Raw genomic sequence first — 72,089 nt, 5'->3', positions numbered from 1 at the left:
TTAATACTGGGAGAGCAGAAAGTCTATCGGACCAGGCTAACTGTACTGGGCTGATGATTTACACAGTACTATAGATAGCATGTGGAGAAGAGGTTTCTCTTGGGGTGGGTTTGCAAGGTGCTGGGTCGACATAGTGAGCTGGAGAAGTTCTCCTCTCCATGAGTTGGATGGCCTCATACCACACAGCTTACCACTATGATTCCTGTGGATGTCAGTGACTGCTAACCTTCTGTAATGCGCTCCAGTTTGTATGGGGATTCATTTCCCTGTTGGATCAGACATTCCAGCGGATTCCCCTTTTGTACTACACTCCAGTCTGTATGGTGATTCACTCCCCTGTGAGAGCACTTGGCAATTTGTTCAATCCTGGCATGGGATATCCCTGCTTCCTTTGTGCATCTCCTTAGTCATGTAGAGCTTGGTTTATGTTAATGATGGCATTATTAAAAAAAGAGCCAGTGGAGCCTCATTTAGGAGTCTCAGAACACAGGACTAGCCAGATATCCCTCTGGGAAGAACCCAGCCAAGGGGTGGCTCCTGTAGGGAAACCACCAAAACCACAATAATAAGTGGCCCTATGTCAATGTAATGACAAGGGAAAAACCAAGACCAGGTATCCATCCACATACAGCTGTTTCGGGGTATTGCCCCTCATCAGTGTGGAGCAGGATTTTGACTAGGTGGGAGCAATGCCTAGTAAAGCTATACGGGAAACAGATCACTGATCTCAGACCAGCCAAAGAAAACACTGCCAGCTGCAGGTTAAAGCACTCAATGCAGTAACATCCTTGGTGCATTGCTTCCTGGGAAACCTGAATATGCAAAAAAAGAGCTTGTGGAGCCTCATTTAAGAGTCTTAAAACACAGGACTAGCCAGACATCCTGATCCTGTAGGGAAACCACCAAAACCACCATATTAAGTGATATATAAGTCAATGTTATGACAAAGGAAAACCAAGGCCAGGTCTTTGGCTGGTCTCCTTGAGATCAGTGATCAGTTCTTTATATATGTTTAGGCATACTATAGATATATTACAGTATTTTGTATCACATTGGATTCTGTACATATCTATGTTTACATGAATTTTGAGGAGGGCCCCAATTCTTACTGCCCTTTTGCCTTTGTGTAGTACCTGTATCTATCATACGCTGGGATCTGATGAAGGGAAATTGAGCTCCTGAAACGCGTAATATTTTTGCTTTAAACAATAAACTCCATCTTTTTATTTTGGCTATTGTGGACGTTCCTTTGAGCAGCGCTGAAAAAAGTACCACTTTGTTGTTTTCTTTTTGTTTTTTTTCCCAATGTTATACCGGCCCCTTTTGGGTACTATCAGTTTCTGCCCTTGGTTCCCCAGCCACATCAAACCAGCACCTTGCAGACTACACTGACACTGATACCTCCACAATCCGTGAGAGGTGATACGCACAAAGCCCAAGGGGCAAATAGGTGAGCAGCTCAACATCATTGATTCTATCTGTGCCCTCTCTGAGGCACTGGCTCTGTTCTCCTTTCTCTTTTTTCCTTTTTAGTTAAAAAAAGGCTTTTATTTTGTGCAGAACACTCATTATAAAAGACTGGAGTTCAGTATAGAATATCCTTTTTTAACATTCACATTTACTTTTTCAGTAGAACTCTGCCAGCTTATAAAATATTAGTTTTGCACGATTCACCTTCATTCGGTAACACACAACTGCAATATATGAAACCTACCAATGACTCACACAGCGGATCATTACAATTTGGCACTTTAATTGAACTTCTCGCTTCTATATATTTCTGCCACATTTCCAACACAAGTTTGTAGTAATTAATGAAAGGATAAGAGAGAAAAACATGAGTTGGCAGTTTTTTTGTCAATTTTAGTTTCCGATTAGGAAAAAAAAAAATGACCGCACAGATTGTCATAGGAATTGGCAGCGTTTTACAATATTATTCCTCATTATGTCATAGTTAAAAAGAGTTGCCTGACTTTTTTTTTTCAAGATATTCCAACTCTGTTTTACAAAAAAAAGAAAAAACCTATCTATTCAGAGCATCATGATTCATAATTACATTTCATGTCAGCCTGCTTGCAGTTATTATAATTTTAGTCAGAGACACTTGGGAAAAAAGCAGCCGTGTAAAACACGTTGCTGACTCGAATTAGTTTATGGGGACAATGTTTCCTATGTAGTGATGCGTTATGGGTAATCTATTGCCAATAAAAAACAACTACCATTTATATAAACTTTTTTTTTTTTTTTTCAAAGAACAACACTAGCTAGTTGCTATTGCTGGAATATCACACAAACAATCAGCATATAAATCATGATAATCTATATAGTAACCGGGTCAGTACTTCCAGTTCCACTGAGGAAAGTATTAAAACGATGAGACATTTTTTGTTTTATGGTCCTTATCTTTTATGATGTTCGGTGCTTTTTATTAAATATCACATTTTCTGTTGTAGGTATGCCAAAAAGACCAATAATAGTAACTGTTTCCCCCCTTTTAAATAGATCACAGTCATTGTCTTCAACATCTAGAGTTTAAGAGTAGTTATTGAGCATAAGAATATGTAAAGTAATAGACTATTTAGGATGAAGCATGCCAGATGTCTGCTATACAGTAAAGTTCAATAGCATATTTTATTGTACTATTGTTATGCTGTTGCCAGTAGACAGTAGCTTTTACCCATAGGAATATGGTTAGCTAATATTGTACTCAGGCCCGCTTCTGCCATGAGGCGGAATGAGCCTTCCGCCTCAGGCGGCAGATTTTGCGGTCCGGCAGGGGGCGGCATTATGTCCCCCCTGCTGTCATTTTTGTTAAGTATCACTTAACAAAAATGACAGCGGCCGCTCACCTGTCCCGTCGCCTGCGCTCTCCACATCCCGTCAGGTCCCGCGATGTCACCCTGCAGCTGTCACGGACCTCCAGGCTGTGGTGAGTGCCCGGGGTCGGTGGGGGACGCGCTGGGGTGATCGGGTCGCACGGGGGCGCCCTGCGCGACCCGATCACCACACTCACTCACCACAGCCTGGAGGTCCGTGACAGCATCAGGGTGACATCGCGGGACCTGACGGGATGTGGAGACAGCGGAGAGCGCGGGCCGGCTGCGGCGTGGGACAGGTGAGCGGCTGGCTGCGGGGGGGGGGGGGGGGGGGGGTGCGGGGGGGATGCCGGCCATCACTCGGGGCGGCCGCCTGAGGTTTGCCTCAGGCGGCAGAAACCCCAGAATCGGCCCTGATTGTACTTGTATGATATTGGCTACATGTGACATACGCATGCCTAGATTTGGAGGGTGGACACAGTTATCCAGGTGAAAGGGTTGCACTAGTGTTTATAACACCAAAGTAAAGAAGGAACATGCAATAATTTGAACACAAGCTATTAAAACTGTATGCCTCTAATATATTAAGTGTTGTATAATTTGACATGAAATTAAATTGATACCTTTAATTGCATATGGAGATTTGCACTAAAATTAGCACCATTTCCACCTATTCCCAAAGTTTCCCAGTCAAGGAAGGGATGATCCCAGCAACTTTCAATGGTGAGTGTGTCCTACTGTTAATGATTTAGAAATTCTTTCTGCCCTTCTTGTAGGGATGCCTTTACCATAAGGCAGTGTTTCTCAACTTCAGTCCTCAAGACGCCCCAACACGTCTTGTTGCCTTGTTGAACAGCCCAGGGCCTATGGTAAAGTTAACCCCCCCCCTGGCTGTATGTCCTGGAGGAAGTGGTATATTCTTTCCAGACTGGAGAGCAGGAGAGGTTTTCTATGGGGATTTGCTACTACTCTGCACAGTTCCTTACATAGACAGAGGGGGCAGCAGAGAGCACTGTGTCAGACTAGAAAGAATACACCACTTCCTGCTGGACATAAAGCAGTTGATAAGTACTGGAAGACTTGAGATTTTTTTTTTAATAGGAGTAAATTACAAATCTCTGGCACTTTCTGGCATCAGTTGATTTGAAAAAAAAAAATAAATAAATAAAAAAAAATGGTTGAACAACCCCGATAAAGATTCGATGATGGACACAGAAAGACACCTGACTTCATTAAGTGTTGTTCAAGTTTCCTACTAAAAGTCTGCAGTCGATTTTTGACTTGGCTGGTGTATGAGCCTAGATACCTCTCCTGCATTAGAATTCTGCAGAAAATGCTACAGGTATGATAGAATAGAAGAACGATAGTCTAACCTGACCACCTGATTCTTACTCCATATATATATATATAAATATATATATATATATATATATATATATATATATATATATATACCAAGATATCGAAGCAGGTCCGCGGATAACACGCCAATCAGATGCACAGTCCTCTCGGGGTTCGGCGCCTACCCCCAGTCTTATATATATTCATTTTTTTGTGGGACATGAAGGTCAAAAACATTGGTATCCTCAAGTATTTTTTTTTTTGATTGATTTTACAACATAAACTGATCGGATGTCCAGACCAATATTTTTAGACATCAGGCAATCTGTTCAAATTACTGTACAAAGTTCTTGCATCAACCCCTTAACTACCGCAGGCGTATTTTTGAGCCCTGCGGCTGCCTCAGGGAGTTCAGAGCGGAGCCACATGGCGACCCCGCTCAGAACCGTGGCGGTCCTGGGTGCCACATGTAGCCCGGGACCGCGGCTATTAGCGGGCGCGGTCTGATCGCTGTGCCCGCTACTAAAGGTTTCAGATGCAGCTGTCAAAGTTGACATCTGCATCTGAATCCTTTATGCAGCCTCATCCCTGGTGTCTAGTGGGGTGGATCGCCCCCCCACAGGATTTTGTCCACACATCCGGCTCGGGCCGGGGTCTGCGCCATAATGGCGCTGATCCCAGCTTGGCAGTCGATTGCTTCCGGCTGCAGCAGCCGGAAGCAATCCAGTGCCTATCTTATTAATCTATACTGTATAACTATACTGCATAGATCTCAATGAGAGATCATTGTGATTATACTAAAAGTCCCCCAAGTGTAACATAAATAAATAAAGTGTTGTTATTAATAAAAAGCCCCCTCCCCTAATAAAAGTCAGAATCACCCCCCTTTTCCTATGTTATAAATAAAAATAAATAAATAAATAAACAAACATGTTTGGTATCGCCGTGTGCGTAATCGCCCGAATTATTAATTTATCACATTTCTGATCTCGAGCGGTAAACTGCGTACGCGCCAAAAAATCCCAAAGTGGAAAATTGCGCACTTTTGGGCACATCAAATCCAGAAAAATTGTAATAAAAAGCGATCAAAAAGTCGCATATGCGCAAACAAGGTATCGATAGAAAGAACACATCATGGTGCAAAAATGACACCTGACACAGCCCCATAGACCAAAGGATAAAAGCGCTATAAGCATGGGAATAGAGCGATTTTAAGGAACATATATTTGTTAACAATGGTTTGAATTTTTACAAGCCGTCACATAAAAGAAAAGTTATGCATGTTATATATCGTAATCGTAACGACTTAAGGAACATACATAAGAAGTCAGTTTTACCCCAGGGCGAGCAGCGTAAAAACAAATACCCCCAAATAAACAGAATGCGTTTTTTTTTTTTTCAATTTCACCACACATTAATTCTTTCTGGTTCCGCAGTGTTCTTTATGAAAAAAAATTCAGCCTGTCATTGCAAAGTACAATTAGTGACGCAAAAAATAAGGGCTCATGTGGGTCTCTAGGTGGAAAAATGGAAGTGATATGGCCTTTTAAGCACAAGAAGGAAAAAAACGGAAGTGCAAAAATTGAAATTGGCTCTGTCTTTAAGGGGTTAACATAGACAATAACATAAGGATCAAGAATTGTAAGGCAGATCTTGAAGGGAATTCTCCTGGCTTCATTGAACTTAGGTCTGTGGCTCGAGCTTCTGTCTCTTTGATCATCATAGAAAATGTCATCATTCTCTTTATGTCTTTCTATAAATCAAATGGGTACATTGCACGTGATGGTTCCTTACAGTGAATTTTCTCTGTGCAGAACAAGCTGAGATTTTTTATCCGTGTCCACATTAATAAAACACATATTTAACTCTGTGAGTAATGTATGTCAATGGATATATATATATATATATATATATAATAACAATATATAATATATAGTAACAAGCAGCAAGCCGACACTAATAGGATTATGTTTTCAGAGAATCGCTACCGAAAAACATTAAATTCAGCTTGAAACAAATAAGCAAGTAGCAGTATCTCCTAGAAATATATGTAAAGCTATAGAGGTTCAGATTGTTTAATATGAGGCTTAAATTCAAATTGACAACAAGGTGTTCTAAATCCATCTGGCTCTTTGTTGAGCTGATTACAAACAGAAGCCAACAACAGAGCTGAATGAAGTCATTCTTTACACCTCATCCCCATATGCTCCAGGTCATAAAGCCAACTACTGTAGACACAAAATACAAGGTTTCTTATACAGTAAAGGTTACCATAGTATAATACAGCTAGGGTGTCATTTTGCCTCATACTGTATATCACCCCTATTTTCTGAAAGATTGTAAGCTCTTGTGAGCAGGGCTCTTACTCCTCTGGGCTACATTGTTAGGATATGTTCACACAACGTCAAAAATATTGAAAAGGTGGCCGATTTTCATTTAAAATAAAACGTCAGATTTAACTGACTACAATGGCAATGCATTGAAGTCAATGAGAAGATTGATGTCCAATGCACACAGTGTATGGAATAACTGACGTTTTTGCCGCGGATGTCAAAATAATGAACATGATCATTATTTTTGGGCGTCTTTTGCAAACAGTGGATGTTTTTTATTAGTTGTTCACACACAGTTTTTCTTTTGTCACTGTTCTTTGTCCGTCTTTACTATTAAATTCAATGAACTTTTCAATTAAGACACACCCAAAGTTCAATTAGTAATCCCAAACTAGAATAATGTACAAACACCAGTTATTGCACTAAGAGGAGACCAGGCTTTTAGACTCAAAATAACGGACGTCGTTTTAAACACAGCTGAAAAAATGTTGTGTGAACATAGCCTTAGTTTGTTACTATGTAGCACCTGTTTTATGTTGAATCTGATTTTATTAAAGGTTTTTTTGAAAAAGCAGAACAAAGTAATAAGTAGAAAGTCATTTCCAATCATAACAAATAATAACATCATCTACAATCCAATAATGCAACAGTTCACAAAAGAGTTGCCAGCCTACAATCTCTGGATTGTTTGCAACTAGCGCAGGCCCCTGCCAGGCCCAATTACGAAAGAAAAAACAAATTCTAAAGGCAGTGCTTAGGATACCAACAGGAAGTAGAAAAAGAAGCAAAAATGAAACAAAGGGGAAAGGAGGGGAAAAACAACGGGACAACATTGAGAGTGCATAATACTGTAGCCACACCACCAGAAGCGTAAATTCGCTTCCGACTAACATGACAAGACAAGACAAGAAAAGAAAAGCTAAAGCAGACACCTATATCTTCTCTCCGTCTGAGGTCAGTGAACCAGAAACCGCGAGAATATGGAGACCATCTCCGCGTACAGTCAGGACCAAAATAGATGACTCAGGGAACTCAACGCATTAGCTGTGGGAAGTCGGGAGAATCTTTAAACAAGATCCATCCCTTCCACACCTTAGAGTGGGCCGCATTACGGTCGTGATCTTCCGCAATAAGCTCCTCATATTTTCAAATTGCATTCAGTTCCGCCAGCCATTCCATCATGGAGGGGCATGTCGAGGTCTTCCAATGCCTGGGAATGACCAGGCGTGCCGCTGTCAGGAAGTGTCTCAAAATGCCCTTTTTGATCGAAGAGATGGAGCCCGGGAGCAAACTCAGTAAAGCACATTGTGGAGTGTTAGTAAGTTCTCTCCCAGAATAGGCCTCATGCACCCAAAACACTCTATCCCAGAAAGGTTTAATCACAGGGCATGCCCACCATATGTGCAAGATTCCCCCATCCGAGGACCCGCACCTCCAAAAAGCTCCAGAAGCGGATGGGTACATGCGCTGAATGTCCGCGGGGCACCTATACCACCGCAACAAAATTTTATAGTTCTTTTCTTTTGCGTGCGAGACCATGGAGAGACCATGAGTGAGAGTACAGATTTTCTGGATCTGTTCCTCCGAGAAGGTCATAGAGCAGTCGGTTTCCCATTTCGCAAAGAAATGGGCCCGGCCTGCATTACTGAGTGATTGAAGCAGCTGATAGAGTCTAGAATGAATCCGTGGCGCCGACGCATCAGAAAGGACCCAGTTATCGAAAGCTGAGAGAGTCCTAGGAAGAGCCGCTCTGGACACAAGAGCTTGGAAAAACGACTGTAGTTGACAGTATTCCAGCCAGGAGATTGAAGCATCAGGATATGCGGATCTAAGTGACTCCAAAGTGGGCAAAACCCCCTGAGGAAACACCTGAGACAAGCGCACTTCCGAAGAACTGTCCCACACCAAAAATGTGCGTCTCAACATTCCAGGTTGAAACCCAGGATTCCCAAATAGTGGAGACATCAAGCCAGGTTGAGAGGAGATACCATGTCTGGACACCCACTTGTCCCAAATGCAAAAAACGTGCGGGGCAAGGAATGGCCACGAGGTCGGATCCCCTCGATCGGCAGGAGAGAGCCACGGAGCCATTAGAATGTTAGAGGGGGCAAGCGATCTCTCTATCTATTGCCACCCACAACTTCGCCCGGTCAGCATGCGTCCAATCCAGCAGACGAATAAGAACGGCTGCCTCATGGTAAAGCTGGAGGTCAGGGACTCCCACGCCCCCCAGGTGTTTCGGTTTAGACAAGATTCCACGCCCTATTCTCGGACGTGATGCTGACCAGACGAAGCGCGTGAAGGCGCGTTGGAGCGTTCTAAAATAGGAAGCAGCCACATGAATGGGAACAGCCTGAAATAGATATAGGAACCTCGGGAGAATGTCCATTTTGAGCACTGCCATACGGCCAAACCATGACAGATATTTTGTGTGGTAAGTCGATAACATAGATAAGATCTTAGTCTGTAGCGGGGCATAGTTAAGAGGGAAGAGAAGGTGCAGCTGGGAAGGAATTTGGACACCGAGGTATGTAATGCACTCCTCCCTCCACTTAAAAGCAAAGCCATGACGGAGGTCATCTAGAGTACTGGGAGAGAGGGATACATTAAGCGCCTCAGTTTTGGAGAGATTGGCCTGGAAATTGCTCAGTCTACCGAATCGGTCGAATTCAGAAAGGATAGTGGGGATGGACACCTGGGGTGAGGTCACATAAAGTAGCAAATCGTCTGCGTATAAAGCCAGTTTGTGGTGGTCCTGCCAATAGCAAGTCCCTTTACATCAGGGTTGCGCCTCAAAGCTACAGCAAGATATTCCATAGTGAGAACGTACAATAGGGGCGACAGGGGGCAGCCCTGTCTCGTGCCGTTCCGGATGCAGAAGACCTCAGACAGGATGCCATTTGCTCGAACTCTGGCACTGGGATTCGCATACAGAGCCATGACCCGATCTATGAAAGACTGACTGGCCCCGATCTGTGCTAATGAAGAACGCAGAAACCGCCAGTGCACCCTGTCGAAGGCCTTCTCAGCATCGATAGAAAGAAGGCAGAGCAGAGTTTTTGTTCTCTGGGCATGAGCGATCAGAGTGATTGTGCGTAGGGTGCTATTCCTAGCCTCTCGGCCAGAGACAAATCCCACCTGATCTAAGTGGATCACATCAGGAATCACAGTCCCCAGGTGGTTAGCTAGTAGTTTGGAATAGAGCTTGATGTCGCAGTTGAGCAAGGAAATGGGGCGATAGCTCCCACAGACTAGGGGATCTTTGTTTGGCTTGGGCAGGACCACCACATGGGCCTCCAGGGATTGGCGGGGAAAGGGGCATGTGGGCGAAATGCTACTAAAGGCTTTGAATATCAATGGCGCTAATGTGGACTTAAAGGCCTTATAGAATGGGGCGGTAAACCCGTCTGGTCCGGGGTTCTTGCCATTTTTAAGGGCAGAAATAGCAGCCTCAATTTCGATAACAGAGAAAGGAGAATCCAGCAGCTCTATCGCATCAAAATCAAGCCTGGGCAGAGCAGTCTCGTTAACGTAGTCCCGAAGTCTTGCCTCCAGAGCAGAGCTGGGCATATCGGAGTAAGCTCCGCGAATATTGTACAGGTCCTTAAAAAAGGCCCCAAAAGTATTTGCTATAGCTCTAGGATTATGGATCAATGCTCCACTCGGGAGGCGCAGAGACGGGATATACGTGGAGTAGGTGTGCGGATGAAGGAATCTGGCTAAAGCTCTGTCACATTTATTTGCTTGTTCATACCGGTAACTGCGGAATCTCTCCCGTCTGCGGGTCGCGGTTAGAGATATTAGGTCTTTAATGCGTTCCCTCAAGGAGGAGATCTGGACCCATAGGTCAGGAGTAGAAGATGTCTTATGGGATTTAACCGCCGCATTCAGTTCCTCACACAGTAGTTTAAGTTTGGCACCTCTTTCCCTCTTAAGCCGTGCCCCTGTTGAATAAAGACGCCCCTGAGGACGCATTTAAGGGCCTCCCACTGTAGAGATGGGGCAGTCTGATCCGATTCATGCGTGGCTATAAATGTGGCTATCGTCCTCTCAATTTCAGCTTTACATACCGCATCCTTCAATAAAGTCTCGTTGAGACGCCAGGTCCATTCCCGCGGTTCTCCCCCTGGAACAGCAACGGACAAGTATACGGGAGCATGGTCCGACCACACTGCCATTCCTATTGAGGCGGAGTGGTGAGAAAGTAGAGTTAGTTGTGAAACAAAGAACATATCCAATCTGCTGTGCGTGTTATAAGCAGGAGAGAAGTAAGTGTAGTCCCGGTCAGTCGGGTGAAGGATTCTCCACACATCAACCAGGAGGTGTAGGTGTAGCGCCTGCAGAGCTTGAGTTCTGGACGAGCGAGGGACCACCGATCGCCCCTTGGAGGTATCAAGAGGGGGATCCAAGGCCAGGTTAAAATCCCCTCCCAGAATGAACACCCCTTCTATGAAGTAGTCCACTTCCAACAAGATGTCTCTTAATACAGACCCCTGATTAACATTGGGGAGGTAAACGTTACCTATGGTGTATTTAGTATTAGCTATTAGAACTTTTAGGAACGCGAATCTACCCTCAGGGCTCACTAGTGTGTCTAGGACCTGGTGCTGTAAAGACTTGTGGAGGGCGATTGAGATACCCCTGGACTTGGAAAAGAACTGTGTAGCCAATAGTTGAAGTGAGGAGAGCTCATTGTCGGGATATGGTTGGTTTGGAAGTGTGTCTCCTGGAGCAACAGAACATGTACCCGTTGTCTATGCATAGAGTATGTGACGTGAGAGTGCTTCGAGGGTTCATTGAGCCCCTGGGCATTCAGGGAGGCAAGTTTCAGTGATAGGAGGGCCATTGCTAGCCACCAAAATCTCAGACGGAGAGGAGAAAGCAGACAAAACACCCACAGCACAAAACCAAGACAATACATTGACAGAAGAAACAACAACAACAACAAAAAAAAAAAAAAAAGGGGGGGGGGAGAAAAGAAGGGGGGAAAGAGAGGGGGATAGAGACACTAGAACGTAATGGGAGCCAACAGACTGGCACCCACAGCTGCAAGAGAACTAACCTCTTGCAGAAAGGTACTCCCGTCAAATCAGGAACAACGCCACAGGCGTCAACCTAGGTAGGGACTTGTCTAACAACGGGAAGACAGGGCTCCCGCCTAGGGGAAACATAAATGCTGTGCAAAAACGTAATCATCCAATGAAACTTAAGGCAATAACAGTGTGCAGAGTAAAACGGACTAACAGGCACAGGCCAAACTATTCTATCCATAGCCCCCCACCGATGCCCCAAAAAAGTATTCTCAGCATATGAGCGGACCCAGTCAGAAGAGAAAGCAAAAGGCAAGAGAACAAACAAACAGGAAGCCATGATAGAACGAAGCAACAAGTGAAATAAGGCACATTCGCTTGGTAGTGGACAAGTAAGGGGAGAGGCCCCTTTTTCCGCCAAGGTGGTCACAGGAAAGTCAGAACATGGTACGGTGGTCTCTTCAGCGAGCCGCATCTGAAGCTGCAGCAGCCTCAGTAGCCCATCCAGGGGCCAAGCGTCCCGGGAGAGAAGGCATCAGGGACCAGTTGGGCAAGAGACACAGGCGGTAGATCAAGCGCCGAAAGAAAATCAGATAACCCAGACGGATCACGAAGCTCATGGCGCCGACCATTCCTGCGCACAATCAGATGAAATGGGAAGCCCCATGCATAAGGGATTTCTTTGTCTCTCAATAGTTCCAGCAACGGTTTTAAGGCTTTCCTTTGCAGAAGAGTGTTGCGGGACAAATCCTGAAGCAGGGTCAGGGAGAGATCCCCATAATCAACAGAGTCCAAGTTGCGGACCGCCCGCATTATTTCCTCCTTGACCCTGTAGTGATGTAAGCGGCAGATGACATCCTGCCGTCTGGCAGGGTCTTGACTAACCGGTCCCAAAGTCCTGTGTGCCCGGTCAATTTCCATGTCATCGGAGATGGGCCGATTTAAGATCTGGCTAAAGATATCCTGAAGTGTCGGCACCAGATTTGGGGATTTTACAGCCTCGGGCAACCCCCGCACCCTAATGTTGTTGCGTCTGCTGCGGTTTTCAGCATCATCTTGTAGGCGATATAATTGTTGGATATGCTGATCATGCGCCTCGTATTTAGCTTGTATGTCAGAGACTTGAGAGGAAAGGGAGTCGTGGCCACAGGCCAATTCATCCACCTTGGTGTCTAACTCCTGCACAGCAGCTTTGACAGAAGAAATCTCATGTTTATAAAAATTTTCCAGACATGTTCTTTCCAGTCCCAGCTCATGTCATTATCAGGGGCAGCAGCAGAGGTGACCCCCATCTGGGAGGAGCTGAATGGAGCTGCAGAAGGGTTGAGGGAGGCAGCCCCCATAGTGGCCTGCCTATTTGCACTGTCTTTCTGTTTTTGGCCAGATCCTTTAGCAGCCATAGTTAACAAACTGGCTGGCTTTACTGTGTGGAGGGGAGAGAAAGAGGAAAGAAGTGGCCAGTCCTCCTCAGATAGGAACAGGAGCTGATCAGGGCTGCTGCGCTCCTGGGAAGCAGAAGTGGAAAATGGAGGATCTGCAGGGAGACCAGGTGCCGACAGGCAAGATGGCGCCCGCCCCAGATCACTGGAAGGAGCCTCAGCGGTATCTGCAAGCGCACCGGGAGCCGTCAGCAGAGTGCCCGGAGGGCGCAGAGAAGCCGGTGAGCTATGCTGGGGAAGCGGGAGGGTAGGGTAGGGCTGTGACTCACCGCCAGCTATCCGGGTTAGTAGTGGGTCCGGTGCGGCGCCCTGTAATGGCGGCGCTGAGTCCTGTAATGGCGGCTGAGCCGCGGCTGGCTGTGAGAGCGCGGGCTGCTGCTGTGATGTGGCGGGTTGCCGATCGGGTGGCAGAGGAGGAATGCGGTCCTGAAGAGGAGCAGGGGGCAACAACGGAGCCCACAGGAGTCCCGGGAAGAGCGGCACCACAGGCAGGGTCCTCTGGGAAAGATGGCGGCCGCACTGCAGAGGAGGACCGGCGGGAGGCTGGGAGGGAGAGGAAACTGTCCAGGCTGCCTTGCCGGATACCCGAATGGAGCAGTCTCTTCTGTGGGGTGAGTCCTTTAGATTTCTTGCTCATAGAGCCGGCTAGAGTAGGTGAGGGAGGATGAAAAGCCAGGATATTTTCCCCTAATGGCGGGAGCTCCAGAAAGATGCGACCTCACACTGCCATTGCCAGGACACGCCCCCGTAGCACCTGTTTTAGGCTATGTTCTCATGATGGGATTTTAGTGCAAAATGATGGCCGTCTTGGAACCCTGTTCTGGCGCCAATTTTAAAATACATTTACATGAAAGAAATGATTATCATGCAGTGCATAGTACTTACGAACCAAGCTTATTAATTATGCTACTGTGTCCTCTGAAATACTTAATTATACCCCTGTACCCCCTATACCTACTATAACATTGTGCTATCTAACCTTTTTAATTATGCCAATATGTCACCTGACAAAAATGTATTATGCAAGTGCAACCTATGACTTAATACATAATGCTAGTGTGCCCCTTTAAAAAATGAAATATGCCACTGTGGCCCCTGATTTAATTAATTATGACAACATGTCCCTGATCTATTATTGATATCACTTCTTGCCCTGATTAATTAATGATGCCACTGTGCTCCTTGACCAATGACTTATTCCATAGTGCCTGCTGAAATAATTTATACCACTGCACCCTTTGACCTAACTAATAATGTGGCAGATTTACTTATAGAACCCTTTTAGGACACTGCAACATCTGACGGAAGGGTATGACCTTGGTGATGGGGGTGTGGTATGAGATGTGGGTTGTGGTATGAGATGTGCATGAAAATGTGCCAGAATTATAGTGCAAAATTCGGGTGGTGTCAGAAAGTTATACTGATATGTAAATTCCACTTCTTATCAGTTGCTGCATGCCCTACAGGAAGTGGAGTTTTCTTTTCAGTGTGACACAGTGCTCTCTGCTGCCACCTCTGTCCGTGCCAGGAACTGTCCAGAGCAGGAGAAGTTTTCTTTGAGGATTTGCTACTGCTTTGGACAGTACCTGTAACGGACAGAGGTGGCAGCAGAGAGCACTTTGTCAGACTGAAAGGAAAACACTACATTCCTGCAGGACATAACCTAGGCTGTATCCCTGTTTTACAGGTGGTACTCGGGTTGTCTCCACCTTCCCCATGGAACGGGAAGGCAGCAGGAGTCAAATACCGATGGTTCGGGTACGTACAGACCTGAACTTCGGCGCAGTTCGATCATCTCTACTTATAAGTACTTGAAGGTTTGATATTTAAAACAAAAACAAAAAAACAAGTAATTTGTAAATGTGTGTAACTTTCTGACACTGGTTGATTTAAAACCTTTTTCCAGGTGTACCCCTTTAAGCCAGCTAATAGTTGACCAAAACTTGGCCCAGACAGTTTAACAATACAACATATTTTAAACAGTCTTAGCTGCATTGAGATACAATAATAGTTTACCATTACATTCTAAGAAGCAAATTGAAAAGTGAATGTCTTTAGTGAAAAGTGATTGCCTTTCATAATATGGCCAACAGAAAAATACTTATGATTTTGTATGTAAAGCAAACACAAATTATCAAACTTTTTTCTCTCTAACTTCTATTTTTTACTAAGGCTATGGTCACACATAGTAAGAGATCGGCCATTCCATGACCCCGCCGGGTCACGGAACAGCCAATCTCAGAAAAGATCATCCCGTCCGGTACTGCAATACTGCAGGATGATCTCTAGCGCTGCTGACGTCTGATGCGGGCACATCTGTGCGCGCCCACATCAGAACTCCCCACTGCACACAATGGAGCGACATGTCATTTTCTCACAGCGCCGGTAGGGATCCCGGCTGGAGTGTATACCATGTGTATATACTCCAGCCGGGATTCCCTCAGCCTGCAGCACTATGTAAGTACTGCAGAAATCACATGCGTTGTAATAACGGCCGTGATTTCTGCGGAACATACGTAGTGTGAACATAGCCTAAGGCTATGTTCAGACTACATATGAGACTGGCCGTTTTGGGACCCGGCTGGGTCACGGAACGGCCGGTCTCAGAAAAGATCGGCACTGCAGTAACGGCCAAGTGATCTTTAGCGCTGCTGAGTTCTGATGCGGACGCATCAGTGCACGCTCGCATCAGAACTCCCCACAGCACACTATGGAGCGTGCGGCTGGAGCCGCCCGCCCCATTGTGTGAACTGACAGGGTTTTCTGCGGCCACTTTTTACTGAACAGCCGCCGAAAACTGACATGTCAGTTTTCTACGGCACCGCTAGGGATCCCGGCCGGAGTGTATACTATGTGTATACACTCCGGCTGGGATCCCATAGGCGGCAATGTTACGTATATTTTCGCAATAACCACGGCCGTTGTTGCACTCGGTAACAACGGCCGTAGTGTTACGAAAATATACGTAGTGTAAACATAGCCTAATACTGTATCTGACCAGTTTTTGGGTTAAAATCCTTTCTATAACTACTTAGTACTGTAATATACTTGAAGATTTACATTCATATCCCCTGGAGGTCAAATGCTGTGCATGGTATTGTATAGTGTAAGAGCTGATGCCCGCCGGGGCCTCTAGTTGTAGCTGCTTAACAACACTGAACCTACAGTCATTTGGAAAGTAAGGATCTTTGTGAGAAATATATATATATTTCAGTGGCGTTTTCCTGTAATTCATTTATGATGGTGTCATGTCATGTACATTAGTATGTGTGCCTGGAGTTTTATTCGGCATACAGTACATCTGATTTAAGGCTCATGGCTGCTATTCTATCCAATTGTAAACACATAATAACTATTTCATCCATCCACCAGCCCTAATCACAGGAAGATTTATCGCTGCAGGAAGGGGAAAATGGAACTCTGAGTTCTGGACCTTTTAGCTGACAAGCAGATGTGGGGAAAATAACTCAAAGTGCATGAAATTCTGAAACAAATCTCCAAAGTCCTATTGCATATATTGAATATATGATGGAGGGCCATGGCGCAGACAATTTAATCTTCTCTTGTCTCTGCTGACCTCTGGTAAACCACTCATGGCTCTGCCGCACATCACCACACATGATTCATCTGAGGTCAGCCAGTGCTCCCAAAGACAAATTGTTTCTGCAATAGTCCAATTGTATGTTCTCTGTTAATGCAATTGGAGCAGTGATAAATTCTTTCTGATATAATCTGTGCTTCTATAGGAACGGATTAGATTTATGCCCAGCCTAGATATGTAACAATACTTTACATTTACATTACCCATTACCGAGCTTCAATCGATACTCCTAAGAAATGCATTTACTTCAAAGGAAGAACGTTACCGGGCTGAACTATTGGTTAAACAATGTCATTTTCAGTTAATGTGGATTTTGCCCTTTGTGACCAGTGAGAGCTGCAGATTCATATAACATGTATAACATTTCCTGGTTGCTCTTGTAATGGCTGCAGTGTAGACAGAAATTACAGAATACTATCTAGCATAAGCATACTCAAGAGGAAGATGGAGGAACATGTTCTCCGCTTCTATCACACTCCAAATCCCTACTTCCAAAATGGGGGAAGTCTGGACCAATGATATTTAGGAGGTAGTTAATAATAGTCCTATTAGTACATTATCATCTAAATAAAACTATCATAGAGATAGCCTTTAAAGCTTTGTAAACTTTTATTTATGGAATTGGCTCTTGCTCTTTTTGGATCTATACAACACATAAATCCCATATTATGGGGCATCTTAAATGCTGGTCCTTTCATCTGGGTATAGGATCCCCAGTGTTAGCACCAACCTTCATCGCTCATACAACATATTGCTATACATCCTTCCTGTGCTATTTCTATGTGATGCATATGCCATCCTTCTATTTCGTCATATTGTTATATACTCACCTGCCCTGGGTCCAGCAACATCTCCTGCAGGGTCTCAGGGGCCCACCCTAGCAGCCACACACTCATCAATTCACGGATACCCAATGACGTCCCTGATGTTCCGGCAGGGGGGGGATCAACAGCCGAGGGGGAAGTCAAAGCAGCAGCTGCAACTGGCAGGTGTTCATGCAGTCAGTAGTGTCCCTTCACATGTGTTCTCATGCAGGACCGGCGTTAGGGGGGGGCAAGCAGGACAAATGCCCAGGGCCCCCAACCCCCAGGGGCCCCCTACAGCAGTTACAGTGGAGAGGAGAGCACAGACAGGGTCCTGCAGTGTCTGTGAATGATCCCTGGCTGCTGCTATCAGGGGTCACGTAGAGGCTGCAGGACGCTTCTCGGTGTCTGCTCCATGTGTGTGTAGCTCCCCCTCCCCCTCCCTCCAGCTCCTCTTACTGCACGTGACTTCCTCCTCTGGTGTGGAGCTGTCGGGACGATGGAGGAGAGGGCTGCAGGGTGAGGATGACAGCCTGCTGCTGCAAGGAACATGAGGGGGATGCACCACTGCACCCAGCATGCTGCTAGATGTAGTGAGTATACTGTATATGCAGTGTGTAATGTGTATGAATGTAAGTGTACAATGGATGAATGTAGTGTGTGTTACATGTCATGTGTATAGTGTATGGACTAAATGGTTTGAATCCGTATAATCTGTTTTCATGGATGTGTAAGTGTGATGGTGTGTGTGTGTGTGTGTGTGTGTGTATATATATATATATATATATATATATAATGGTGTGTGTGTGTGTATATATATATATATATATATATATATATAATGGTGTGTGTGTGTATAAGCACTGCTGACTCCAAGTGTTGAGGTGAATGGACTGTATATAGGAGCTGCAGCCATTCTCCGGCCTCATCAGTCCTATGTAATTGCTGCAGGTAACCCCTGAGGCCGCTGATTGGCTGCAGTTCCTATGTATATAAGGCAATACGGTGTATTTTATTGAGAAAAAAACAAGGTGGTATTCAGTCCTTAGGTGGTGGTCACTGTATGGCGGTAATATTGGTCTGTATATAGTGTCTTTATGCAGTGGTCCCTCTTTGCCACCAATATTGGTCTGTATATAGTGTATATATAGTCATTACTGCCATAGATTGACTACCACATAATGACACTATATACAGACCAATATTACCGCCATACAGTGACCACCACATAATGACTCTATATACACACTATATACAGACCAATAGTACAGCCATACAGTGATCGCCACATAATATTGGTCTGGATACAGAGTCATTATGCAGTGGTCAATCTATGGCGGTAATATTGGTCTGTATATAGTGTGTATATAGAGTTATTATGTAACAGAATATAGGAAAAGGCGGCACTCCAATTATAGTGAATAAAAGTGGTTTAGTTTATTCACGTTATGCAACGTTTCAATCTTCCCAATGAGATCTTTGTCAAGCAATGTTATCAGCAGTAAGGGGCTGGTATATAACACACATAAAGACAGCCCAACAATTAGTGACATCATCATAATCACAAGATATAAACAAACATCATAGTTGTGAAGTGCTATAGTGTATATATAATTATACAGTGAAATAGTGTAGTCCATCACATATCGGTTGTAGTAGATGCGGTCGATCGCAATATATAAACATTAGTCCATAGAAAATCGTGAATGAAATAAGTCCAGTAATCCAATGGTTAATGGAGGGGGTCGTGACTCACCAAGATATATATCAAGCAGCTGCTCCGCCATGCCGTGTACTCGGTTCGATCCTTGTTTGTACACAAAGCTATTGTGCATGTGCCAGGAGCGCACCAATGAGAGGGTTGTTATGGAGTGTCATGTTCGCCAATCCTGTGGGGAGCCTGACGCATGTTCTATGATGTCCCCGAGTGCAGTTCCGCCATCTTGGAATCTGGACAAGGCCGCCCGTTCTATGCAAACTTTATATGTCAGTCCGGGCCCCGTCACTGTTCTAGGCGCATGCGCACTACCGGGTGCGCCATCTTGGAAATGGGAAAAACTTGCCCATACAGTACGGGCTAACATGGGCAATAATACTTAGATAGTGAATCAACAGCTATAGTGTTCGGCACCCCAGGAAGCACCGCAATGGTGTCCATCTGGGACTCAACCGGACTGGTCGACCTACTGGCAGTCTTTCCCACCTTCACCACAGGTCTCCCACTATAATGTTGCTGTGGCTCACATACGATGATAGGGTCCCCAAACCCAAAAGGCTGTATGTTGGTCAGAAAATAATGATCGGCTATGATGACACTCCCAGTTCCTCTCTTAGAAAAATGAATTATAGGGCTATGTAACGGTGAGTGAACGACCGGACCCCATTAATCTGAAACAGAAAGAAAAAATTAATAAAGATAAATATTTAATTAAACAAATCAAGTAAAATCTATATATGCCGCACCTACAACAGTGAAGTGTTAGTGAAATAGTGAAAAATATTTATATACAATGTCAAATTCCAATACCTCGTCAAGAAGACACTCAAGGTCGACCAGTCCGGTTGAGTCCCAGATGGACACCATTGCGGTGCTTCCTGGGGTGCCGAACACTATAGCTGTTGATTCACTATCTAAGTATTATTGCCCATGTTAGCCCGTACTGTATGGGCAAGTTTTTCCCATTTCCAAGATGGCGCACCCGGTAGTGCGCATGCGCCTAGAACAGTGACGGGGCCCGGACTGACATATAAAGTTTGCATAGAACGGGCGGCCTTGTCCAGATTCCAAGATGGCGGAACTGCACTCGGGGACATCATAGAACATGCGTCAGGCTCCCCACAGGATTGGCGAACATGACACTCCATAACAACCCTCTCATTGGTGTGCTCCTGGCATATGCGCAATAGCTTTGTGTACAAACAAGGATCGAACCGAGTACACGGCATGGCGGAGCAGCTGCTTGATATATATCTTGGTGAGTCACGACCCCCTCCATTAACCATTGGATTACTGGACTTATTTCATTCACGATTTTCTATGGACTAATGTTTATATATTGCGATCGATCGCATCTACTACAACCGATATGTGATGGACTACACTATTTCACTGTATAATTATATATACACTATAGCACTTCACAACTATGATGTTTGTTTATATCTTGTGATTATGATGATGTCACTAATTGTTGGGCTGTCCTTATGTGTGTTATATACCAGCCCCTTACTGCTGATTACATTGCTTGACAAAGATCTCATTGGGAAGATTGAAACATTGCATACTGGGTGAATAAACTAAACCACTTTTATTCACTATAATTGGAGTGCCGCCTTTTCCTATATTCTGTTAGATTACCTTCGGGACCTGGGTCTGGGACAGTGAGGCTGTGCACCCTACCTGAGCCTTGAGCCGCACAGTGCCGTTCTGCAAACAGTTATTTGATGTACTACTGACCCGGCGAACTGAGCACGTGAGTTATGGATTCTCCTGTGATGAATACACCCATTACCTTTTCCTTTACCCCGGATGAAGTCAACCTCATATTGAGTGGAAGCTTGGGAGATGGCACATATCTTAGTGTACCTTCCAAAATTGATATTAAGAAAGCCTATGAAACAGACTCTAAACGACTTATTACTTTGAATTTACATTTGTCATTACTAAGTAATTACTATCAGACAAAGATGGTTCCCAGAGGCTTACGTCCACACCTTAAGCCAAATCTATTTCCACGTAACAAAGAATTTTGTGATAGCTTTGAAGGACTTACTAACAAATATGCACTTGACCTAATTTTGTTGATTATTAAGTACTTGCAGCGGGAGATTCTAGAGGTGCAACAAAGACTGGAGCTCAGTGAGGGGGCACTTTCTAACGTCATGGATCCAGATGAACTCAGACGATATAAAGATAAATCCAAAGAGGTGATGGCGAGGTTTCAAGCGGAACAGGAGGATATAAAACGTCACAAGTGGCACAGAAACTGTGAGGATTATAAATTCGGCTTCTTGTATGACTGGCAAAAGGATTTCAAACGTGATGACAAACCTCAGCGAAAACATGATCCCTCTAAGAAATCCTCCAGGGATAAAGAGAAGGAAAAGAAATCTTTTTTGGCGCAGGACAAAACAGAAACCGCAGGCGGAGGCGACCTATTAGACGAGGCGGGCGAGGAAAATCCCTCAAGACCAACTCGGAGCACCAAGACGACAAAGACGGGAGGCAACCATCTGTAATGGACATTTCCCCCAAGGACTCTACACTGGTGGTAAATATCTCCTCATATATATTGTCAGATGTTGAAATTAATGTTTTGAACCGTGGTCTGTCATTCTGTCCTACTACTGGAATAGATTGGTTGCAATTGGATGTTGACCTCCAGCTATTTTTGCGTAGTTTAAAACTTAAAGTATGGTTTGTTGATAAACCTAGTGGAAAACGTGAAGGTGGGGGTCCGGAACTGAGACTGGGTGAGTGGGGTCTCTCCAATAAGAGCGACTTCATTCCTCCTGTGTCTTCCGAAGCCATTGATGTATTTTCTACCCTTGTAAAACGAGATCTGGAGGAACTTAAGGTTCTATTGGGGGTGAAGAGAGGTGGACCAACAAATTTCAGTAGGGTTGAACATGAAGCACTGCACAATCTTGCACATAACGACGATATCGTGATCAAACCGGCCGATAAGGGCGGAGCGGTCGTCGTTATGGACAAGACATACTATAGACAGGAGATTATCCGTCAGCTGAGTGACAGGGATGTATATAAATTGTCTATGACTGACCCTAAACCCATGTTTTTGAAAAGACTTAAACTTTTGGTTGATGATGCTTTTGCGGCAGAAATTATTGATGAAGCGATGCATGATTTTCTCCTTCCAACACAGCCTATAACACCGGTTATATATATATTGCCAAAGATACACAAATCACTGATGGACCCGCCGGGTCGTCCGATAGTGTCGGGCACCGACTCCATTTTCAGTCCAGCGGCCATTGTGATTGATAAAGTCTTGAGACAATATGCGACGAATGCTAGATCTTATATCCGTGACACCTTGGACTTTATCAAAAAGGTAAAATCGTTGGAGGTCCCGGAGGGTGCCATATTGGCATCCTTTGATGCATCTAGCTTGTACACATGCATTAATCACGAAAGGGGATTACGGAGTGTTTTTAACGCCTTGCAGACATCTACTTTATCCACCTGGTGCAGGGAATTCTTGATGAATCTATTGGAGATTGTGTTGTCTTGCAATTATTTTCTTTTTGAGGATAGGTTCTATATCCAATTGAAAGGGACGGCAATGGGGTCAAACATGGCCCCGACATATGCGAACATTGTGATGGCTGAACTGGAGGAATCTGTCATCTATGTGTCTCCCCACTTCAGCAAGGTGCTTGGGTGGTGGAGATACATTGATGACATTTTTCTCGTTTGGCAGGGCTCTGTAGCAGAACTAGAGGAGTTTTTTTGTTTCTTGAATGAAGCTGATACAGAAATCAAATTTACAATGAACTGGTCTCATGAAGGTGCACAATTTCTAGACACGTGGGTATTCAGAGATGGGGGTAGATTATGCACGGACATCTATCTGAAACCGACGGACAAAAACAACCTCTTGAGGTTTGACAGTTTACACCCCAGAAAAATGGTTGAATCCCTGCCACGCAGTCAGCTCCTACGTGTGAAAAGGATAGTCGAGGACCCTAACACACTAGAAAGGAGATTAGATGAAATGGGCCAGAAGTTTCAGAGTAGGGGATATCCCAATAAACTCATTAAAAGAAGTTTGACACAAATCAGACAACCGAAACAGGATACCAATGACGGGAAGAGGTTGAGCCCAGAGGGTAGAATTCCGTTCATATCTACTTATAATGTGCACAGCTCCCGTATCTCCTATATCATTAGAAAACATTGGAGCATCATTTCTAATTACCACACTAACATACCGCTTTTCAGATCTCCTCTTTTTTCATTCAGACGAGCCCCTAATTTACGAGACAAATTGGTACATGCTGATACTTACCGTGAGAAGTTAGACCTACCCTCTACATTAAAACCTGGTAGTTTTCCCTGCGTAGGATGTGAAAATTGTCCCCTTATGCTCAAAGGTGATATCTACACACATCCGATTACACATAAGCAGTACAAACTTAGATACCATCTTACATGTAAATCTGACCATGTAATATATGTTCTTCAGTGCCCCTGCCCTTTGATCTATGTCGGAGAAACCACCACAGAATGTCGTACTCGCCTCAATAATCACAAGTCCTCAATCCGCACAGAAAAACTTGAGCTACCTGTACCTCGCCATTTTAAAGATTGTGGACATACTGTGAACCAATTGAGATTTTGTATCATTGATAGAGTATACCCACCCTAGACGAGGTGGAGATAGACAGAAATTGCTGAAAAGAAGAGAGGCACAATGGATAGCCAGATTGAATTCATTACAACCGGCAGGCTTGAATATAGATTTTTCGCTGAGAGCTTTTATGTAGACCATGCCCTACTTCACTCGATTGGAGTGTCTTCTTGACGAGGTATATGAATTTGACATTGTATATAAATATTTTTCACTATTTCACTAACACTTCACTGTTGTAGGTGCGGCATATATAGATTTTACTTGATTTGTTTAATTAAATATTTATCTTTATTAATTTTTTCTTTCTGTTTCAGATTAATGGGGTCCGGTCGTTCACTCACCGTTACATAGCCCTATAATTCATTTTTCTAAAAGAGGAACTGGGAGTGTCATCATAGCCGATCATTATTTTCTGACCAACATACAGCCTTTTGGGTTTGGGGACCCTATCATCGTATGTGAGCCACAGCAACATTATAGTGGAAGGCCTGTGGTGAAGGTGGGAAAGACTGCCAGTAGGTCGACCAGTCCGGTTGAGTCCCAGATGGACACCATTGCGGTGCTTCCTGGGGTGCCGAACACTATAGCTGTTGATTCACTATCTAAGTATTATTGCCCATGTTAGCCCGTACTGTATGGGCAAGTTTTTCCCATTTCCAAGATGGCGCACCCGGTAGTGCGCATGCGCCTAGAACAGTGACGGGGCCCGGACTGACATATAAAGTTTGCATAGAACGGGCGGCCTTGTCCAGATTCCAAGATGGCGGAACTGCACTCGGGGACATCATAGAACATGCGTCAGGCTCCCCACAGGATTGGCGAACATGACACTCCATAACAACCCTCTCATTGGTGCGCTCCTGGCACATGCGCAATAGCTTTGTGTACAAACAAGGATCGAACCGAGTACACGGCATGGTGGAGCAGCTGCTTGACATATATCTTGGTGAGTCACGACCCCCTCCATTAACCATTGGATTACTGGACTTATTTCATTCACGATTTTCTATGGACTAATGTTTATATATTGCGATCGACCGCATCTACTACAACCGATATGTGATGGACTACACTATTTCACTGTATAATTATATATACACTATAGCACTTCACAACTATGATGTTTGTTTATATCTTGTGATTATGATGATGTCACTAATTGTTGGGCTGTTCTTATGTGTGTTATATACCAGCCCCTTACTGCTGATTACATTGCTTGACAAAGATCTCATTGGGAAGATTGAAACGTTGCATACTGGGTGAATAAACTAAACCACTTTTATTCACTATAATTGGAGTGCCGCCTTTTCCTATATTCTGTTAGATTACCTTCGGGACCTGGGTCTGGGACCGTGAGGCTGTGCACCCTACCTGAGCCTTGAGCCGCACAGTGCCGTTCTGCAAACAGTTATTTGATGGAGTTATTATGTGGTGGTCAGTCTATGGCGGTAATATTGGTCTGTATATAGTGTATATATAGAGTCATTACTGCCATAGATTGACTGCCACATAATGACTCTATATATACACTATATACAGACCAATAGTACAGCCATAGAGTGACAGCCACATAATATTGGTCTATATACAGTGTATATAGAGTCATTCATTATACAGTGGTCAGTCTATAGCGGTAATATTGGTCTGTATATAGTGTATATAGTGTATATAGAGTCATGCGGTGGTCACTCTATGGCGGAAATATTGGTCTGTATATAGTGTATATAGAGTCATTATGGGCCGGTCACTTTATGGCGGTAATATTGGTCTGTATATAGTGTATATAGAGTCATTATGGGCCGGTCACTTTATGGTTGTAATATTGGCCTATATATAGTGTGTTTTCTTCAATAACGGTATGGAGATAATATTTGGTCCTGATTATAGTGATTTTTTTTTATTTTATTTTTTTAAAGCAATTCATAGAAATAGTTCTTGTGTTTACACCACCAGCGGCAGTCCTGATATGTAGCTGCAGTCCCAGAATGTAGCGGCAGTACTGGCATGTAGGGGCAGTCCCAGAATGTAGCGGCAGTCCTGGCATGTAGGGGCAGTCCCAGAATGTAGCGGCAGTCCTGACATGTAGGGGCAGTACCATAATGTAGCGGCAGTCCTGGCTGTAGCGGCAGTCCCAGAATGTAGTGGCAGTCCTGGCATGTAGGGGCAGTCCCAGAATGTAGCGGCAGTCCTGGCATGTAGGGGAAGTCCCAGAATGTAGCGGCAGTCCTGGCATGTAGCGGCAGTCCCAGAATGTAGTGGCAGTCCTGGCATGTAGGGGCAGTCCCAGAATGTAGCGGCAGTCCTGACATGTAGGGGCAGTCCCAGAATGTAGCGGCAGTCCTGGCATGTAGCGGCAGTCCCAGAATGTTGGGGCAGTCCTGACATGTAGTGACAGTCCCAGAATGTAGCGGCAGTCCTTGCATGTAGGGGCAGTCCTGACATGTAGCTGCAGTCCCAGAATGTAGGGGAAGTCCTGACATGTAGCGGCAGTCCCAGAATGTAGGGGCAGTCCTGACATGTAGCGGCAGTCCCAGAATGTAGGGGCAAACCCGGCATGTAGCGGCAGTCCCAGAATGTTGGGACAGTCCTGACATGTAGCGGCAGTCCTGGCATGTAGGGGCAGTCCTGGCATGTAGCGGCAGTCCCAGAATGTTGGGACAGTCCTGACATGTAGAGACAGTCCCAGAATGTAGGGGCAGTCCTGGCATGTAGGGGCAGTCCTGACATGTAGCGGCAGTCCCGGCATGTAGCGGCAGTCCCAGAATGTAGGGGCAGTCCTGACGTGTAATGGCAGTCCCAGAATGTAGCGGCAGTCCTGACATGTAGCGGCAGTCTCAGAATGTAGCGGCAGTCCCGGCATGTAGCGGCAGTCCTGACATGTAGCGGCAGTCCTGGCATATAGCGGCAGTCCCGGCATGTAACCTTCTGAATTGAGTATGGGTCCTAATACATGGAGCGAAAATTGTCCGAATCAGGACGATATCGCTCTGTGAGGACACTGGGGAACATGATCAGGTAGTATATATCACAGACAAGACCTGAGGACACCGGGGATTGTGATCAGGTAGTATATATCTTTATTGTTTACTATATACAGCAAGGATTGCACAGACATCACTAATGATATACTGTATATATACACATAGGGGGAGATTTATCAAACATGTTATAAAGTGAAACTGGCTCAGTTGCCCCTAGCAACCAATCAGATTCCACCTTTCATTACTCAGATTCTAAGTAGGTGGAATCTGATTGGTTGCTAGGGGCAACTGAGCCAATTCTTCTTTACACCAGTTTGATAAATCTCCACCATAGCTTTTGCTGCATCATAAAAGAGCCATGTAGTAGGCTCTCTAAGCGAGCTCCATTCTACCAGATTGGCGCTCACTTCTGCGGAATATCAGGCCGTGTAATACGGCCTTAAAAGTGGCCGTACACTTCCAATAACTGCTGGCTGAACAATCCTTCAGTTGACAATTATCTCTCCCATCTGGTCCAGTCCTCCCCATACACAGAAATTTGGCACATCTGAGTGTTCCTGTGTTCTTTATGAGAGGGGAAAGCCATAGCCATACAGATCTGATGGCGGCTTATCTCTCTGAGAACAAAGAGGTTGGGCTTTGATTTTCCATCAAGCTCGACCCCCTATGTCCACTGATATCATCTGTCAAAGGACTGTCCAGAGAGCCCCATACACCTTAAACTGGTGCAACAGGAGCAACAGGTACCACCAACAAAAGAGTAAAATGTATGGGGACCTTAAATTGTTGCTAAAATATTTCAGCATTTGGGGCCCCACCTTCAACTTTGCCCAGGGCCACATCTAGTCTAAAACCGGCCCTGTTTTCATGGAGGATCAGAGGGGGGGGGGGCACCCAGTCATTCTCTGTACCATGTCCCTGGCCTCCTATGGCACATTATTGCAAGTCAGGGACTGCTACCCAGTTGCCAGCAGTCACTTAAAGTGTCAATGTCGTTATAACTTTCAAAATCTAAATCAACAGTAGATGTGATATAAAGCAAGTTTGCAATTTACATTATTTGTTTTAGTTATCATGGAAAACACGGCACTTCCTGTTTTCTCACTCTTCCCCCCCCCCCCCCAAAATAGGAAAAAAACCAGGACTCCTGTGTATCCCAGGCCATCTGAGCGCTCACAGAGAGAAGGCAGTCATGTGATTTATAGACACATTGAGCTTTGACTCTCTGTACTGGGAGGAAATCTTCTTTTTAGTCTTAAGTTAGGCAGGGACAGTTAGGATTTGCTGTCTCTGTCCACCTTAACCTGACCGAAAACCACCTGCAGTGTTGTGACACTTATATTGAAATTAAAACAGGGGGAAAAAAATGTCTTCTTTTCTTCTCTATATGACCAGGAGATAACACCTCCTTATAAATCCATTTTATCCATTAACCCCTTAGTGACCGCCGTATGGGCCGGTGCCGCCGCTGTCTTTCATCTTCCCCCACCGTGAATCCACGGTGGGGGGAGATGAAATAAGTAAAATCAGACCCCAGATCAGCCCCCCTAGTGCCCCGATCACTAACCCCCCCTTCCCAGCGGCGGCCATCAGATCCAAGATGGCCGCCGCCATCACTGTAAACAGACTAATGTCTGTTCACAGTGATTTAAAGTAAAAATTAATGAAAGCCCCATGCTCTCCGCCACCGGAGGTAGCGGAAAGCATGGGGCAGTGATCGGGGACCCCCCTGTGGGGTCCCGGTACAAGCAATCAGCAGTTTATACTATATACCGCTGATCGCTTGTGCCATGTGCTCCCCAGCACTTTTTATCCCCTGTCACCATAAATGATTGGTGACAGGGGATAAAAAGTGATGTGCCTCCCCCCCCCCAGTCACCCTTCCGTCCCTCAGTCACCCCTTCCTACCCCATATACTCACCTGACCCTGGGAGCTCCTTCCTTCTCGATGTCCTGGCTGGTTATGAAGTGTGCATGCGCTCCACAACCAGCCAACTCTGAAAATTTAAAGTGACAGAGACCATTTTGGTCTCTGTGAACTATGATTACTGTGATAGAAAATATCACACTAATCATAGTAATATAGAGAAAATGAATGTATAAAGTACAAAAAGTGATAAAACACACTTTTTATTATAGTAATAATTGCAGTTTACTCCCAAATTACCCCTAACCCGCCCCCAGATTACCCGTTAACACCGAAGGTTGCCCGTAACCATCCCAGGTTGTCCGTAATCATGTCAGATTGCACGTAAACCCCCAGATTACACGTAACCACCGCACGTTGCCCGTAACCACTGCACGTTGCCCGTAACCACCGCACGTTGCCAGTGACCCCGTCCTGATTGTCCATAATCACCCCAGATTTCCTGTAACCACCCCAAATTACATGTACCCACCCCAGATTACCTATAAGCACTTCAGTCTATCAGTAACAATTCTAGATTGTCTGTAATCCCTCCAGGTTGCCCGTAACCACCGCAGGTTGCGCATAACCATCCCAGGTTGCCCGTAATCATGCCATATTACATGTAACCCCCCCAGATTGCATGCAACCACCGCAGGTTGCCTCTGACCACCGCGCGTCGCCTCTGACCACCGCATGTTGCCTCTGACCACCGCACCTTGCCTCTGACCATCGCACCTTGCCTCTGACCACCGCACGTCGCTTCTGACCACTGCACCTTGCCTCTGAACACCGCACATTGCCACTGACCACCGCACCTTGCCTCTGACCACCGCACCTTGTTTCTGACCACTGCACCTTGCCTCTAACCACCCCAAATTGCCAGTGACCCCCTCCAGATTGTCCGTAACCACCTCACGTTGCCCGTAACCACAGCAGTTTGCCTGCAACCACCCTAGATTGTCTGTAACCACCCCAGATTGTCCGTAACCACCCCAGATTGTCCGTAAAACCCCAGATTGTCCGTAACCACCCTACATTGCCCGTAACCACAGCAGGTTGCCTGTAACCACCCTAGATTGTCTGTAACCACAGCAGGTTGTCCGTATCCACCCCACGTTACCCGTAACCACCCCAGGTTGCCTCTAACCACTGTCCGTAACCACCCCACATTACCACCCCTCATTTTTTAATTTTATTTTAGTAACTGCGCTATTCTAATAACTATTACTAGCTGCGGTTTTGCTCCAGCAAATTGGCGCTCCTTCCCTTCTGAGCCCTGCTGTGTGCCCATACAGTGGTTTATGCCCACATATGGGGTTCCGTTGTACTCAGGAGAACATGCGTTAAAAATTTTGGGTACTTTTTTTCTCTTGTTCCTCGTGAAATTGAGAAATTTCAAACTAAACCAACATATTATTGGAAAAATTCAAGTTTTTCATTTTTACTGACCAATTTTGAATGCTTTCCTCTAATACCTGTGGGGCCAAATTGCTCATCCTACCCCAAAATTAATTCTTTAAGGGGTGTACTTTCCAAAATGTGGTGACTTTTGGGGGGGTTCTATTCTGTAGACATTACAGGGGCGCTGCAAACGCACCTGGCGCTCAGAAACTTCTTCAGAAAAATCTGCACGGAAAATGCTAATTGGCGCTCCTTCCCTTCTGAGCCCTCCTGTGTGCCCATACAGTGGTTTATGCCCACATATGGGGTACCATTGTACTTAGGAGAACCTGCGTTAAAGATTTTGTGGTGAATTTTTCCTCCTGTTCCTTGTGAAATTGAGAAATTTCAAACTAAAGAAACATATTATTGAAAAAAGTTTTTCATTTTTACTGTCTACTTTTGAATACTTTCCTCTAATACCTGTGGGGTCAAAATGCTCACCACACCCCAAAATGAATTCTTTGAGGGGTGCACTTTCCAAAATGGGATGACTTATGGCGAGATTTTACTCCGCTTGCACTACAGGGGCACTGTAAACGCACCTGGCGCTCAGAAACTTCTTCAGCAAAATCTGCATTGAAAAAGCTAATTGGTGCTCCTTTCCTTCTGAGCCCCGCTGTGTGCCCATGCAGTGGTTTATGCCCACATATGAGGTACCTTTTTACTCAGGAGAACATGCGTTAAAAATTTTGGGTACTCTTTTTTCTCTTGTTCCTCGTGAAATTGAGAAATTTCAAACTAAACGAACGGTCTAGCGTGGGTGGGGGGAAACACGGGGAAGGGGGCCATTCACATACATAACATGCTTTACAAAGTTGTATAACTTTGTAATGTGTGTTATTTTGTGAATTAAAGTTTAGCGCCGCACTACCCCTTTAAAATTCTCTTCCACAGAGTCAAGGTAAATCCCAGGAGTTGCTTATATCCATGTGTCTGCTGTAAAGCAAAAGTTTGAACTGGTTTAATAGGGTAAGGCTGCAGCTTAGGCAAAATGGCTGCCTTCTAATCATGTATAGAAATAAGAATAAAAAAAAACTGTTAGACTGTAAAAAATACACCAGACTGGAAAAAAATACATCAGTATTCTGACACCAGTTACATCAGTATTCCAACACCAGTTAATTTAAAAACATTTTTTTCCATTAGAGTACCCCTTTAAGCTTAGAGATTTTGTGTATGCCTTATCTAAATAAAAGAAATAAGTTATAGCCAGGATCTCTATTTGGCTGCAGTTGTATCTGCTTTTTTTTTTTTTTTTACAAAGGAACAGGGGAGGCATTATAAATGTTGGTTTCTCGTGAGGAATGAGCCTGGGGAAATCTCCAGAGGACTGTGTTCTATCCTGAATAGACCTTGAATATGAACCTGCTTCCCTGTAGACACAATGAAGAAAAGGACATGTAAAGATGAGTCTTGTAACAGTTGATCTGCTTTTCACAGTGTGTTCCTTCCAGAGTTGTCTCCCCGGATAACAGGAACTCAAGGCAGTTTTTGTTTGTTTTTCATTTATCTAGACAGATTCTGCTGAGCAAACACCTTAACTTTTAGTCTTAAATGAGACACAGCGGAATTATTTCACATTGCACTACTGAGAAAAAAAATTACTTACAAGATCAAAAAGGAGAATAGAGCAGAGAGATGGCTGGTCACAATAGCCTAATGGAAATCTCTATGGTACTAATGACTTAATGGAAACCAAAAGGCATAGAGGTAACTGATGTATCGGCGGGAATAGATAGCCGTGCTGTATGTAAGAGGTGAGAATCCCTGCAGAATACCTCGAGAGTTCTATCTCACAAAAGACAGATTGCTTGTCCGCAGGGAGAGGCTGGTGAATCAGCAGCACTGGTCACAGAAATGCCTGAAAAAAACAACAGTTTTACCTTCACCTGGTAACCATAAAAGACATATTTCAAAATATCTGGTCTTAATGTATTCTGTAATGATTGAAAAAATGTGCACAATTTAAAGTGGTTTTATAACTCTTTAAAAAATGTTTAAATATTAAAATGGCAAAATAAAAGGTACGTGCCTTTCAAATCTACAGACACCAACATTTCCCATGTACGCCCTGTTCTTAGTTTATGCTATTGAAGCTATGATGTATCATCAATCATTAACCCTACTGACATCACAGCTGCAGCCACATCCCCAGGTCACCAGGGGTGGGATTCAGCCGATTCAGCCCGATTCTGGTTTTAATGAACCAGTTAATAAAATAACAGCTACTTCCCTAAACCAGGAATAATGTCACCATCTCATAGGTAATACTATGGTACTTATCAGAGAATAAGGAATCAGTGGTTTAGAAAATAGTGAATGCCACCCCTGAGTGTCATGGTCTCACATTAAATAAACCTATTTTTACTTCAATAGCAATAAGGACCCTTTATATGGCTCAACTTAGAGCTGTAAATAAATGCAGATCATAGCGATTAGTGTTCATTTGCAGAGTCTTTACAATGCCTAATCAATCGTCTGGGCCGCACAAACAATTGCTGGATTATTCATGCACCCATGAATTTCATAGAAAGATGTGCGGTTGACTAACACTGATTTTAATGGCTGCACAAAACTATTCTACCGCTATGTTCACACAACAATCTTCTATGGCTGTTATTTCATACTTAAAATCATGGCTGTTGTTTTGAGTATCAAACAACGGCTGTGGTTTAGCATGTTCCAATGGTTGTCATTGCAATAACAGCAGCTAGAAACGTGTTCTAGTTCAAAGTCAAAGATGGCCCTTTTGGGTGTGTCTTTAATTTAAATGTCCATTGATTTTTATATAAAGGACAAAATAACGGTGTTTGTGCAGTAACGACTGCAAATTAATGAAACAAAATTTATTTTATACAGTGTGGGAACCAATGGCCGTTGTTTCTATAGACTTTAATTGAAATAATTAAAGAATGAAAACAAAGGCTGTTATCTTACATTTAAATGGCGGTTGTTATTTTACAGCATGTAAACACGGCCATAGGCTGACCATTTGCTCTTTTACACTGGCAGGTACATCTTGTTTAGTTATTTTATAGTGTATCTGTCAGTGTTTAGACCCAGACTGATCAGTAGAATGAGACGCCGGGAGACGTCTGGGCTTCTCTTCCCACTCTGCGCCAGTGAGATTTCGATTTGCCCATAGACTTGCATTGGGAGTCTGTCCAGGTCACAGGACACACAGGAGCTAGGAGTGATCATATTAAGCAGATACTTCTTTAGGCTTGTTCTCCTGATTGGTTGGGGTCTGACTACTGAGACATAGAAGATTGTCTGCAGAGCAATTTTCTATGTCTTAGGTGTCAGACCTCAACCAATCAGGAGAACAAGCCTAGAGAAGTATCTGCTTAATGTGATCACTCCTGGCTCCTTTGTGTCCTGTGACCTGGACGGTCTCCCAATCCCTAAACCTCAAAATCCCAATAAATCAAAAATATTTATATGTCTTTGTGACATATTACAGCTAGGTCCCCACTTCGGAAACTTATCGGGCATTGATGACCGTCCTCTTATATAGACGGCCACTAATAATGGCTGTGATCATTGTTAGCGGAGGTCTATTTTAGTTTCTGAAGTGGGAAGAAAGCCTATAAGTTTATTTTAATGAAAGGTACACTTTAAGGCTATGTTCACACAGCAGTTTTTTTCAGCTCCGTTTAAAAATTACATCTGTCATTTTGAGGCTGATATAATGGACGTTATTTAGCTGTCTGCCATCCCCCCCCCCCAGGTGTTTCTTCATTATTCTAGTTTGGGATTACTAATTGGTCTTTGGCTTAATTGAAAAGTCCATTGAATTTAATAGTAAAAACGAAGAAAAAACGGGGACAAAAGAAAAACTGTGTGTAAACAACTAATAAAAAACACCCGCTGTTTGCAAAAGACGTCCGAGAATAATGATCATGTTTATTATTTTGAAGTCCACTGTGTGTGCATTGGACGTCCATCTTCCCTTTAACTTCAACGCATTGCCATTGCTGTCAGTAAAATCATGGCAAAAACATACATTTTTTTTAAATATCAAAATCGTCTGCCTTTTCTCCATTTTTGACGTTGTGCCTAACTCTGAAAAACTCTGTTCTCAGACCCAAAAGCATAATAATCATAAGATATTATTGCTACAGGCAGCACCTTATTACAAATCCTCCCAAGACGATAAGGCAGTATAAGTGATGACTCAGCTTTAACACAAGGTTCCATGTGCTGTTCTGATTATGGATTGACCGCATTGTTCTTTATAGCCAGCAGTGGTTGTAGCTGTAAGATTTTATGATTAATGTATTTGCATATTAATTGCATATTAATGCAAATAGTACTACTATGTTCTGTATAGGTGTTAACTAGTGAAGGTCATTCTGGGGCTTTAAATTTGGTATTTCCATTATAATTGCAACAGGAAGAGTTAGAAGTCTAAAATATTAAAGGGACCTGTTCAGTCTTAGGGCAGCATGTTATAAAGTAGCAGAAGCTGAGCAGACTGATATATAATGGTGTGAGAAAACAGTCAGTATAACTGAATCCCTGATAGGTCTGGGCTAGCTGTCAATCCATGGTGTGGACCGCCCACTGGACCCCTAATCCCAGAAGGATAAGGGATTTAAATGAATAAAGTTATACTGATTCTTTTGTATATCTGCTTAGCTTCTTATACTTTATAACATGCTTTCAACATAGCACACTGTATATTAAGTGTGTGGAGAATGGAGAAATAGAAGGGTATTTTGCTTTAATAAAGTATAAAGTTATACTCCCTTGTACTGTTGATTTCTGCAAAGTTTGTTGAAAGTCCTATTTAAGTGTCTTCTCTGCAGAGATTGTTAACTTCTTGTCACTTAAATCAATCATATCATTTGACAAAGGGTGGGCACATTTTTACATTAGACTTTATGTATTATGAAAATATGCCCAAAAGTTAACTTCACTGGAAAAGTCTCGTCTAAAGTAGTTTTTGTACGTAAACTTAACTAGAAGGTGCAGTACGGTATTATAATGAAAGGCATTGTCCTAGATCAGTAAAAAACAGGCTACTTTCTTGTAAAAACAGTACTAAACAAGTCTGCAGATTGTGTATTGCATTGCACCTCAGCCGTATTAATGTTAAAGGGGTACTCCGGAAAAAATTCAGTAAATTATGTCGATTTGTAAATCACTTCCAGTATTTATCTGCAGATGTATGCCCTGCATGAAGTGGTATATTCTTTTCAGTCTGATTTGGTGCTCTCTGCTGCCACCTCTGCCCATGTCAAGAACTGTCCAGAGCATGAGAGGTTTTTTTATGGGGATTTGCTACTGCTCTGGACAGTTCCTCTCATGGAAAGAGGTGGCAGCGCTGTGCCAGACTGGAAAGAATACGACACTTCCTGCAAGACATACAAATCTGTATCTCTCTGACACTAGTTGATTTAAAAACTATAAATGAAGCTTAATTAAACTGCAATACTATTCAGCCTATGGCCAGTGGTGGCTCTGTTTATAGAAAACAAACAAAAAAAAAATGCGGCCATCTTGGACAATTCCTTCAATTCCTTTTTCCCTTTTTTTAAACCATGGGATGTTAATATTTTAGCCCCATTTTAGTCATCATCAGAATTATTAAAAGTTGTGTCCATTCATAAACACAGGATGTGCTGCAGATTTGATGCGGCAGATAATAGTGTAAGTAAATGATTGAACACAGCTTCAAATCTGCTGCAGATCCTGTTCCTATAAATATACCCTTAGGCTACAAACCCACTTGGCGGGTCTGCAGCGAGTCCCCTTGCTGCGTATTTGCAGTGAGACTCGCTGCAGATCCCGGCCCTATACTTTTAATGGCAGACAAACACGCAGCAGGGATGTACATCCCTGCTGCGAGTTTGTCTGCAGCCCACCCCATTAACCCCCCGGCCGCCTACGGCGGTTCCCGATGTCTTCAGAAAGCCGGAGCGGGGACCAGGTGAAGTATATGCTCCAGCCAGCCGCCCGCAGCCCCGGCCGCCCGATCGCCCCCCCCCCGCAGCACCGATCGCACGCCCCCCGAGCACCGATCGCACCCCCCCCCCGCAGCACCGATTGCACCCCCCCCCGCAGCACCGTTAGACGCCCCCCCCGCAGCACTGATCGCACGCCCCCCCACAGCACCGATCGCTTGCACGCCCCCCTGCAGCCTGGCCGCTCGATCGGGGGGGGGGGGCGTGCGATCGGTGCTGCAGGGGGTGGCGTGCAATCGGTGCTGCGGGGGGGCGTGCGATCGGTGCTGCGGGGGTGCGATCGGGCGGCCGGGGCTGCGGGCGGCTGGCTGGAGCATATACTTCACCTGGTCCCCGCTCTGGCTTGCTGAAGACATCGGGAACCGCCGGAGCCGGTATCAGGTGAAGTATCAGCTCCGGCGGCTGGGGGATTAATGGGGTGGGCTGCACACAAACTCGCAGCAGGGATGTACATCCCTGCTGCGTGTTTGTCTGCCATTAAAAGTATAGGGCCGGGATCTGCAGCGAGTCTCGCTGCAAATACGCAGCGAGGGGACTCGCTGTAGACCCGCCAAGTGGGTTTGTAGCCTTAGGGTACGTTCACACCTACCGGATCCGAAGCGGATTTGACGCTGCGAGTTAGCAGCGAAATCCGCTGCAGATCCAGTACTGTGAATTTGAATGGGTCCCTTACACGCAGCGGATCCGCTGCGTGTATGGAACCCGGCCCTTTTAACCCCCGCGCCGCCAGCCGAAAGTCCTCCCCTCGCTCCTCTTCAGACAATCAGGGCTGCCGTGCACTGATTGGCTGAAGAGGAGGGAAGGGAGCCGGGAGCTTCACACAGCCGGGCACCGAGCTGATAATGTACGCTCGGGGTGGCCGGCGGTGTGGGCGGACGGGGGGCGGGGGCTGCGGGAGGGCAGGCTTTCAGCCGGCGGCGTGGGGGTTAAAGGGGCCAGGTCCCATACACGCAGCGGATCCGCTGCGTGTATGGGACCCCATTCAAATTCACAGTACTGGATATGCAGTGGATTCGGTAGGTGTGAACGTACCCTAAAGGTATATTTATAGGAACAGGATCTGCAGCAGATTTGAAGCTGTGTTCAATCATTTACTTACACTATTATCTGCCGCATCAAATCTGCAGCACATCCTGTGTTTATGAATGGACACAACTTTTAATAATTCTAATGATGACTAAAATGGGGCTAAAATATTAACATCCCATGGTTTAAAAAAAAGGGACCCATTCAAATTCACAGTACTGGATCCGCGGCGGATTTCGCTGCTAACTCGCAGCGTCAAATCCGCTGCGGATCCGGTAGTTGTAAACGTACCCTTAATGTCAAACCAACAATATCTTAAGGACTAACGCTAAGAACTACAGAGCAGACAGAAAGCATCTCTATGCATGTAGAAAATACTGACTATATTGTTATCTAGGATATCCTGACATCACTGCTATACGCATCCCAGCTGGCGTTTCCCATTAGCATAAAAGCTTTATTACAAGGATGTCCCAATTTATTCTAAGTAATTTAATTCATTTCCAACGCAAATCATTGCTGTACCTCTTGTGTTCCATACATTACAAGAGAAAGCCATCAATAGTGATATCCTAAACCCTTGTTTTTTGGAGTCACGCGGTGATGAATTTAATTCTTTGCTTCTATCTTCTAGTAAAATGTAACGCAGCAAGTTATTGATTGATAAAGAAGATATAGCAACAGGATTTCAGCGGGAAGACACATTTCATTCATCTTCCTCTGAAATAATAGGTTAGCACTCACCAGCTATGGTAAAATATGGCTGAGTCAGACATTCAGATTTCAGGGCATGGTGAGAATAAATTAATTGTGATATACACTGTGAATTCTTCAGCATATATTTTAGCATTTAATGCATTTGGGAAGTATTTATCAACCTCTCAAAATCAGTTTTGTTCACCCAGAATTCTCAGTAGAGCAGTAACTAGGTCATGATTCTATGTGTTTTCCTGGATGCAAAAATAGCACGATAATGCATAAAAGTTACTTGTAGGAACTCCATTCTTTTTTTTTTTTTTTTTTGCTATACCTGGTGTAATTTAAAGCAATATTACAGTCATTATTTCCCTTTCTTTTTAAAAATCAACACTTTTTTGAAACTATTGGTCATAATAAACATACATAAGTGCAAGGCGAGCTACGTGGCAGCACATAATAAATGTTCCATACAATGCATGACGGTACAACATACAGCACAAGTTCCCCTGCAGTATACATCACACCACATGCTACACTAACATCCCTGCATAAATTATAAAGATGTTAAAAAAAAAAAAAAAAAAAACAGTGATGGGGAGGAGAAGAGGGAAAGAACGAGACAGGGAAGGGACATCACAGGCCTGATGTTTTACTGAAAGATAAAACATAGATAAGAGGGAAGCAGAGTGATGTAAATCTTCTTTTTTATTAATATCTGAACTGTTCAATATGGCAGTCTGTAGATGGGCCTTTTTCAGAACAGGTTGGACATGGCATCTCTTCTCGTAAGTCAGTTCCTGGATAGTCATAAAGCATCCCTAAAGGAGAAGTCTGACGAAAATTTTTATTAAAGTATTGTATTGCCCCCCAAAAGTTATACAAATCCCCAATATACACTTATTATGGGAAATGCTTATAAAGTGCTTTTTTCCCTGTACTAACTACAGCATCAAGGCTTCACTTGCTGGATAAAATGGTGATGTCACGACCCGACTCCCCGAGCTGTACGCGCTGTGGCTGCTGGAGAGGATGATGGCAGGGAGATGCAGTGTCCCTCCTGTGCCCTGTGTCCCTCAGTGTCCCTCTGCCAGTGTCCCTCTGTCCTCTCTAGCTGCCACAGCCCGCACTGACCTGGGCATGACATCACCATTTCATCCAGGAAGTGAAGCCTTGATGCAGTAGTAAGTGCAGGGAAAAAAGCACTTTATAAGCATTTCCCATAATAAGTGTATACTGGTGATTTGAATAACTTTTGGGGGACAATACAATACTTAAATAAGAATTTTCGACGGACTTCTCTTTTAAACAGTTTATAAAACTCCAAGTATTTGGGCTTGTCCCAACAGTATGATCCTCCAGAAATGGTTTATACAACACAGTACAGAAGGCTTTTCCTGCACACAATCACTGTGTTCATGTTTGTGTTTGAGTTCACCTGCCACCAATCCCCCTTCTGCTGCTTTGACAGCACATGGTACTTGCTTCTCAGTGCTTCCTGGTCTACTCTTCACACAAGGAAGTGACAGCTCAGTGTTGGCTATAGTAGGTCACCACTGTGGCTAGTGACTGGCTAGTGAGTGGGCACTCCCTTGTATTGAGTAGAGACTAGGAAATGCTGAGCAGAGGAATTAGGTGCCATCATACCAGCAGCAGTGGAGGGAACAGTGACAGGTGAGTATAGGTATTTTTAGTTTTTATCTCAGTCTGATCCTTTACAATGGTACCATCACAGAATCCTGATAATGAAGTTCAATGTAATAATGAACATTTTTATACAAACTCTGCAGATGTTAGTGTTATTTTGGTAAAATTAGATAAGGTATGATGAGCTCCATCAGGTTATTGTTGTGAATCGAATGGCTTTGACATCCAGTATAGCCTACAGCATATTTATATAGCACTGTCAGAATGGCATCCAATTTCACATAATGGCACATTGAACATAATGTATCGTAAGGACCTTGTTACTAGGAATGGAAGTTATCATAGATGGAATGTAACACTGGATAAAAGATTAAGCAATGAATTACCTGTAATGTAGCTGTCTGTGTTCTACTTGCTGATTTCTGTGAAATTTGTTCCATTATGAAACTGTGTCAGTGTCGCATACCGTATGATAAATTAATATTGATAACACTCTCATCCTGATCTTGTCTGTAAACAGCTGTGGCTTAGAAAAGAAAAAATGACATTTTGTTTTATATATTTAGATCTTTGTTTATATGGATCTATATTTGTATGTGTCCAACTAATAAAGAGGTTTTCCAAGACTTTAATATTGATGGGAAATCCTTAAATGGGTGTTTTCTATTAATATAGTTATCAAAAGGATAACAAGTGGATGCATAGTGGTCCAACAGTCCCCCCCCCCCCCCCCCCACTGAGACTGAGAACGCAATGCTCAGGATGGGTTCGGAGGGCACAAAGAAAGTGAATGGGACACTAGCTGTCCATGCATGTCACAATTTTCTTTCTTTCTTGAAATTGATTCATTGGTGGGGCTACTAACACCCCCCCCCCTCCAAATCTGGTTTTGTGGCCTACCTCTTTGGGTGGAAGCCTGCAGCTGCACAGAGAGGCTACCCTATATCTTTCGTTGAGGTCTGACGTCTTAGCTGAGTCAGACATGTTCAGTGCAGGAAAGACACAGCAGGGATTGGATGTGATGTATTGCACATGTCCGTAAAAAATGTCAGAGCTCAGAGAAAGATATGGGACGTCTCCTCTGTGAAGCTGCATTCTCCTGCACTGCGATAACGCCCAGAAGGGCGTGCTTGCAGACAACTCTTCCCACCAGCTTTGATTGGTACTGAGGGAAAGAACGCCTCAATGCCTGGACAAGGGTAATTGGTATATGGTGTGGGAAGTAACAAAGGTATAGCAGGGCACGTGAAAGCGATTAGATATATGTTTAGAGACATTGCAGGACACTTTATTAGGCAATATTTTTACTTTAGTAGTGTGTGGTGTTAAGGTAGCTGACAAGACCCATTCTCCTTTGTCATTTCTGATATATGATATTAGGAGGTTATGTAGAATATAACTGCATAACTGTTATGCAACTTTCTTTCTACTTGAGTACACTTCACGAATGTCTCAGTATATATGGACTGTCTATCCAGGTGTTGATAGCAGTGAGGGTGGAGCGTGTGCGGGTCTCCTGCAGGGTTTGGGCAGGACTGTAGAGTCACAAGACAGGATGGTGGCAGGATGAGTAAGATGATATTGCATCGTTTTCTCCCTGCTTCATTTTCTGTTAGAAGTCAGTGTACATTGTGTTTCACCATTTTGCTAGACATTTACACAGGTTCCATTGAGCAAAGTATGTTACCATCATAACTACTTTTTGTGGCAACTGCATCAAAGCTGTATTGGATTATATACTTGGTGTCATGTGTAAGGTGGGCATAAAGTAATAATCTCATGAACAAAGAAAAAACTCAGCTCACCATAGGAGGTTTGTTGTGTGATGGTGGACGTTCAGGCAGGAGCAAGTGGAGTAGTAGTGGGCCGCACCCGGTGATAATAGTAAGAAGGAGGAGAAGATCCACAGCGTCCAAAAAAAGTTTTGTTGTCTTTATTATGAGGCATATAAAAAGTTACAAAAGATAAAAACGTAGGCCTACATGTTTCGGGGAAACACACCCCCTTGATCACGGCAGTACAGACTTTCACAGAATCACAGGTATATATGCCAAACATTTAGATGCAGTGGGGAAGGGAACGCCCCGTGGGTGGGTGTGTTTACGTATGTGATTAGACACAATTGCTAAATGCTGGACATAGCACATGACTACTAGTGTGCACAATGCATATCAGACAGATGAGAGAAACATGAAAAAAAAAAAAAAACACACACACAAAAAAAAAATTATTTATATATTTATTTTATTATATTTATTATTATTTTTATTTTTTTTTGTGTTTTTTTTTTTTAAACGTGTTTTTTTCCTTTTTTTTTTTTTTTTTTCATGTTTCTCTCATCTGTCTGATATGCATTGTGCACACTAGTAGTCATGTGCTATGTCCAGCATTTAGCAATTGTGTCTAATCACATACGTAAACACACCCACCCACGGGGCTTTCCCTTCCCCACTGCATCTAAATGTTTGGCATAAAGTAATAATGTGAATGAAGAAACATAGGAAAACTAATTTTACTGTTAAACTTGTACAGACCTACACTATAGTACATGAGAATAGAATAGGATTTTGTGACCGTCCCCCAAACCTGTAGCAGATAACAAGTTCCTAGCTGCCTGTATTCTGTGAATTCTGTAAATGCTCATAGAAATGCATTCAAGTACATTCATAATATAGTTTTCAGTATTATATTAGATAATATAGAATATAGGCGGCTGTAAATAGGGATTGATCTGATATATCTGTCTTATATATTCTTAACAGAATCACTCCATTTACAATCCTCCAAACGGGAGTTTAACTTTAAATCATGCGACTGAGAAGATAACTGGACTGAACAATAGTTTCGAGTAGAAGACGGCTATCAAACAACAGTTCCCAAGGCAGATAAAGGTTTACATTTTGGCCGATCCTTAACAAAGACTACATTGCGTGATTGGTGGGTGTCAGACTCCTATGACTTACCCCGAACAGCAGAAAGGTGCATTGGCTTACCTTTCAGCAGTTCCGGCAGTTGCTCAGGGCTCAAGGCACCTAGGGGACCCACTTCCCTCCAAACCACCCTCATCTGATCTTACACGGCAAGTGTTACTGACCCAAGTGAACTACGGCTCTATGCATCCCTATGGAGTGTTGGAAAGAGCTATACTCTGGGAATCCTGTGGAGAGGGAAAAAGTGAATTTTCTCTGGAATATCCCTTTAACTAGAATCTCCTACAATAAGAAGACCATCTAGCTGTTTTAGGGATCTTGCCTGAGCAGGGACTATAAGGCAAGGTAGGTGGCATTACAGAGCCAGCACTTATCCTCTTGGAGAAGAGCTAATTTGTATGTTCATTTGTTATTGAATATGTCATGCTATTGCTACATGATATTGTTATGGTCAGTATGGCAAAGGCAGTCTGACAAGACACGGACAGTGAGCCCTGAGCTGACCCCACCCACTGACCCTGCCTAATTGCCACGGACGGCCCTAAACGGCCCGGACAACCACGGAGTCGGTCCCTACACTGAATAGGTGCGACACACAGAGCACGGACAGACAAACAAAACACAATAAGAGGTGTCAGACAAACCAGGTCAGCAACAGTCGAGCGGCGAAGTACAAAAACAGCAAACAGGAGAATAGTCGAGGTCAAATGCAGAAGGTCCAGAATACAGAGATCAGTGTAACTAAACAGGGAGCTGAGCAGGCGAGTGAACTCTAATAGTCAGCAGGGAAGGGAGAAACTTGCTGCTTTTTATCTGAGATCAGAGACTAAGTCCAGCAGATGATTGGACCAGCCCTGATCCCAGCAGCAAGTTCAGCTGAGAAGATCAAGCAGAGCAGTAACCCCTGCACTGCCAGGAGTCTGCCAGGAAAAGCGGGTGTGGCTGGCAAATACAACACAATTCAGACAGAGTAAAAAGAAAAACACAGACAAACTCAGCGCTTCCTCGACCGCCCGGCACGGACCGAGGAGCACAAAGTCATATTCCTAACAGTACCCCCCCTCTTATGAGGGGCCACTGGACCCTCACTCAAAGGACCAGGCTTAGAGGGGTTACGGGCATGAAACTGCCGGATAAGGCGTGAGGCATGTATGTCCTTACTGGCAACCCAAGTATTTTCCTCGGGACCAAATCCTTTCCACTGGACAAGATATTGGATGGAATTTTGAACTTGGCGAGAGTCCAAAATCTTGTCCACCTCAAACTCCAGCTCACCTTGGATGACCAGAGGAGCAGGGAGGACTGCTGGAAGCACAGGAACTACATATTTTTTTAACAATGATTTATGAAAGACATTGTGAATCCTCATATTATTGGGTAACTGTAGGCGGAAGGACACAGGATTAATGACTTCTGTAATTAGATAAGGACCAATGTATTTAGGTGCTAATTTCCCAGAAGGGACTCTGAGCTTAAGATTTCTCGTGGAGAGCCACACCTTGTCCCCTACCTGATATTCATGGCCAGATATACGTCTTTTATTAGCTTGTATGCTAGACAACCTCTGGGCCTTAGTCAGGCTCACAAGAGCCTGGGCCCAGACTGTGCACAGTCTTTGATAGATAACTTCAGCTGAAGGATTTACAGACTCTGGAGAGTGAGCCGACGAATACCTGGGATTATACCCATAATTGCAAAAGAAAGGCGACATTTTGGTAGACTGACTCTCTCTATTATTAAGCGCGAACTCTGCTAGAGGCAAATAGTTTTTCCATTTATCCTGAGAACATGATACAAAACATCTAAGAAATTGTTCTAAGGATTGGTTTACCCTCTCCGTTTGCCCATTAGACTGGGGGTGAAAGGCAGACGAAAAGGACAACGAAATCCCCAAACGACCACATAGTTCTCTCCAGAATTTGGAGACAAATTGCACTCCCCTATCAGAGACAATGTTTTCAGGAACCCCATGTAACCTTAGGATATGATTTATGAACAGAGTGGCCAAAGTACAAGCATTGGGGAGTTTTTTCAACGGAATAAGGTGGCACATTTTGGAGAATCTGTCCACCACCACCCAGATCACTGTTTTCCCTTTGGACAATGGCAAATCTGTGATGAAGTCCATAGCGAGGTGGGTCCATGGTCTCCTAGGTATAGGAAGAGGGTGAAGGAGGCCCTCTGGTAACCTACGAGGGACCTTGGACCTAGCACAGACTTCACAAGCTTCAACAAAACATTTTACATCTTGGGACCAAGAAGGCCACCAATATTGCCTTGAGAGGAGATACTTGGTACCAGCAATTCCCGGGTGACCAGCCAAAACAGAACAATGGGTTTCCTCCAAGACTCTAAGCCGGAGATTGGGGGGTACAAAGAGTTTTCCCTCCGGAGTATTTTCAGGGGCAAGGGACTGAGACTCTACCACCTGAGCGACAAGATCAGGTTGGAGGATGGCAAGGACCACCCCGGGCGCGAGTATATTTTCTGGTTCACCTTTGGGGACATTACTGGCATCAAAACTCCGCGATAGGGCATCAGCTTTGACATTTTTAGAACCTGGACGATAGGTTATCTCAAAATCAAAACGAGTAAAGAACAACGCCCACCTCGCCTGTCGAGGGGTTAGGCGTTTGGCCTTGTCTAGGTACAATAAGTTTTTGTGGTCAGTTAGTACCCTGACCTTGTGTTTAGCTCCTTCAAGGAAATGCCTCCATTCATCGAATGCCCACTTGATGGCAAGCAGTTCCCTGTTACCAATATCGTAATTTCCTTCTGCTGGGGAAAATTTCCTGGAGAAGTAAGCTATAGGTTGGAGGTTGGTGAGACTCTCAGGGCCCTGAGAAAGAACCGCACCAACCCCCACCTCTGAAGCATCAACTTCAATAACAAAAGGTTGCTCCAGATCAGGCTGGATGAGCACGGGTGCCTTGGAGAAACATCTTTTTAACTGTCCAAATGCCTCTATAGCCTTGGGAGTCCAGTTATCCAGGTCAGCCCCTTTTCTGGTCAGGTCAGTAAGGGGTTTAGCAATTATGGAAAATCCCTTAATAAATTTTCTGTAATAGTTGGCAAATCCCAAGAATCTTTGCAATGCCTTAAGGTTAGTGGGACGTTCCCATTTCTCAATGGCTGCCACTTTGACAGGATCCATACTAAAAGAGTTGGGAGAAATTATGTACCCCAGAAAAGAGACCTTCTGGATTCCGAATTGGCATTTGGACAGTTTGGCAAACAAGTTATTATTTCTAAGCAAATGCATAACAGTGCGAACATGGTTTACGTGGGAAGACCAATCCGGCGAAAAGATTAGGATATCATCCAAATACACCACCAAGAATTTCCCCAGATGTTCCCTGAATATGTCATTCACAAAATGCTGGAATACTGCAGGGGCATTACTCAGACCAAATGGCATCACCCGATACTCAAAATGTCCCTCAGGGGTATTGAAGGCGGTCTTCCACTCATCCCCCTCCCTTATTCTGATCAGATTGTAGGCCCCACGAAGATCTATCTTGGAGAACCACTGAGCACCCACAATCTGATTAAAGAGATCTGGAATAAGAGGAAGGGGGTGCTGGTTTTTGATAGTGATCTTATTTAGTTCTCGGTAATCAATACACGGTCTAAGACCACCATCCTTTTTACCAACAAAAAAGAACCCTGCACCCATGGGAGAGCTGGAGGGACAAATGTGACCCTTGCGAAGGCTTTCCTGAATGTACTCTCGCATAGCCTCCCTCTCAGGCCTAGACAAATTAAAAATTCTACCTTTAGGGTATTTAGTACCAGGGATCAAATCAATGGAGCAATCATATGGTCTATGAGGTGGCAACACATCAACAGCCTTCTCGTCAAACACATCTGAGAAATCGGAAATAAACTCTGGGATCTCCCCCTCCTTGGGGAAGACATCTGCGGCATTCAGCGAAATACAATGAGGAGAGCACTCAGATCCCCATTTTACCAATTCATGAGTGGACCAATCAAAAACAGGATTATGTTTACTCAACCAAGGTAAACCCAGAATAACGTCAGTAGATAAATTGCCCATGATTAAAAAGTCAAGCATTTCTTGGTGAATTGACCCAACCTGCACCTTCATAGTCGGAGTGATATAGCAGATTCTACCCCTGGCCAAAGGGGTAGAATCCGCACCAGTGATGGTCAGCGGATTATTGAGCAAAAGCGGACATGCCTCTAAACGTGACCAAAAACCGGAGCTAATGAAATTGGCGGAGGCCCCAGAATCCACATGAGCAAAACCTGAGACCAATTTGTGCCCCAAACAAAGTGAGATAGGTACCAATAATTTATTTTTATGTTCAAGGGATACCTGTGCACCTGAATGACCCCCTCGATGGTCACTCAGGCGCTGGAGTCTTTCAGCCGGCTGGTCAGGTCTAGCAGGACAGGACCTCACACGATGACCGAGTTTACCACAGTATAGGCAGAGGTTGTGTTGCAGGCGGAAGGCTCGTCGGGTCTTGGTATCTGAGGCTCCAAGCTGCATGGGCTCTTCTTGTGACAGAGGAACAGAAGGAGGAGGCTGAGAAACACAGTCAATAACAGGAAGAGAACTAGAAGACTCAGAAGTTCCTTTCTCCCTATGTCTGTCTCTGAGTCGCCTGTCAACCCTAATCGCCAAAGTCATTGTTTCTTCTAAGGTGTCGGGGGTAGGGTATACCACTAATAGGTCTTTAAGCTGGTCCGACAACCCCATCCGGAACTGGCACCGCAGTGCGGGGTCATTCCAGCCAGATGACACACACCACTGTCTGAATTCCGCACAGTACTCCTCCACAGGTCTCTTTCCCTGTTTCATGGAAGTCAGTTGGCGTTCTGCTTCCGCTGCTAGGTCTGGATCGTCATACAGGAGTCCTAGGGCAGAAAAAAATTGATCCACGGAGGTCAACTCCATGGATCCAGGGGGTAATGAAAAAGCCCACTCCTGAGGAGGACCCTGCAAGAGGGACATAATAATGCCCACCCTTTGGTCCTCATCTCCAGAGGAGTGGGGGCACAAACGAAAAAACAACTTGCACCCCTCTCTAAATGTTCGGAAATGCTTCCTGTCTCCCTTAAACTTTTCAGGGAGCTGCACCGGAGGTTCCGGAGGTAGAGGGGTGGTCATGGTCACCTGTCGGGGTGCAGTCTCTTGTTCCTGGACGCGCTCAGCAAGGTTCTGAACCAGCGTGTTCAGACCTTGCATCTGGTTCACCAGAGTCTTCATGGCGTCCATAATGCTAGGTTACCCCAACAAATTATTAGGCTGACTATTCTGTTATGGTCAGTATGGCAAAGGCAGTCTGACAAGACACGGACAGTGAGCCCTGAGCTGACCCCACCCACTGACCCTGCCTAATTGCCACGGACGGCCCTAAACGGCCCGGACAACCACGGAGTCGGTCCCTACACTGAATAGGTGCGACACACAGAGCACGGACAGACAAACAAAACACAATAAGAGGTGTCAGACAAACCAGGTCAGCAACAGTCGAGCGGCGAAGTACAAAACCAGCAAACAGGAGAATAGTCGAGGTCAAATGCAGAAGGTCCAGAATACAGAGATCAGTGTAACTAAACAGGGAGCTGAGCAGGCGAGTGAACTCTAATAGTCAGCAGGGAAGGGAGAAACTTGCTGCTTTTTATCTGAGATCAGAGACTAAGTCCAGCAGATGATTGGACCAGCCCTGATCCCAGCAGCAAGTTCAGCTGAGAAGATCAAGCAGAGCAGTAACCCCTGCACTGCCAGGAGTCTGCCAGGAAAAGCGGGTGTGGCTGGCAAATACAACACAATTCAGACAGAGTAAAAAGAAAAACACAGACAAACTCAGCGCTTCCTCGACCGCCCGGCACGGACCGAGGAGCGCAAAGTCATATTCCTAACAGATATCATGTTTTATGTTAATTTTCCAGAAGTGTAAATTAACACTAGTGATATTCGTACCCTTTAATACAAAAATCTATTTTCAATACCTATAAAATATGCATCAATATCAATAAAGTAATATAACAATAAATAGCTCTAACAACTGGTTGGTCTTTTCAATTTTAAGTTTCATCATGACAATTAAAAAAAAAAAAAAAAAAGAATTAAGGCCAAATGCAGGTAGATGAGTTCAGAAGTGCCAATCAGGGGAAGACATACAAGATTTCACACGCTTTTTTCATAAAGAAAAGGGAGAATATAGTAAATATTTTGCTTCACCACTTTATACTACTATATATATGACACAAGCACATTACTCTCCAACCTCCAAAGAAAACTACCACTACTATGAGTCTCACAGCAGAAGCATAAATCTAGAATCATATTGCTTGTCAAAATAGCAAAATGGATGGCCAAGATCCAAAAACCTGTTTTAGAAAAGTTAGATTCAAGAATAGGTTGGATTTATGGTACATTGAGTCAATGAACACATGAAAAGTCACAACATTTTACATAATGTTACTCAGTTTTTTTTTAAACTAATCTCCAAGAAACAGTTAGGGTATACAGTGCTGGCCAAAAGTATTGACACCCCTGCAATTCTGTCAGATAATACTCAATTTCTTCCAGAAAATGATTGCAATCACAAATGCTTTGGTATTAATCTCTTCATTTAATTTGTCTTCAATGGAAAACCACAAAAAGAATTGTCAAAAAGCCAAATTGGATATAATTCCACACCAAACATAAAAAAGGGGTGGACAAAAGTATTGGCACCCTTAGAAAAATCATGTGTAATTAACATCATGTGTAATTAACAGCACCTGTTACTTACCCATGGCAAATAACAGGTGGTGGCAATTACTAAATCACACTTTCAGCCAGTAGAAATGGATTAAAGTTGACTCAACCTCTGGACTGTGTCCTTGTGTGTACCACATTGGCATGGAGAAAAGAAAGAAGACCAAAGAACTGTCTGAGGACTTGAGAAGCAAAATTGTGAGGAAGTCCATCTCCAAAGACCTGAATGTTCCTGTGTCTACCGTGGCGGTGTCATCAAGAAGTTGCAAGCCCATGGCACTGTGGCTAACCTCCCTAGATGTGGATGGAAAAGAAAAATTGACGAAAGATTTCAACGAAAGATTGTGCGGATGGTTGTTAAAGAACCTCGACTAAAATTCAAACAAGTTTTAGCTGCCCTGCAGTCCGAGGGTACAACAGTGTCAACCCGTACTATCCGTCAACATCTGAATACAAAGGGATACTCAGGAAGCCCCCACTTCTGACCCAGAGACATAAAAAAGCCAGGCTGGAGTTTGCCAAAAATCACCTAAGAAAGCCAAAAACTTTTTGGAAGAATATTCTCTGGTCAGATGAGGCAAAAGTAGAGCTTTTGGGAAAAGGCATCAACATAGAGTTTACAGGGGAAAAAAATGAGGCCTTCAAAAAAAAGAACACGGTCCCTACAGTCAAACATGGCGGAGGTTCCCTGATGTTTTGGATTTGCTTTGCTGCCTCTGGCACTGGACTGCTTGACCGTGTGCATAGCATTATGAAATCTGAAGACTACCAGCAAATTTTGCCACATAATGTAGGGCCCAGTGTGAGAAAGCTGGGTCTCCCTCAGAGGTCATGGCTCTTCCAGCAGGACAATGACCCAAAACACACTTCAAAAAGCACTAGAAAATGGTTTGAAAGAAAGCACTGGAGACTTCTAAAGTGGCCAGCAATGAGTCCAGACCTGAATCCCATAGAATGCCTGTGGAGAGATCTCAAAATGGCAGTTTGGAGAAGGCACAGAGCATTGTAAGAAACTCATTGATGGTTACCGGAAGCGGTTGTTCGCAGTTATTTTGTGGTTCCTCGGTTCTCAAACTTAACTGGTTTAGGAAGGAAGTTTGAGACATGAGCAGTGTCTTCCCATAGGGAATAATGTAAATGGTTCCAGCACCAACCAATAATTACATACAACATCATTTATTACATTGAAAAGTACCCAGTTTAATCTCTACAGTACATTACAGAGCAGCACTATACTGTACAGTACATTATACACAAGAAACAAAACCAGCAATTATAGTACAGTAGTCACTAACTCCTCACTCATCCTTTACTGTATAGTGCCCCCCACCCCAGCACTGTAAAGTATAGGAGATGGTGGTGCCATGACTGTACTACTACTGTACTGTATATGCACTCCAGCAGTCTTAAACAGTACAGGATGGGAGATGGTGGTGCACTGACTGTACTGCTACTGTACTGTATATGCACTTCAGCGATGTTATACAGTACTGTACAGGATGGGAGATGGTGGTGCACTGACTGCACTACTACTGTTCTGTATACAGTGGCGTAGCTACAATGAAGGCAGGGAAGGCGACTGCTATGGGGCCCCTGCAGAAAGGGGGCCCGAGGAAGCCTGCCCTGCCTTCATGCTAGGTACCCCGCTCCCCCAGGGGTCCAGAGAGGAAGAGGGACCCCCACTGCACTGTTCAGCCCCCTCACTGTAGTGCCGGGTGAGCGGGCTGAACAGAGGAGCAGGACCTGCCAGACGGCACAGGAGAGGGATTAAGGACCTTTGGGTCACATGACCCAAAGGTCCTCAATACCTATGTGAAGATCAGCCCGGACTACAGGAGGAGGAGGAGGGGGGAAGCCTGGGAGCTGTAAGTGCTGTGTATGTGTGTCAGTGAGTGTATATATGTATCTGTGTATGTGTGTCAGTGAGTGTATATATGTATCTGTGTATGTGTGTCAGTGTGTGTATATATGTATCTGTGTATGTGTGTCAGTGTGTGTATATATGTATCTGTGTCAGTGTGTGTATATATATATATATATCTGTGTATATATTTATATGTCAGTGTGTGTATATATGTATCTGTGTATATATTTATATGTCAGTGAGTGTATATATGTATCTGTGTATGTGTGTCAGTGTGTGTATATATGTATCTGTGTATATATTTATATGTCAGTGTGTGTATATATGTATCTGTGTATATATTTATATGTCAGTGTGTGTATATATGTATCTGTGTATATATTTATATGTCAGTGTGTGTATATATGTATCTGTGTATATATTTATATGTCAGTGAGTGTATATATGTATCTGTGTATGTGTGTGTGTCAGTGAGTGTATATATGTATCTGTGTATATATTTATATGTCAGTGAGTGTATATATGTATCTGTGTATGTGTGTCAGTGTGTGTATATATGTATCTGTGTATATATTTATATGTCAGTGAGTGTATATATGTATCTGTGTATGTGTGTCAGTGAGTGTATATATATGTATCTGTGTATATATTTATATGTCAGTGAGTGTATATATGTATCTGTGTATGTGTTTCAGTGTGTGTATATATGTATCTGTGTATATATTTATATGTCAATATGTGTATGTATCTGTGGCTATATATGTGTGTGTGTATGTCAGCAGTGTCCGTAGCACTGGTGTATATGTGTGTGTGTGTTTGTGTATGTCAGTAGTGTCTCAAGTGATTGACAGGTTTGATCCCAAAGATGTTCTGCAACAGCTTCTATTAATGTTGGGCTCTAATAAAAGAACCCACCACTAATATCTGCTGCATTTTCTTTTATTTCTGGTTGAGTATTTATTACACTGAGATGATTTCCCTGTGTACAGTCTACTCATGGTGTATACATCAGCACTAGTGTAATCACATTACAGAGTATATATGTGTGTATGTCAGTGGCGTATCTGTATATATGTTAAAGAAGCAGTTCACTTTTTTTTTTTTTTGCCCCCCCGGGTAGCCGCTGTCATGTATACTTACATAAGATGATCGGTGTCCCGTTCCCGTCGGTCAGTTCCGTCCCGCGGTGCCGTTCACATCGGGCGCGCGCTCACTTCCGCCGGCTGCTGCGAGTCCTCTTCTCTGCCCAGTGATTATACGCCGGAAGTCACTCGCTTCCATGCATTCTCTATGGAAGCGCGTGACTTCCGGCGTTCAAATGACAAGGGAGAGAAGAGGAGTCACAGCGCCGGCGGAAGTGAGCGCGCGCCCGATGTGAACGGCACCGCGGGACGGAACTGACCGACGGGAACGGGACACCGATCATCTTATGTAAGTTTACATGACAGCGGCTACCCGGGGGGGCAAAAAAAAAAAAAAGTGAACTGCTTCTTTAATGGTGCCTCTGTGTGTGTATAAGTGTGTCATTGTCTGTGTTTGGCGGGGCGGGGGGGGGGGGGCGTACAGGATTCATGGGGCCCCATACAGTTTTTTGCTATGGGGCCCCATGAATCCTAGCTACGCCCCTGCCTGTATATGCACTCCATCACTCTTATACAGTACTGTACAGGATGGGAAATGGTGGTGCACTGACTGTACTACTACTATACTGTATATGCACTCTAGCAGTCTTATATCCTGTTCAGGATGGGAGGTGGTGGTGCACTGACTGTACTACTACTGTAATGTATATGCACTCCAGCAGTCTTATATAATACTGTACTGTATGTGAAGCCTCAACAGTGCTAAACTCACCAGGTACAACCCCCCCCCACGCTTGCAAAAACATTCAGATACAAAGCAAAGTTTGAATACTGAACGCTACTTCCCGGTAAATTTTCGTATAATACAGCGATTAGTGATAGCACCCACTTTATATGTGAGACCCACTGTGATCAGTAAATATAGCTAGGAAGACAGAACAGCATCAGTGTGATTCACTCCCCAGCACGTAGCTAATTCCAACAATGTAGCCTTAGACTTACATTGTTGGAAGTAGCCCATCATGTGGATCACGTGGATTGGCATCTGCCGTACTCTCTCCCCTGCTACATCTCCTGATCACAGTTGGTCTCAGATGGAGCAATTATCTGCCAAATCAGTCAGACATCACTCCATATAATAGAGACAGTATTCAGCTGACAAGCTGGATCGTTGTCTCTTAACATGTAAAAAAAATCAGTGGCTGTCGGATGCACATCCCTAAATGTATTATCTGATGCGTGTCTGACAAATGATCAAAGCAAAGAGCTGCATGGACATCACCAAGGATGTCCATGCAGCCCTGCCTGCACAATTATTGAGCCATGTAATAGGCTCAGTAAACGGACTCCGATCTAGCAGATCAGTGCATGCTTACCCTGCGTGTTGGGCCCTTAGTATGTAGGCTATTCTTTAAAAATTTGTATCAACCATGCATTGTCTTCTCTGGGTAACCATCACTGTAGAACATGTAAATGAGAACTAAAGCAAAGAAAGTTGAATCTACTGTTTAATGCTACATAGAATATTTTGGTCAAGTATTTTTCCTTATGTCCTGTTAATTCATCCTCAGTTTGGCTCTATTGTAATGTTACAGAATTACTGGGAGGGCAGATCACATAGTGTTCATGGCAATGGTTGTAGTTAAGTTTTATTTTAGCATATGCTGCTTTCAGTATGGGTGTCCTCGAAACATTAGCATTTTTTTCTGCAGCTCGTATAGGTTTTTATAACAAAAAGCAACTTCATTTTCTTTCTGACAATTTATAATTTAGTGTAGATTGCAAAGGGAAATTGTATTCATTGGGCCGCTTTTATCAAATGCCATAGAATTTGGCAAAAGAATTACAGGTTCTATGAGTTTCTTTCTTTATTGTTCCACAAAAGAAATATCATTCTATTCAAAATGCTCACTACTAAAGTCTATTTAAATTCACAGCTATATGTATCAGGGACGTAACAAACTGGTTTCTACTTTGGCTAGTATCTGCATCTAGAAATGAAAAGCTTATTCTTATATAACATGACCAAACTGGAAAAGGGGAGCAAACTCTTGGCAAGGTATAGTGTCTGAGTTTGACCTCCACATATCGAAGCCTTTGTTCAGAAAAAACGTGCACACTGTCCAATTCAAATTGCTTCTACTCAAGCTGACTACTGAGTGGTTCTCAGAAGGTGGAATAGTTTAGAGCCAATGGTTTTGTTTGTGGCTCTCTGGCAATTTCACAGTTCCTCTTATACTCTTTTACTTTTCATATGGAGAGCACCCTTCCAGTCCCAATCTCTTCCTGTATCCATGTATAATACATCTGGTTAGCAATGCTTCAGTCAGTAGCCAGATTAACACTTGTCAGCACAACAACACTTATAGGAAAATACGTCCATTTATTATGCTTGATTTCTCCCTCCCTCAAAATAATGTTCTAAATACTGTGCCACCCATCTCCAGAAAATGGCATTGATGCTCAACTATCTCTGCACTTCTACACTATAGTAGAAAAGTTGGTTAAATGGGGCAGAACCCTTCCCTCATTCCTCCTGCAAAGGAAAATAGCACAGTATATACACATAGTTTTTTCCAAGGCTCAGTATCATACAGTACATTACCATACCTGACAAATATTTTAAAGGGACAGTCCCTACTTTTGACGCAAGTCCCCCAATCAGCAGAGTTAAAGAATGTATAATTTAAAAGTTTATAGAGCAAGAGACACTGAGTGTACCTGCATTATGACTGTCCACAGGGCCGTATTTACCACTAGGCACCCAAGGTCCAGTGCCTAGGGCAGCACCAGGGAGCCGGGGAAATTAACTTTTTTTTGTTTTTATTTTTTTTAGTCTCCCACCTCCTGTTCAGACCTGACAGTAAGGGCCCTATTCCACGGGAGCGATAATCGGCCGAATCAGCCCCATTCGGCCCCATTCGGCCGATTATCGATCGGTGGAATCGAGAGAACGATTAGCCGATGATCGTGTCATCGGCTGATCGTTCATTTAGGGCCAGACCTAAAATTTTCGGTCCCCCACCGCGCAGCGCTACGGTGGAATAGCGGTGCGCAGCAGGGGACTGACGATTTGAGAAGCACCATACATTACCTGTTCGGGCTTCTCCTGCGCTCCGTCTTCCTCCCTGGGTCCCGATCGCAGCATCAGCAGCTCCGGAGCGGCCTGACTGAGCTGTCAGACCGCTCAGCCAATCACAGGCCAGGACCACCGCGGTCAGTGATTGGCTGACCGGTCTGACAGCTCAGTCCGGCCGCACCGAAGCTGATGCTATGCTGCGGGAGCCTGGGGAGGAAGATGGAGCGCAGGAGAAGCCTTGCTAGGTAATGTATGGTGTAAGGGCTGCAAGGACATCGGTAACAATGTCCCTGCAGCCTTCCCTTAACAATCATCGTGGCCGTGGAATAGGCCCAGTAAATGAGGGGGGAAGGCTATGATGGAGTTGTTCCGGTCTGGTATGGCGGGGTTATCCAGTCACAGTATGGCAATCTTGTTCAGGTCCCATGGTGGCAGTGTTAAATGTGAGGATAAATTTGTTTTAAGCTGTTAAAAACCATGAAAAACGCAATTCAGATGTGGCCAAAACCATGCTCCCCCATGCTCCCCAGGATGGGGCGTCTTCAGGCTTAGTGCCTAGGGCAGCAGCATCTGTTAATACGGCCCTGACTGTACACAGTTTTGAGGGCATTTATCAAGACTGGACTCCTTTTTCCAGACGTAAACCTGAATAAATCAGGTGTGGGAAAAGGCCACACCTTCTCCTCACCTTGACGTTCCCCTCTTTTGCCCGCTCATCAGATGAGCTGGGGTTATGGCTGTTGTATGCCAGGGAGAAGGCAAGAATCTGTGCCTTCTCCATGGCGTATGCCAGAGGAGCAACAATAATATACAGTATCTCCTCCTTTATGTTTTATTCACATGCTATCTATGGTTCAGTTCCACCTTAGTGTGACGATCCTCCCGCTGTCTTCTCATGTATATTCATGCACCACAGTGACGTAACTAAAGGTTGCTCATCACTGTAGAGCACAGATAAATATTCATAAGCAGGCAGTGGGCAGGTGGGCAGATTGGTCAGTTGAGGTGTAAAGTAGTGCTCCCAGTGCACCAAACAGCCTCATTAGCTTCTGAATAAATATAACATTCCTCTTCCAACACAGGAGCCAGAAACAACTATCTCTGCAAGCTAAGTGCTTTTATATTGTATTTGTGAGCGAGTTTTGGAGCGTGCAAGTTTTTGATCTGAAGTGTGTTTTTGTCTCAAGTGTGGGACTTAAATATTCTGGGACTTTAGATTCGGGGAGTTTTAGAGGAAAACAAATTGTTTACTTGCTTTCTGAACACATTGTTTGCTTTTGTTGCTTGTTGTTTTTGTTTTGTTTAGTATACATAATATCCCCATAAAAATGAGCGGCATGTTTGACAATGCGGCCCAATGTACATCTTGTGCGATGTATGCAATCCTTGATCAACCGATCAAGGGTGCATAGCATTGTGGGAGATGTGTGCATGTTGCTGGTTTGGAAGCCCAGATCCTGGATCTAAATAAGCAGCTGCGACAATTGAGATACATTGGCAAACTGGAAAGGGGTCTGCTTCTCACTGAGCAAGCACTCCAAGGGGTAGATGGGGGAGAGAGTGATAGCATGGAGGTACAGGAGGAAGAGGCAACTAGTTGGGTCACAGTTATAAAACGGGGTAGAGGGAAGAGTGTGAGGGAGGCCAGTCCTGATCTGGCACACCCCAACAAGTTTGCCAAATTGGCGGATGAGGGGGATGTTGATTCAGGGGTGGCATTGCTGCAGCAGGACACTGCCTCTGAAAGCCAGGGGGGTGTCTGCTCCAGTAAGATGGGAAACAGGAGTTCAGGGCAGGCCAGGCAGGTACTGGTAGTGGGGGACTCAAACGGTGTGTTGCCTTCCTGGCGCTCGAGTTTGTCACATCGCGGATCGGGCTGACAGATTACTGGGAGGGGCTGGCGATGACCCAGCAGTCATGGTGCACATTAGCACCAATGATAAAGTTAGAGGTAGGTGGCGGGTCCTTAAAAACGATTTCAGGGAATTAGGCAGGAAGCTTAAAACTAGGACCTCCAAGGTGATATTCTCCAAAATATTACCTGTACAACAAGCCACACCTGAGAGACAGCGGGAGATTAGGGAGGTAAATAAGTGGCTCAAGAGCTGACGTAGGATAGAGGGTTTTGGGTTCATGGAGAACTGGGCCGACTTCTCGGTCGGTTACAGGCTCTACGGTAGGGACGGGCTGCATCTCAATGGGGAGGGTGCAGCCGTGCTGGGGGAGAAGATGGCTAAGAGGTTGGAGGAGTGTTTAAACTAGGGACCGGGGGGAGGGCAACTACAATATAGTAAGTGAAGACAGAGTAGATGGAGAGCTGGGCCTAGATTATGGAACTGGGGGTGGAGCGGTGGGAGGGGTTAGAACAGTCACTAGTGACAAGAGGAAAAGGAATATGGAAAAACATATTAACTGTATGTATACTAATGCTCGAAGCCTCACTAATAAAGCTGAGGAATTAGAACTCATAATGGTTGAAGAGAAATATGATATAGTGGGGATAAGCGAGACATGGCTGGATGAGAATTATGACTGGGCTGTTAATATCCAGGGTTATGGTCTATTCAAAAATTAAGAAAGGCGGAGGGGTCTGTCTATATGTTAAATCCTGCCTTAAGCCCATTCTGCGGGAGGATATAAGTGATGATAATGTGGAATCTCTTTGGGTAGAAAAAAGGGGAGGGACGAAGAATAATAAAATTCTTATAGGAGTGAGTTATAAACCACCAAGTATAGTGGAAGAGTCAGAAAATCTTCTTATAAGACAAGTAGATGTGGCAGCGAAGCAGGGGGAAGTCATTATTATGGGGGACTTTAACTACCCAAATATAAACTGCAAAGCAGAAACCTGCAGCTCCAGGAAGGGAAGCAGGTTTTTGGAAATAGTAAAAGATAATTACCTTTCCCAACTAGTAGAGGAACCAACAAGAGGGGGGGCACTCCTGGACCTAATCTTAACCAATAGGCCAGACAGAATATCAAAAATAGAGGTGGGGGGGTCACCTAGGTAATAGTGACCATAACATAGTAAGTTTTTAATTATCCTTCAATAAAATGATTAGTAGAGGGGCTGCAAAAACATTAAATTTCTGGAAGGCTAATTTCCAAAAACTAAGAGAGAAACTTGGGAACATAGACTGGGACAATGCCTTCAAAAATAAAAGTACACAAGAGAAATGGGACATATTTAAGAGCATCCTGGGTAAATCGTGTGAACGGCACATACCATATGGGAATAAAAGTAGTAGAAATAAGAGAAATCCAATGTGGTTAACTTCAGCTGTAAGGGGTGCAATAAGGGATAACAAACAAGCATTCAGACTACTAAAACAAGAAGGTAGTGGGGAAGCATTGAGCAACTATAGACAGAAGAATAGAATGTGTAAAAAACAAATAAAAGAAGCAAAAATAGCAACAGAAAGAAGGATAGCCACAGAAAGTAAAACGAATCCCAAAATGTTCTTCACCTATATAAACAACAAAAGACTTAAAACCGAAAATGTTGGTCCCCTCAAAAATTATCTGGGTGTAATGGTGGAGGGGGAAGAGGAAAAGGCCAATCTATTAAATACATTCTTCTCTACTGTATTCACAGAGGAGAATCCCATAACAGACGACATGACTAGGGATAATGTAAATCCTCCCATAAACCTCACCTGCCTAACACAACAAAAAGTGGGGAGACGCCTTAAAAACATTAAAATCCATAAGTCACCAGGCCCAGAAGGTATCCATCCTAGAGTTTTGCAAGAATTAAATACTGTGTTAGACAGACCGTTATTCCTAATATTTAAAGATTCTATTACGACAGGGATTGTTCCACAGGACTGGCGCATAGCTAATGTGGTACCAATATTCAAGAAGGGGTCAAAGAGTGATCCTGGAAACTACAGGCCCGTAAGTCTTACATCTATAGTAGGTAAAGTATTTGAGGGGTTTGTAAGAGATGCTATACTGGAGTATCTTAATGAAAATGATCTTATGACGCAGCACCAGCATGGATTTATGAGGGATCGATCCTGTCAGACTAATCTGATCGGCTTCTATGAAGAGGTAAGTTATAGACTGGACCGGGGGGAGGCTGTGGATGTCGTGTATCTGGACTTTTCAAAGGCATTTGATACTGTGCCGCATATTCAAGCATACAAAATTTTATGTTGAAATGGAACGTTCATACAATGAACCATAAGTTTCCCTCTTTGGTTGTACAAAAATTCATGCATGTTACCTTCTCCCCTGATATCACTTGCACTTATCATAGTCTCCACTCTGCCCCTCGTCGTTTCCTTTCTTGGCATCTTCATCCTTCCATTAATTGCATGTCAGCTCTAATTATTTTTACCTGTTAAGTACCTGTTTTTTATATATTTTTTTTCTTGCTCCTTTAGTTTATAGTCTAAATAACTGACGGTTACAAATAAAGAAGATTTCTTCTTTCCCCATAAAGCATATTCTCATATACACAGTAACCTATTATTACGCCCAATTTAGCACTTTAATCTTCCACAGTTTGAAGCAATGACCATGTTGACTGTAGACAGACATAGTTATGTTCCTTCAACGCCATCTTTGACATCTGGGTCCTCCTTTATGAAACATTGAGTTTAGGAAAGGTATGGAAAACCAAGTACTACTTCATTGTTACTTTACATACAGATCGAAGTAGGGGTGGAGAGAAGAATAGAAGCAGTATGAGAACTATCACTTAGGAGAAACATGCCCCTATGTTTCCAATCAGGGACCTGTCACATGTAATATAGACGTCAATTACATCCATAATGGTGGTTTCTGTAGCTGTATCTCCTTCGAGGAAAATGTTACTGAATACACTGAAGGAGACTGCCACTGTGTTACCCACTGCGTAAAAAGCTTTAATGATGGAATACTTTGACACTATTGAACCCGTGTGATAATAACCACAGAAATATATGCTAACATGTTTTTTTTTTTTTTTTTTTTTAAATATGTCTACTTCTTTTAACATGTATACAATGTTAAAATTGTAAAAGAAATTAACACGGTTGTTTTACGACAAAGCAAAGAATTTTAATCCGACAAGTTATTTTCATATGGTAAAAGGTATTTAGCAAGTAGTACAAATAATGTGAAAAGCTAAATGTTTTTAGTAATTCCCTAAATGATTGTGTTTCCGTGGTTGCCTGTTTTGAAAGCTCGGCCTCATTCAAAACAACTCTTAGATCATGGAGCTCCACAGCAGGAATCCAAATTATTAGTGTTTCATCAGTCACAAGAGGCAGTGTTACACTCAGCAGTGTATTGTTTATCCAAGAATGGATTCTGCTTCAAGATGCAATGGTAGCTGGCTTGTACACAACACTTTATATATCGTGCTTCGGCTCTATGTAAGGGCTTACGGCTTTTCTTTCATATGCCATTTGGCATATTTAGATTATTACATATTAAATGCATACAGCAAAAATAATAATAATAATAATCTGCAAGTTTGGACATAGTAAAAAGGATCTATTCTCTTGTTTGAAGTTGTTTGGTATAAATGTATAATAACAGTACAAAGATATGTGCTGGCTTGTTTTCTACCTCTGGGAATGAATGGTAAAAAATAGGATAATACAGAGTGTGTTCTGAACTGATAGAAGAGAAGTAACCTGTCATAAAGTGAAAAAACAACAGGTTGATTAAAGTATAAGTCCACCAGCTTCATCTATCCCAAAGTATTAGTTACTGGAGTGGTGGCAAACTTCAAAGATTTGTAAAAAAATAAATAAAAGAAACTTGGACTTCCAAAGACTACTTGGTGAGGACAACTTCAAGGACGTCCCTGTAAACATTATGCTCATAAGGGCAGTGATGCTGCCATGGCAAACAGTGTAAGTCATTGGCATAATGGCTAAGGAGTATTGCAATGTATACCATGGCATGTCTGAATCCTAGCCATGTGGTTTAATAGGCAACTTAGTCTACTTGTTATTTTTTGGCCTATTTTACACCATTACACATTTTATTTGTGGGACAGTTTGTGGGATTTTGTTTTTATGTCCTTCAAATAAAATGTATACTGGCATGAAACCAAACATAATTACTAGTATAGTATGTTTTGTCTGTTATCAGTGAAAGTAGGGCGCCAAAGGAAGGGAGAAATCACATCACTGTGGCTCTCACTGACCCATCAAGTCTTATTGTCAGGAGTCGGGGCCTGCTGACAAGCTCGGCTTCTGATTTGCATGGACAGCAGCAGCGGAGCATGCCAGGATGCCCAGCTGATGTCCCTGGCAACTGGCCTGGCTGGGGGTGCTCTGACGGCGCCCCTAGTTACTTATGCTGTGGATGCGGCTGCACTGCTCCCGGCCGGGCGTTCAGCTAATATGTGTTACTGTTATTACTGACTGGCAGGTGCAAGTGCAGCTGCCAGTCAGCTCTAGGTCAAGTGAGGAGGCTGGCGTTCCTGCCCCAATTAGGTTCTGGGGCCGAGACTTAAGCTCCCTTAAGTATCTGCCTATTCCTTTCACTCATTGAGTGCTCTTGAGCCTCCTAGTGTTTGCCTAAGCTAGCTATTGTATCCTTATTCTGGTTGATTTCCCTGGCATACTGATTCCTGGCTTTGACTCCCTGATTATTCTACTGTGTTCTGATCTTTTGCTGACCAACCCGGCTAGTGGACCCTGCCTTATTGTGTTTATATCGTCTTGTCCCTGTCTTTGTGTTAGACCTTATCCAGAGTTTCCAGTCTTCAGGTTGGGGCGGGCGTGTTAAGGAGCCGACAATTCTAAAAGGCAGGGACTGTTTGAGGGGCTCAAGTGACAGGGCTTCACTCTGAGTCCCGTTCTGACACCTATACTGTACAGTAAAAGTCTAGTTTTATGACTTAATCAATGGTTATTGCATGAAACTAAGGTATACCTTTTATTTTCTTCATATAGCCTGTCTGCAGCTCTGTACAATGTATGGAGAGTCCTCATCTACTTGTCAGAGGAAAGAATGTCTAAAGAGGTTTTCTTGTAGAGTGCTTGAATTATACAGAGATCCCATGCAAATAAACTGGGAAATGCCTCATTTTATCTTGGATGGCACAGCAGAAATATTAAACAGTTTCAGCCAAGTTTCCTAGCAGATTGTAAATGACTTAATGGAGTCACAGCAGCAGGACGCCATGTCATCAACTTACTGTCTTCCACCGAAAAGTGATTGTCCAATGGGGTTTGCTTTGTCAGCATTTCTCAATTTATACCTATCCATCTAAGTATTAGGATTAAGATTTCCAGCAGTTCCTTCCACAGCTCCACCTATGATATTGTGTTGTCTCGCAGTAACAGGGCCCATCCAGTATAGACTGCAATGCAGTATGATATGTACTTGCTGACTAGAACTAGAGCATGTTCCTCTTTGTCCCTTTCCGTATTCTAATGATACATTTGTAGGAAATTTCCATGTGATATTACAATAATTTCCTATGGGAGTATTTATTTAAATTAGAGTCCCACTAAGCTGTTTTCATGAAATTTCCATTTAAATCAGGGGCATGTTGATCTCTAAATTAGTGGAAAGGTCGAAGCTTCAGTACATTGACCTTGGCTCATGGCTATACCTGATATAGGTAAATGTGGTGTCACTTGAACACATGTGGGCCTGACCGCAACCTCAAAGTCACAAGGAATCAATCTATGATAGATTTCTTGCAGCTCTTAGGTTGTGATTGCAGCCACTTATGTATCACAAACCCATCCACTCCAATTAGCTGTGATGCAGCCCGATCCCTGCAGTGAAGCCTAGTGATCTTTGGCCCAGTTGGCATGAAGCCCCAGCCTGAGGCTTTAACCAATCGCTTGTACTGTAGCACTGAATGGAAGCTGCTAAATTATGCTCAATGTTAAATAATAATAATAAATCTTAAAGGACATATCCCCTGATGAATATTCATGAGCGGCCCTTTTGATCACGATACACAGATGATCTTCTCACAGTATGAGTTATGTGACAGTAACTTTCTAATAATGCAGAATGTACAGTATTATATAATTCTAACATGATTTGTGCAAAATCATAGAAAAGAACATTTTGGTGATTTAAGATAATGCAAGGACCTAAGTTTCTTAGTTATTTTGTTGAATTTTAGGGTAAGTGCACTTTTTCTCCTACCAATAAGGAGCATGGAAGAATGTTTTTGGAGCGTGCAAGAAATTTTTAAAGAAAGTAAATATAATAAATGCAGATAGACTGACATACTTACAATTTGCACCCTTACCATTTCCCAATTAATGAGAAGGCTCCTCTTCTTACCCATTCTTCTCATTATTAAAAACTTATATCTTATGAAAAAAAAATTGGCTTAAAGGGTTACTCTTTCAATTTTTCTTTTCTTTCAAATTAACTGGTGTCAGAAAGTTATATGGATTTAAAGTAATTTACTTCCAGTACTTATCAGCTGCCGCATACTGTACAGGAAGGGGGTATTTTTTTGAGTCTGAGACAGTGCTCCCTGCTGCCACCTCTGTTCATGTCAGGAACTGTCCAAACATGTTGAAAACCTCTCCTGCACTGGACAGTTCCTGACATGGACAAAGGTGACAGCAGAGAGCACTGTGTCAGAATACACCACTTCCTGCAGGACATACAGCAGCTAAAGGCTGGATATTTTTCAGTGAAAGTAATTTACAAATCAATGTACCTTTTTGAAACCAGTTGATTTAAACAAAAAAAAAAATGCCAGAGTACCCCTTTAACTTTATTTGTTTTTATTTTTTTCCCCACACACTCTCTCTGTCTCCATTGATGGATATGGATTAGTAGATTCTCATTTTGAAACTGTAAGCTTTAAAAATTACACTTGTTTGTAAATTGCTAGTTTTGCAGAATAAAAAAAAAAATCTAAAAAAAAAATGGACAGAATGAGCAGAGTCATCTCATCATTAGAGGGCAGAGAATGTAGAGCTGACTCTGTTATGAATGATGTATACTATAGGTGATGGTAAGGCTCAGTTTAGTACTTCCTAGTCTGTGGGGAAGCAGGATGCACCCCATCACATACTAGAGCACAGGTTCCAAACCCAGTTGTGAAATTACAATCCCTATTATGCCTGGACAGCCAAAGCTTAGGTTGTCCATGCATGATGAGGAATGTAGTTTTGCAACAGGTGGATGACTTCAGTTTGGACACCACTGTATTAGAGATTCTAATAGTCTATTGTATTTCATTTTCAATTAACACCCAATTATGACCGCTACCATAGGCCACAGGAAGTGTATGTCTCCAATATGACCACCCTAGAATGTTTAAAAAATAAAAGGGTACATCATTTCCCACACTCAGTATAACATTTATTTCATTAAGTAATATTAAATGCATGAAGAATTCCATGTTAAATAAAGTGGCAGTAGCTGAAAGAGTTAAGTGAAAGGAAATTGCGGTGAACACAGCAGAAGCCACAAGTACTTACATATAAGCACTACTTAATAAATAATTCCCATTGTCTCGTAACCATTAACCATCCTCCCCACAGTAAATCTTGTTCTGTACAATGCACAGCAGATAATTTCCCCAAATACTCGATGCATTTCCTCATGTCTCTAATGAGGCAGAATGATGGCAAATAAAAATTGTGTAGAAGAAAAGAAATATATTAATAACATTGTGTTAAAGAAAAGCTGCTGGTAATTATTTATGCGTCATATTTAAACACCCAGTGCATAAAAAGCATTAAAAATCAATTAAAATTTCATTAGAAGCAATTAGGAAATAAAATATGCTATGAAGAATTGGGAGAGATATTGCAATGCCAAAAGGTGTTTGCACACAGAAGCGTTTAAGATCGGGCAATTAAACAGAACTGATTGTGGGCGTGTAGTGAAAACCCATTCAGCTTTGAAAATGCACCGAGGTACGCAAAGAGCGCCATGTGTGCCAGCTGTTGGAGCCTAGATGTGATGCACTTGTTTCCGACAAAAGGGTTAACTCTGACTTCCTTTTTTTTTTTTTTTTTTAAATTCATCCATTCCCCAGGTTTCCCAGTTAGAGCTGTACAGTTGGAGACTACAATAATGCAATGATTCTGCATTATATGTGTTAAGTTAATTTAGTGGTAGCAGATGGCTTGGAGACACCAGGGACTGGCTGAGGAAGTCCTGGTTACCTGAGCTCATCTTACAAACGAAATCAGAACTTCAAGCCCCTGAATCCATACCTTGTGTTTCTCCTTAATGACCAGCGACCATCTGTTAAGACAGCTATAATTATTACAGGTGTCAAAAGAGTATTGGAGCAAGGTGGAAAAAATATGGTCCTTGGCTTCACTTTCAAGAAATAACCTGCAGCTACCCACAAAGTATTTACACCAGACGATTTTTATTTATACTGTACTAAAACACATATACGGCACTTCACCCAACACCTATTAAACTGCAGAAGACTGAAATACTACATTCAAATAAATTTAGCCACTGTGAAAGAAAACAAGTGATAAATTCCCCCCCGAGTGACGTACAACCTGAGATTGCCTATACTGTTTTGTAATTTGCTTTTTAGGTGACTAAGGGGTGGCGATGGCTTCTGAGACATTCATTCACACTTATTAATGTTCAGGAGGAAGTCGTATACACTCTTTGTGGCACATTCAATGCATATAATCAAGTTTATGGAATAGTTTTAGTTTTAATTGTAAAATTATTGACCTACAAAAACTCAGCTGTATCCGAAAGACTCAACTGTCAACGGTTCTTTACTATAATAAAAGAGTAGCCGTAGGCCGTGTATATTAGTTTTCTGTTTTTGTATTTGTTACCTGTCAGCAAGGAAATGGAATAACAGAGTTTTTCAATTGATGGCTGCTTACCTTATACTGTATATTATTAATATTTTAATTTGATACAAGTGCATGGAACATACACAGTGTGCTGCGGAATTTGGATATATTTGGATATATATATACCTTATTATTGAAGGTCCTTGGAAAGTATTATCTAAAGATGTGTCCTAGCTGTAACAATGTCAGCATGTCCAGGAGAAGTGGCTGCAGACACTGCTCCTGGACATACTTGGAGTGCGCATTGGCACCGAGTACATGACGTCTTTTCTGCCACTGCAATAGCCGCTAAGCCCAACTATAACGCTCCCCTATACAGCACCTTGCCTCCCTGAGGACTCCAGCTACCTGGAGGAAATGCGTCGGAGGGTAAGGGACCTGCCTTATTGCTTAGGGTGTAATAGGGCTAGTTCAAACGGGTAGATCAGGGTAGGGGTCGCCTTTCTAGGGCGAGTGCTCCACTCCCCCCTGTGCGAGGAGGGGTAGTTACCTACATCACTCTGTTAAGGTATAATAGGGCTAACGGTCCCGACCATGAGTGTATCCTACTACCCTATATATATGTATATTTTCTTCTGTAGCTGTTCAGACCTAGCACTGTTAAAATTGAATAGCAGCATGACTATTATTGTTGGGAATGCATACCATTGCACCATGGTTCTGATCTAGCAACAATATAAGTAATAGTGACTGCAATTGTTATTTTCTTTTAGTTTGTGTGTTGGTCTGTTTTTTTGTGGGGTATAAATATTTTTAAAATTAATTATTAAAATTTAGGTTTTATATACTTTATGTGCACCCCTTTCTGTGATTAATGTTATTATATTTTGGTGCTACCGTGTTTAAACAATGCCAGGTGGTCACAAGATAACAAAACTGGACTTTACAGAAACTATAACAAGACCGCACTATAAGGCTATGTTCACACAATGTTTTTTCTAGTCGGTTTATTTTGAAAATGGTGTCCGTCATTTTGAGTCCAAAATGGCGTCCGTTATTTTGAGGATTGTCTGCCTTTCAGTGCAATAAGAGCTGCTGGTACATTATTCTAGTTTAGGTGGACTGATTGGCCTTTGGCTGTGTTCATTGAATTCAATAGTAAAAACGGTGAAAGGATGGTGAAAAAAGAAAAACTATGTGTGAACAACTAAAAAATAATGTCCGCTGTTTGTAAAAGACATCCGGCAATTATTGACATGATCATTATTTTGAGGTCAGCGCAGATAACATCCATCACTTTATACACTGAGTGCATTCGACGTCCGTCATCCCATTTACTTTAATGCATTGCAGTCAGTAAATTGCGGATATAATGGACATCTTTTTAAATAGAAAAAGTGGGCGCCTTTTCTCTTTTTTTATGTTGTGTGAACATAACACTGCACTAGAAGAACAGGTAAGACATATGTAAAATACACACAAAACTGCACAAGCCTGGAACTGAGAGAGATCAATCAATCAGCTAATAAGTACTTAAAAGTTTAAAATTTTTTAATAAAAGTAATTTAGTGCTGATCTGCACTATAACAATCTGGTGTTTTAACACTTGCACTTGGAATAATGGATGCTCAGATAGTGCTAGCTGCATAAAAGTGCTCAGTAGCGCGAAACAGGCTGCCACCCACACCCGGCAGGCATCTGCCCGCTTATGTCCGCACCTTGTCTGCACTCGTATGTATTAATGAAGAATTTTGTGATCAATTAAAATGGTGAGTGCAGCTACTTTTCTTTTTTTTATGTATGTTTAATTTACAAACTTTTGACATCAGTTGATTTGAAAACATTTTTTAATCTAGAGTACGACTTTAAATTGTTAAGAATTCACCTGTCCGCCAATACACATGAGCGAACTTGAAAGTTTAGGTTTGCTCAAACCTGAAGGATCTCCTTGGGAAACCCACCACCTAGAGAGGGTTAATGTAGTCATAGGACTGCATCCACCTTCTCCAGGCAGCAGGTTCCAATATTGATCATTTGGGTTTGTGCAAACCCGAACTTTTGGCAAGTTCGCTCACCTCTGTCTGCCACCCATATTTTAGCCAAATTGCATGCTTGCATTTGAAAAAAATTTCATATACTGTAGTTTGAGATATCATTTGCTTATTTCTTTGAAGCACTGAAAGAGTATATGGCCTTGTAATAATAACTATACTTTAGAACAACAGTAAACAGTCTATGACTTCAGTTTCCATGTTTACTTGTTATGATACCCCTATCAAATAGAGATATCCAGTCTTGCTGTATAAATATAATCTGCAAGCATTTGGAATGAGGGCCTTCCTTGACTATTTACCTGACTTACCCGGTCTGTAGAAAAGCTTAAGCACTGTACATTGTAAAGAAATTCATGCGCAAAGAAAGAATGTAATCCAGAAAAACATGTAGTAACTATGACTAGTAACCTTTCTATGGAAATCTTATTTCACAGCTCTGTGAAGCTGAATTTGTCAGCCCCGCACGTGTACTGAACTCCACAAAGCAAAGTGTTTAAATGTTTTTTTTCAGCATTACTTAAGATATGTCATCAGCAGCCTCAAAGGCGATGTTTTTTTACTCGGTGCCGCACAATCTCTCAATGTGACAGCATCATTTTGCCAGGCTACAGAAATGGAGGGAAATAGAAGGAGGCAACAGAAACAATTGCTGAAACACACGACAAAGGCTTAGCAAGAGAGTATATATGTCTTTGTTAGCTCATAATAAGAAACTTAGATTAAAGGGGTTGCACAGGACTGGAAAAAACATGGCTTCTTTTGGAAAGAAAAAACAGTGCTATACTCATCCAAGGGTTGTCTGTGGTATTGTAGTAAAGTCCCATGCACTTAAAGGGAATCTGTCAGCTGCAGTTCATGTTCCAAACTGCTAACACTGTTACATAGCTCTTAGGTCAAGGAGACAAATTGTACCTTTTTATATATCCTTAAGAGGGGGGAAGCTTTACAGCTTGCAGCTATTCAGATACTGCCTTTAAATACCGCTTTAGGGAACTAAAATAATGCCCCCACTCCCATATAATACTGCTATACTTTACCCTGAGGCTATGTTCAAGCGAGGCTTTTTTTTTTTTAATGTCAAAAATACATAAATAATTCCTGAAGTTTTCAGATAACTAGTACTAACAGGCCCAAGTACATAATTTATTTAGATAATTAACTAGTGAATACATTTACTAGAGGAAACAATAATTATTATTACACAGTGCCCAGATAATGCACATATCAATAATACCTTCTAGCATAAAGGGCCTATTCCACGGAATGATTATCGCTCATAAACTCGCTCCAACTACCGCTCGTTAACAATCTCTAAACGATTTTTTGTAGTGAACTATAACACACGTGGAAACGTGAACGATATATGTAGTGCAATGATTATTTTGTGGTCGTTACATGGTCGTTTAAAACGTTCGCAGGGGTGATTATGACCATACGACACACCTACTTTTTTTACGAACGACTGAAAGATTTCTAATTTTACGAACCGATTAGCGAATTATCTTTCAAAGACCAACGACATGAAAAACAATTTTGAACGACAGTATAATGATTTCGCCTTTGTCGTTCGCTCGTTTACACCAATTCCACAAAGCGATTATCGTTAACGAGCGGTCGTTGGAGCGAGATTATGAACGATAATTGTTCCGTGGAATAGAGCCTTAAGGCAGGCAAAGTTTACACTCTGTATAATTTCATTAAACAATCGCTATAGTTGCAGTTTTGTAACCACAGCCGTTATTTAATTAAATTGCAGATTGCATTAAAGTCTATAGAATCCATTTAGGCCTTATGCACACGTTCAGTATTTTTTTCTGGTTCTGAAACAACCCGTGAGAAATTGCGGATTGGACATCTGTATTCCATCCATATTTCCGTAATTCCATTTTTTTGCTACTCATTGCTTTTCAATGCACTTCATCCGTATTTTTTGGGGGAAATATGGATGCCAACATGTTACAATCCGTAACCAATTGATTTCAATGAGAGGATCCGCAAAAAAAATGGGTCCGCACCGAGTCCGCACTAGGACATGTCCTTTTTTTTATACGGATTGATTTTCAGCCATTTTTGCTACTGATCGTGTGAATAGCCCAATAGACTTCAATGTGCACTAACTCGGATACGGAAATACGGATCCGTAAATTACGGAACGTGTGAATAAGGCCTTAGTCTATGGGATTCCAAGCGGCAACACAAAAAACGGACTTGCAGTTTTGTGCGGCCGCTATTCATTGAATATCGGCCGCACAAGACTGACAGAGCACACAATGTAAAATCTGGCTGCACTTTGCTGGCATTACATTGTCGGCTATGGTGATTTGAAATGCGGGCACACCAGACCTTGCCCGTATTCCAAATCTAAAGAAATGAAAGTCATCCGGCTAGTACTGCAGTACCGGCTGGGATGAGCTTCACTGACACAGGCTGTTATGTGACATGGCTGTGTCACAGAACGGCCAGTGTCTTACGAAGTGTAAACCTGCAAGACAAGAGTCCGCGGAGCCTCGGTTGCGAGTCTCAAAACACTGGAATAGCCAGATATCCCTAGCCTGTTGCCACGGGGTGCCTCCATGATGGGGAGAGCACCACACCACCCTGATAGGTAGCCCCTTAGATAGGTAGTCCCACTTGGTTGCAAGTATTTTAACATAAATAGGGAAACAACAGGGTGGCCCCTTTTGTGTCAAAGTCTAACTCAAGGTGCAAGTATTGTGACATGACAAGGGCTTGCCAAAGCAGGCATCCATGCACAGACAGCCGTTACGAGGAATTTGCCCCTCGTCAGTGTGGAGCAGGATTCTGGCTAGTTGAGGCAATAACAAATCTACCAACAAAACACAGTAATCACTGAACTCAAGGAGATCAGCGAAAAAATTCCAATTAGGTACTCAATCAAGAGTCTCCACTGATGCCCCTAAAAATTTACATATGCAAGACAAGAGTCTGTGGAGCCTCGGTTGCGAGTCGCAAAACACAGGAATTTATTCCAATACTCGCAACCGAGTGGTACTTAAGGGGCTACTTATCAGGGTGGTGTGGCGCTCCCCCCATCATAGAGGCACCACGTGGCAACAGGCTAGGGATAGCTGGCTATTCACGTGTTTTGAGACTCGCAACCGAGACTCCACGGACTCTTGCATATTTGAATTTTTGGGGGCATCAGTGGAGACTCTTAATTGAGTACTTTATTGAAACTTTTTCACTGATCTCCTTGAGTTCAGTGATTACTGTGTTTTGGTAGTGTAAACCTGGCCAAAGACTGGGTTCACACTGCGTTTTAGCAGTCCGTTTAATGTATAGATTTTAAGGGGGCGATGCAAAAAAGGATGCATTTCTGTGCAATCCATTTGGATCTGATTTTCCATTTTAAAGAACTGTTAAAAATGGATGCATTTTTTTTTACGTAGTTGACCACACTTTTTTGTTCGATATAAGTAACCAATCAGAAACAGATATGTTAAACGGACTGCAAAAAACGCAGTGTGAACCCAGCCTTAACAGTAATAAATATTGTGTATTGTTATGAAAACTAGTGAAGATAAAGAGTGTTAGCCTGCTACAAATGCCATTATATCCTCTGTATTTTACCTACTATTTCCTATATCAAACCTTCCTGCATACATTAAAGCCTTGTGTGAATATATATCCATCGTGACATCCTTTTCATATTAAACCCCTTTATCAGTTTTATGTTCTTCTTCGCTTATGCCAATTACAAAGTAATAAATTCTACACTGAAATTGTGATTAAAATATTAATAACAAATGATAACAGGTTTTATTTGCTACAACAGGAGATACTAACATCACACACATCAGGAGATATTTCAGGCCTATTTATGGAGTGTAGTCATATCGCCCCTCTTTTTTTTTTTTTTTTTTTTTGTAAAAGGGGCAAAGCACTTGTAAAGTATGGAGAATTATTTAATATTACATTATAGCCATCTCTGATTTATTGCAGAGTTGCGAGCGATATCATCTCTCCTGTCACAAGAATACAATTGCAAACATTTTAATAAAAGGATAACTGTTTGTTCCACTCAGTGAATTTAATATTGCAACAATGAGCAGATGAAGAATTACCAAGTAGAAAATAATTTAAATAGAGACAATCACAGTGGGAAGAGACTCATCCAGCTGTGTGCCTGTAAGATAATAACATACAAAAGATTAACAAATTACGTTTGAGGGCTTTTAGTTTTCAGAATTGAAAATT

The sequence above is a fragment of the Dendropsophus ebraccatus genome, chromosome 6, assembly GCF_027789765.1.
Source record: "Dendropsophus ebraccatus isolate aDenEbr1 chromosome 6, aDenEbr1.pat, whole genome shotgun sequence".
In the NCBI taxonomy this organism is placed as follows: Eukaryota; Metazoa; Chordata; class Amphibia; order Anura; family Hylidae; genus Dendropsophus; species Dendropsophus ebraccatus.
Note: the sequence above shows the minus strand (reverse complement) of the source record.